At 38.3% G+C, this 72,089-nt stretch overlaps 2 protein-coding genes across 2 annotated transcripts; both read right to left on the bottom strand.

Annotated features, from left to right (window-relative positions):
- Positions 1-2,365: 2,365 nt before the first annotated feature.
- On the bottom strand, positions 2,366-3,382 carry LOC124370372 (piggyBac transposable element-derived protein 4-like). Its single transcript, XM_046828659.1, has one exon. It carries the CDS (start codon positions 3,380-3,382, stop codon positions 2,366-2,368), a length of 1,017 nt encoding a protein of 338 aa, XP_046684615.1.
- Positions 3,383-54,456: 51,074 nt separating this feature from the next.
- Positions 54,457-59,816, bottom strand: LOC124370371 (protein TRACHEARY ELEMENT DIFFERENTIATION-RELATED 7A-like). The gene is made up of 10 exons (XM_046828657.1): positions 59,753-59,816; positions 56,228-56,508; positions 55,922-55,993; positions 55,714-55,785; positions 55,506-55,577; positions 55,297-55,368; positions 55,089-55,160; positions 54,880-54,951; positions 54,671-54,742; positions 54,457-54,534 (listed from the first exon to the last, which is right to left on the bottom strand). Exons 1-10 carry the CDS (start codon positions 59,814-59,816, stop codon positions 54,457-54,459), a joined length of 927 nt encoding a protein of 308 aa, XP_046684613.1.
- Positions 59,817-72,089: the final 12,273 nt, after the last annotated feature.

Genomic DNA, 72,089 nt, shown 5'->3' with positions numbered 1-72,089 from the left:
AGATTTGAAGAGTCTGCCCGAACAATGACCGTGGTGTCATCGGCATATTGAGTGACGCGAGCTTCAGGGACATAAGAGCTTAAGTCGTTTACATACAAAGCAAAGATAAGAGGTCCCAAGATACAACCTTGAGGAACACCCATTGAGACCTCAACGAAATCTGACTGCCGTACCAAAGGAGTTGGTAACCTGAACACTCTGGTAACGATTTGAAAGGTAGGACCTGAACCACAGCAGGGGACAACCTCTGATGCCGTAGAGTTCAAGCTTATTAAGGAGTTTCAGATGGTTAACTGTATCGAACGCTCTCGTGAGGTCGCAAAAAACACCAGCTACGTGATTCTGATTGTTAAAATGAATAAATACATATTTGGAAAATTGGGCAATAGCATCGGTGGTGGATTTAGAAGGAAACAAATTCAAATATAGTGTCACTCAGGATGGAATTTCTGATTAGAAAGTCTGTTAGTCTAACATGAATGAGACGTTCGAACACTTTGCTAATGGTTGGTAAAATTGATATGGGACGATACTGTTGAGGCGAATACTTACTGCCTTTCTTGAAAACCGGAATGACCTTAGAGAGCTTCATATCCGACGGACACTCCCTGAAGAACTGAGTTGTTGAACAATTGAGTTAAAGGAGGTCTTAAGGATGAAGCAACCCGTCTAATTATTGAATGAGTCATTCCAAATACGTCAGATGTTGAACTGGTTTTTCAAAGATGAAATAGTATTGTACATTTCAAAGAGCGTTGTTGGGGCTATGAAGAAACTTGATGGACAGTTGTTTATTTTAGAAGAGCTGTTAAGGCCTTTTCACACTGCAATCCACAGCATCCATGGACGCCGTAGACGTGCCATTTCACACTGCATGTGGACATATTTGTAGTAGATGTGTCATTTCCCCCGTCTACTCTTACAAACGTCAGTCTTCGACAAAGATATGATGTCTTCTGACGTGCCGTGGTGTAATGATGGGTTTTGTGAAGACGTACCGTGGCTTGATTGTGAAAGTAGCAGTAGTGACGAAGAAACAGTACTGTTTTACAGTCTTACAAATAGTTCTAAATGGGTTCACCCAATAAACAAAAACAAGAAAACTTTGGTGAGTACCACCATTTAATACGGGATCTCAAGTTAGATGACGACAGATTCAAGACCTATTTTAGATTAAATAAGGACGAGTTCTAAGAAGTTTTGTCAATTATTGATGAAGACATCTCGAAAAATGATACAAACTGCCGGAAAGCTATTAGTAGTCGAGAACGCCTTGCCGTTTGTTTGAGGTAAGTAAATATAAAATACAAAAGAAATTCGTAAACAAATATTGCTTCAAATACAAGTACATTTTATTTACAAGGCTTGATACTGTTCTGTTTCGGGGTAGTAGTAGATGTTTGAAGAGGCATGGCTAGTGGAACAGGGAGAACCTCTCTTGCCATTGTCAGTCGAAGCGCATGAATTAGCGACCGGGGATGGCGGTAGTAGCAGGGAAGGAGATTGCAAAGAGTTCGATATTCTTCTTTAGCCTCCGTGATGGTATTAATTACTTGTCGTTTAATCCGTAGTTTAAGGTGGCGAGGGAGACGTCGAGTAGTTTTGCAAACACCCGCAAAAAACAAATCCAATTCATCGGCAATGGGCGCTGAACGTTTTCTTTGTTCTTTACTTTTCAGAAAATTTAAAATCTTGTCTGCACCCCTCGGTGGTAGGTGGCGTGAGTTGGCAGAAGTGGTTGCCTCACTATATTCTTGTCCATCTTCGGGTAATCCGAAATTTTCCTCGTTGTCTCCTTGATCTATCGACTCCTCATCAATGTTGACTTCCACATTATTGACTTGAATATTGCTGTCATCAAGCGGTGAGACGTTAGTTTCACCCCTGAAAGTAATAATACCCGTAATTCTCTAATAGCATATACAGCGTAATTTTCTCAGCTCACTTAGAGGTGTTATTATGCCTGAGTCAAAAACAAATCAAAATTTAATATTTAACACGTTCACTGCTAAATATTGGAAAAAAATTTTAGAATATGCTAAAATAAAATATAATTTTTTTACTTACTATATGGTGAGGCCAGTTTTGTAGATAGGAAAGAAGCTGCCAGAAGTTAACCTTGCACCCGGAAGTGACGTCATAAAGTTGTGGGACGCCGGTCACCCATCAGCACTGCCGAAAACTCCTCCATGTGGGACACTGGTATCCCATGCGCACTGACTAAACTTTTAGGGCTGTTCGTGCTTTTCCTTCACTACATCGTATTGTTTATGACAAAAAAGTCATCAAAATAAAATTAAAAACTAAATAAAACCTAATTTACATGTATTTACATCCCTCCCACCACCCTTTCTTCTAAACAGTCCTAAGCATGGTGTTTTTCAAAGCATGCCACAGGACAGAGTGAAGGTTCTCCTGGGCACTGTGCACAAAAGTATGCAGTACGTTTTTCTCTTCCTTCACTGTGGCAGACTCTGCAACGTTTTCTCTTCTGCCGATTCCTGTTGTCCTTCCCTTCAATCAAGGAGACAACGTGCAGTGCCTTCTCATTGCTTCGGCGAGGACGTTCTGGGGCTTGTAGCTCTTTCTCAGGGACAAGGGATTCGATGACAGCTAGCCTGAAGTCATAAAGATTCATTGTTTCTTGGGGATTGGAAAGGTTGTACAGCTTCAAGGCGTTCACCAGTGCCATCTGCATTATGTGTACAAAGATCTTTTTGTACCACCTCAGCGTTTTTCTTTCGCATGGATAGTACGCTAGCATTTGATCTGCCCTATCCACTCCCTTCATAAATGTGTTATATTTCACAATGGGCAGGGGTTTTACTCTAGCTACTCCATGGCGATTCCGTGATTCAACCATGTTGTTTTCAAACTCTGTAGTGATGTATGTCACTACACGCTTGTCCTTCCACTTGGCAACAGTGACTTGTTCTGCACTCCGAGCAATTGTCTCACCTTTTTTTACTTTGGCTGATTTTACCTCATCTGGCAGGTACTTTCTGTCTGCTCTAAGTGTGCCAGTACAATACGTCTTCTTCCTAAGCAGTTGGTAGGCCAAAGGAAAGCTATTGTAAAAATTATCCATGTACAACGAGTGACCATGGTTGAGCTTCCCTCTCATAAGATGTAGTACTACCTTTGTGGCATGACCTTTCCCACCTAAGTCACTGAGAGATCCTGAGTAGACAAGAAAACGAAGTATGAGACCACCAGGTTCACAAAGAGTGTACAGTTTGATGCCATACTTGTGGCGCTTTCCTTTGATGTACTGTCGGAAAATCAACCGACCGCGCCACAAAACCATAGCCTCATCCAAAGAAAGTTCTTTGCCTGGATAGTAAACATCATCCATCTTTTTGTTGAAGTGGTCAACTAGCATCCTTACTTTTGACAAACGGTCTTCCTGTACACCTTGAGCTACATTTTGATGATGTGAGAAATGAATGCATCGTAATATAATCAAAAACCGATCACGGCTCATATGGTCACGGAAGCAATTCAAGTTGAACATTCGATGGGTTTTCCAGTAGTCATTGAGGCGGTTCAGTTTGAACGTACCAGTGTGAAGCAATAGGCCTATGAACTTTTTTTAGTTCGTCTAAAGTTAAGTCCTTCCATCTGTGAATACGTGATCGTGGCTCAGTGGAAGGCCCAAAAAACAAGTCAAAAGCGTACCTGTTTGTATCTGCTACGATACTTTCCAGCAGCTGATCGTCAACCAAAAGCAAAAAACCAATCTACCGGCTTATTTTCTCTTGGCGTAGGGACTAATAGTTCATTTTGTTTTGTGAAAGGAATAACTGTAGGGGGTTGTAGCTGTGCAGACCATGCAGGGTTTAGTGGAAAAGTTCCGTCATCATCCAAGTCACTTTCGGAATCGGTATCACTTTCCTGCACGGAACTGTCTGATTCATTGTCAAGGTCATTGTCTATAACCTCCCGTTCAATCTGTGAGTCACTGAGTCCGGCAGCCATTGTTATAGTCACAAGTATTTGTAGGAAGTATAAAAAAAACTACATAGCAAATAACAAATATAACAACAAACACACGACACACTTCACGACACTAGCAACGAACAAAGAAAGGCGCCAGCGGGACACGAACAGTGCAGTGTAAACAAAGATGGCGGTTTCAACACGCGCACAAATAATCGCCTTCCTTGTACGGAGCCTGAGCAGGCACTAAACGACCAACGTAGTGATGGTGTGTGTGATGGGACGCCGGGCACCCCATGCGCATGCGCAAATGGATTGGTATGGGACGCCGGCGTCCCAACGCGCAGTGAACGTGTTAAAATGTTGGAAACGTTATTATTACAGTCGCTATTGATATGTTATTTAAAAAATATTTCAATACCAATCATGGAATATAAGAATTCTATATAATATAAAAATTGACTTAGAGCGATGATCAAAACACCAAACATGGTTTTTAAATGACATTTAGTTAACATTGAATTACACATGCGGTGAAAGTCCCCTGAGTAATATATCAAATTTTTTTAGCAATACTTTAAAATCGTGTTAAATGAATGAACTTACGTCCTGTGAGACATCCCTGCAAGCATGAATTCCATTTGCTTTTCGAACCTCCACGGTTTAACTTTGCTTGTGACTTTACCACTTTAGGTTTTTTTTCCTGTTTACGGGTTGGCGATGGCAATCTTTCAATTTTCTCCACTCGATTACAGTCCCTTCTGAAAATTAATAGATATTTATTTTATAGGTTCCTGTCGACCGTAGATACGTACACTATGATAAGTTTTAGCTACAGGATGGGAATATGCACTGTGTCACAAATTGTGGAGGAGGTTTGTGATGCTATTTGGAGAAATATGCAGCCTGTATATATGCCTACACCTGATGAAGCTGTGGCGGACTATTTCCGATGGATTCAATGCAAGATGGAACTTTCCCCATTGTATTGGTGCAATAGACGGGAAAAATATTGAAATACAAACACCACCTAACTCAGGGTCTAAATTCTACAACCACAAGAAGTACTATTCGACAATACTTTTGGCGCTAGTTGACGCTGATTACAAGTTCATGGCGATACTTTTGGCGCTAGTTGACGTTGGTTCTTATGGTAAAGAATGTGATAAAAGTATTTTTACAGAGAGTGCCCTTGGAAAAAGACTTATTAGTTATTCAATGGCTGTGTCTTCTAATGAACTACTATTTGAAGAAAGCGAAGAAAGAACCCCTTACGCCATTGTTGCCGATGAAGCCTTCCCTTTAAAACGATTTATGCTACGTCCATTTCCGCGTAATAATCTTACTAATGACACAAGAATTTATAACTACCGACACTGTCGGTGTAGGAGAGTCGTATAAAATGCCTTTGGTATTTTAGCGCAAAGATGGGCGTTTATTTTTTCGGCCGTTGGGCTGTAAACTAGACAATGTCGACACAATTATTAAGGCTACGGTTGTTCTTCACAACTTCTTATGTTCTAAGGGTAATATATATATATTCCGTTTGCTCTGCTAAAGAAATTACACAGGCTTACAACACATGCTGGAAAACCAATCCCTCGTTTTAGTACCCAAGCCACGACAGTCAGGAATCACTTTGTTAATTATTTCAATTCAGAAAAAGGGGGTTTTTGTTGGCAATGGCAGCATATTATGTAATGTAATCACAATGTAATATCATGTAGTAAATGTTTACTCTATAAAAACATGTGTTTATTTTTATTCTAACCTCTGTCATTTCACAATTATGTCTAGATAAATAAATAAACAACATAAGTGTATATAGCTGAATTGTGCCTTTCCTTAACCTACAACTGGTTAGTTATTATTTATATGTAAAAGAAAATATTATTAAATTAAAATTAAAATATACTTACTATCTTTTCCAAGGTTAGAGGCAATTTCAATCCAGGCCTTCTCTTTCAAATCTGAATTTCTGTAGTCCTCAAAGCCTATATCCCAAAGAGCCCTACGTTGTCGAACTTCATCAATCAAAAGCTCCATTTTAATAATCACCTCACAGCAATTATCACTTCAAACGTTGATGTACAATAGTCGCGGAGTTGGTGCTGAGTCTGGGGCAACAACAACACACAAGTGGCCTGGAGCCCACCGTCCTCCTGCGTAAAACCACGTGTTCGCTGTGGGTCGACTGCGCATGCGGGTCCACTCGGATGTTCCAAGCTGATACGTGGATGTCCATGTTCGCCAGTTTGAATGGTTCCATTAAAATACATGTTAAGCATTTTTTTCCATTCCCGTCCGTGAATACCAGTGAGAAATTGCAACTATTTGTTCCGTTTATGGTTCTAGCCACTCATAAAAAAATTGTTAAACATTTCAGCGATTTGACGTGGGTCAGAGACTGCAGCTCAATTATCTTGTAGCTCCTGAATGTGTCTTTTTCTAGCTGTTTGCTTTCCAGAGTTCTCAGACACTATGTTCCATACAGTTTTGGCAACATTCTTACTCTTATTCAGACGGCTTTCGATCTGAGATGTTTTCAGAGATGAAATTAGTAACTTGTAGTTTCTCTTATTGACCATATACAAAATCCTATGCTGTTCAGAAGGAAAGTCACGCTGCAGAATGTACAGGTCCTTGAGGCTTTCTCTGGCCAAGAGAACTTTTTCTGTCAACCAACTAGGCTTTTTACGTTTCTTACGCTCCGATGTGACTAAAGGAAAGGCCTGGTTAAAGCAGGATGTTAGTTGACTGAGGAATAACGAGTATTGGTCATTTATGTCCTCGTATAAGAAAATATTATCCCAATCAACTGAATCTAAAAGTTCATAAAGAACATTGATATTTCTGTCTGAGAAAACTCGGTAAGGGGCAGAGTTACACCCCTTAGATGTAATTGGCTGAATTACGGCTATAACAAGCTGTGCTTCGTGATCGGACAAACAGGAAGGGACTACCTTAGCTGTCACATGTCACATGGTCAGGCTCGATGTTAGTTAAAATATTATCGATGCATGAACCTCCTGTTGGTGATGGGAGGGTCACTGATGAAATCTGAGCTCTAATTGAAAAACTTTGAAAAATGTCGGAAAATAGCAAAAACTGCCTATCATATTGCCTATCAAAATGAATATTGAAATCCCCACAGAAAAATATCCTTATGTCAGGTTTATGTAGGATTCTAAGCGATTCCTCAAAACATTTTGAAAACAATGAAAAATCGCCCCTGGAGGATCTGTAAATGGTGATGATAGTGGTGTTCAACTATGTGAATGGTGACGGATTCAAAATTAAGTTCTGAGTTCAGGCGACAGATAACTTGCTTTTTCGACAACGGTAGAAGAAAAAGAATCACTGACCAGATCACATACTCCGCCCCTGACCCTGTCAGACCTGCAGAAGCCACCCGCTACCCAATAGCCCTGAACACTCAGCGCAGTAAAGTTGTTTTTAGATAGCCAGTCCTCGGTTTACACAAGCAATGTCGACATTCCTACTGTGTAGCAGAGCCTCTAAAGGACCAGTTTTGTTGGAAATTGACTGTATGTTTTGGTGCAGAATCTTGATAGGCGGAGTTTGTTGGACTGACTCTATAAAAAAGAGTTGCTAGTATCCGAGAACATTAGCGAGGCCGACGGAAGACCCATGGGGTCAGTTTGCTCCTTATCAGAACAAGAGATGGATGTGATTGTGGTATTATAGGGACTAGATGCAGAAGAAGACAGAGGATATGATGTGTCAGGTGAAGAGCCGGGAAAGGTACTGGGACTGGAGGCCGTTTTACAATTGTTTTGGTATGATATAAAATTTGATCCGGGATTCCCCTCAAATGCTGGTCAGAAAATAATTCATTCAGCCACTGGGATAGTTTACCAACCAAAAAGACTCTAGCCTGCTTTACTTAGATGCTTGCCACTCTTTGCAAAGAGCCTCTTGACCAGGAAGTGATTTAAAAGAACCAGAGGGTTTTAGTTGTTACTGACAGAGAAATGTAGGTCTACATATTGTTGACACACTCTATTTCAAAGGTTTTTGCAGGATGCTGTCTCAGCAGTTGAGGTACTTCGGTAAGAACTATTTTACATGAAAAAATTATTAATTATACGTAACAACATTCCCCTAATCTTTAAACAGTGACCAAGGCTTGTATTGTTAGTGCCTCCAACAATTATAACAATGTCATTTTTCATTAAAAGCTTCCCTACAACTGCTTAGCTTCGAAAGAACAAATGCCATAGGGGCGCCTGGGTAGCAATATTCAAAATCTCTGCATTTCTTAAAAGGGGCTGTAAAGTTTCTTTAAGAGGAGACTGCCATCTACCTGTCGCAATGCTATTTAAATGGAGCGTTTCATGTTAGGTTAGGTACACTTTTCTCAAAAACTATTTGAGTAAATATCACCAAATTTTCACAAAGTCATCTAGATGGGTTAAGAGCCATAAACCACTAATAAAATTATTATAAAAAGAAAAAAATTAAAAAGAAAAAATAATTTTAAAAAACAAATTTTTTCACGAAAAATATAAATTAATAAAAAAAAAAACAATATATTTATATATTTTTAGTGCTTTGTGTAGCCCTACATGTAGATAATAATCACTGAAAGTTTCAAGTCTTTATATTGATTATTTTAGGAGATAATGGTACCTAAGCGCAAAAAAACTAAACTTTCGGAAAACACAATATAAAGAAAACTAACCTTTGATGGTATCAGAACCCTCTTGGACAGTACTCTTGCTCATCGTCATCCTCCAATTTCATCTTCAACAGCCTTCTCCTAACTCTCTTCTTCTTGTTACCTTCTTCAGCCTCTTTATTAGCCTTCATAATACGTACATGGTCAATAGATTTCAAAGTTTGAATTGTGTACATGCCAGGTTTAATTCCAATCCTTTCCTAAACATTTGCTTTGGCGATTGATCCCTCATTAAAAGCAACAACTGCATCTGAGACTCCTTGCCTAAGTGTTTGTAGACCTACAAATCCAGTTTTTTTTATTCTTTGCCATATACAGCTATTGAAGCTCTCATTAGGATTTTGAGTCTTACCGTGAATACAGCGTTTCAACAATTCATCTTTAGTCAGGTCTTTGTAAATAGGCTTTATGGCCAACATAACAGCCTCTGGTAAAGAATTCCTATGTTTGTAACTAGTTTTTAATTCCTGGGCTTTATTATAAACCACACCCAGGAGTCCTTTCCTTGTGGACAGAGTGAATGTTGTGGTTTATCATCCGTCGATAAGGTATGAAAATAGCTAGCCCAAATTGCCCTTCGCATATCGTCTAGACTGTTAGCATTATTACGAATGGCTAAGCCATAATATCTCTGCAAGTTGTCAATTTTGTCATCAGTCAACCTGCCTTTACCCCCTAGACCTTTTCCATCACTCAGTTTTTCCTTTTTTATCTTTAGCTTTCGAAGCCGTGTGCTGAGCCTTTTTTGAACATGCCCGACACATTCCAGCTTTTCATTATCTCATCTTTGCCATAAGGTTGACTTTCTAAAACTGCCTCAAAACCTTTGGAGTCACCATCTCCAAGGTATTTTGTATTTTTACTCCCAATTTGTTATATGATCGTGCATAAAGGTTTTTTTGCACACACCACCTCAATTCCACCACTAGCTCCTTGATAGTTTGCATTACACTTGATTTTATGTTAGTTAATCTTCTCCGGGTTGTTTAAATTTTCGTTATTTACACAGCCTATACAAAATTTTGACAAACAAGTCATAATCTAGCACTTTACCTGTATCAGTTTGATTCATTTTTACTGTTGCGGTCGAGGAGGACAAAGCGAGTATAAAGTGCTTACTTGAAAAAAAAGGAACACACATGGAGTATTTACAATGACAAAAGAACTATTACCAGAACAGTTTAAAAACTTTTGTCGTCTTAGCAGAGAAGAGTTTGAGGAAGTACACCGGTTGATTAGGCCGTTAATAGCCTCCGACGGATGTAACGCCTAAAAGCCCGGGGAACTGGAGAAAAACTAACCGTTTTTTTAAGGTATGTTTAAATTTTATTAATACAGTTTTTCAACAGAACAATCTGAAATAACAAACTTAAGAACACTTATTTAACAAGACATTTTTATGGTTAATAAATGACGTGTATAATACTGAAAAAATTTTGAAGTAAAAACAAAATTTGTTCTTTACATAGACTTTAAACTACTCTAAATTATTACTGTAATTAGATGAAACTTGTAGTTTCCACTAGTGAATTAGAGGTAGAGGTAGAGACGTAGCTTGTGACCACCACCAGTTGAGCTGTTGGTCATTTCCTGGCTGAGGCTGACTATTGTGTCCACTAGGAATATGACTGTTGTTGGGGCGCTGGTGGAGCAATCGGGTTTAACTGGATGTTGAGTAAACGTGCTTCTTCTTGAGAAACCGCAGAAAAAACGTTACTTCTTACGATGTGTTTGTGAAGAAGGAGGAATTTTTTTGTCAACTCATACATTGACATAAAAAACAAATAAAGATCATCGTTCGGTGGAGCAATTTTTGCTGCTATTGCTTTCGTTTCCCGATCCCGTTCTTGTTGTCTTTGTTCACGCAGTTCAAACGACTTAACAATTATTAAACTGTCGATTTCTCCTTTTTTCATTGTCCTGGGTTTCTTTACCAATGGTGGTTTTTTCCGATGGCGCGTTTGTTGGCTTATTAGTTGGAGATAGAGGTGTTTTCTAATGGTGAGTGTAGGCTTATTGGTTGAAGATGGTGGTTTTACCCATGGCACGTTTGTAGGCTCATTAGGTGTAGTATCTTCTCCCACATCAGCTTCGTTTTGTCTTAGGAGACCATCAAATTCGCCAACAACCTGTTCATCGGGGTTGTCTACAGCCTCCTCGTCCAGTAGTTGTTCTGTCAATTCCTAAACCTCAGAATTGTTGTCGTCGCTGATGAAATTTGTCCCACGATTTTCATTTACCATGAACTGCAACAAAAAACTACATTTGGGCTTCGAACTTCCATGGTTTGATGTCTGCTGCTGCTGCACCACTTTTTTCATACGCTTACGGCGTCGCAGAGCATCTCTGTGGTTGGTTCTCAGCTTCTTCCAGGCAGATTTGACGTCTTCTCCGGAATCTGAAAATAAACTATAGCTTCAGTTGGTACAGGGGTTGATCATTACAAATGAAATAAAGTAGTACAACTCAATATATTTAATTTTACTTTAGAACACAAGTATTGTTTCCTATAAAAAATAAACAAATTTGTAATGTCTATATTTTTTCTATAAAAATATATTCAGTTATGGGATAGCGGTAATTTATTAATTTAATTGGTGAAATTAAAACATAAGGTATCTTCACTAATGTGCATTATTTTATTGACGCCTAAGTAGTTTTAAAAATGATATACACTTATTTAGATGTTATATTGTATAATTCAAATAAAAAACTCTTTAAAGACGTTAAATACTTTTCGAAGTTTAATTGTTTTAAAATTGACATAAAATGGGATTTTTTGTTTGTTTTAGGTATCTGGCCTCTGGGGATAGTTATAAAAGCTTAGGCTACTCTTTTCGCATGGGAAACAGAACAGTAGTTAAGATTGTGAGTGAGGTTTCGGTCGCAATATGGAAAGCTATGCAACAGATTTATTTACCACAGCCAACAGAAGACAAGTGGAAGTCGATCTCCAATGACTTTTATTCAAGGTAGATGCAAACAAAAAATTTACTTTCATTGATGTAGGATCCATGGGAAGATTTAGCGATGTAAGTATTTCAAGTTGTGAACTGAAAAAAGAAAATGGTTATGGGGAATCTACAACTTACCTCCCCTTCTCAGCTACCTTCTTTTCAACATACATTGCCCTACTTATTTGTAGGGGATGAGGCATTCCCACTGATGGTCAACTTGATGAGACCGTACTCGAGAAAAAAGTCACAAACAATCATGAAAATAAAGTTTTTAATTATAGGCTCTCACGAGCAACACAAACTGTAGAATGTGCATTTGGCATTCTAGCCTCACGCTTCCGCGTTTTCCAAAGACCATTTGAGATTAAAGTTACAACCGTTGTTGATGTCGTTAAAGCAGCTTGCGTTATGCACAACTACTTGCGCAGAAATGCTTCAGTTAACTGCGAAAATGAAGAGGATGAGGATATTGAGAGTTTGCCAACAAAACAACTGATTCCAGTTAGAAGGAACCAAACAAGGTGTGTACAAGCGACTTTTGCAATCAGAAAGAAATTTCCTCAATACCTTAACTTGGGGGGAAGCGTGTCTTGGCAAGAAGAAAGGGTTTCCCAAGGACAATTCTGATTTCGCTGTAAAACTAGTGCAAAATAAAATACGTTATTAACAAACAAGATTGTTTTAAATTTGTAACTTACCATCCACTAATTTGAGCTCCCTTCCTATTTTCTTCAATATTTCTTGCTTGTACATTGTCTTCATGTAATTAAAATTACTTGTATCATACAACACTGGATAATTACGCACTAACTCGATCAATTTTTCCTCCATATTGATAAATAGTAGTACACCAACAAAATGACTCAAGTCAGGAGTGCTCCAGCTACACAGTTTCTGTGTCACAGCCACAAGTGCGGGGCGGACCACTTGCAACACCGTACTGCTCTGCCATGCCCTGTGCGGCAACATTTTTTGTTAAGCAGAGGGAACCTTCAAAAGGTACCGGCGTCCCGGTTATGTGGGATTCTTACCGCACTAAACCACTCTGCTGCCACGTCCTTCGTGGCCGTACAGCACCTGAACTCTAGGTCCACTGGCTGCTGTAACATAAAATTATTCTTGAGTCGCCTAATTTAGAAGACGCTGTTTTTTAAAACAAAGTAATAATTTAAAAAGAAAAAAATTTGAATTTTTAACAACTGCGTCTCAAGTTGGGATCGCAGGCTCTCTCCTATGGTTGAATTTTTACGGTGGGTCGTCCAGGATGGTGATTGGGCGCCGCCTGTAGTCATCCGGACCATTTCTGATATGTGTTGTTGTTCCGATGCTGCTGCTGTCTGGAAGAACTTCTCAGCCGACGTTCTCGCAAACATTTCTAAGGTTGGGACATTTAAGGATTTTTTGGTATGGTTTCGTATAGCACGAACCATGGTTGACGGGTGATGGATAGGAGAGCCTTGTTTTGGATGGTCTCGTGTCTTGCGGTTAGATCGGCTGCAGTTGGTCCACCAAGCTGTGGAGGCATACATTATGACCGATGAAACCACAGCGAAGAAAATTGTGGCCTTGACGCTCATAGGGAGGGAAGAGCGACGGTTTATGAGTGGTCCTATTGACGCTGCGATTTTCTTCGCCTCCTCCGCCTTTTTCTTGGCGTGGGGTCCAAAGTTTAGTTTGGAGTCTAGAATTACTCCTAGATATTTTGCATTAGGTTTCCATGCGATTGGATCGTCATCCAGAGTCACGGGTGGCGGGAGTCTCTGCGGCATTTTTCTGCGCTATTTGAAGCAGACAGCTGAACTGTTCATCTTGATGGAGATGTGCCACTTTTCTAGCCAAGGTAAGATTAAGTCCATCTGTTGCTGCATAATATCAGCGGCTAGCGTCGGTTGAAAAATTTTGCAGAGGAACATGGTATCGTCTGCGTACAGGGACAACATTACCCTAGGTACCAGTGGCATGTCTTTGGTGTAAACTAGGTAAAAGTACTGGTCCTAGGACGCTTCCCTGTAGTACGCCTGCCTCGTGCCAGACTCTGTCAAATGCTCTGTTGACGTTCAGAAACACTGCAACTGAGCATAGGTTGTAATTCATATTGTCAACTTTCATGTTCACAGCACGAACTAGTTGTGTGCCGTTGAGTGATCCCTCCTAAATCCGAACTATTCTGGTCAGATAAAGTCATCTAGGTAGGGAGCTATTCTGGACAGGAGAAGCTTTTCGAAGAGCTTGGAGATTGTGGGAAGGAGTGATATGGGGCGGAAGTTTTGTGGGAACAGGCGGGATTTTCGAGGTTTGGGAATGAGGATGACTTTGGCCACCTTCAAGCTGACCGGGAAGTGATGCATTTGGACGGCAGCGTTGAATATGGTAACTAGGCAAGTCAGCAGTGATTCAGGGGCAGCTAGTAGGGCTCTGTTTCAAATTCCATCCAGTCCGGGAGCTTTTCTCGGTTTGGATTTCTTGATGAAAGCCTGTACCTCTTCCAGAGTGAACTGCTCCAGCTCCTCCTCCGGCTCCATACCAAAAAAATTGTCAAGAGTTTCCTCCACGTGTTTGCAGTGGTCCTCGTTGTAGATCTCCGCGTTTGGTGTAAACTGTTCCTCCATGGTATCAACAAAGGCCTCTGTCTTGTCCATGGCGGAGTAGGCCAGGCCTCGCTGTCCGTGGAGGGGCTGGTTCGTTGGTTTCTCGCTGCGCAGGATCCATGCACTGCCATCCTCCAACTCCAGGCCAGAGAGATACGAGTTCCACATCTCGGTCCTGTAGTCAAACAGCATCCGCTTGAGGATATTGCATTGAGCGTTGAAGGCTCGTTTAGCGACTGGCTGCCGGGTTTGCTGCCAGATGCGTCGCAAGCGTCTTTGTTTCTCCACCGCAGCTCGAATGATGGCAGGCAGTGCTGATCTCGTGTACCGGGGGCGACCAGGTCGAGATACTTCCACCAAGGTATCCGAAATTGCGGTGTGCAACTCCGAAACATACTCATCCAGCTCGTTGGGCGTCGCTGCTGGAGGTGGGGGCTGTAGTCGCTCGCTCAGGAGACCACTGTAGCGTTCCCAGTCCGTCCTAACTGACAGGCCAGTGGGTGGGGTTCTCAAGACTGGGGATGTTGCTATTACCGCCAGGACGGGTACATGGTCAGATGACAGGTCATCAGCTGGTGTTGGAGTTCCTTGAGCATGAAGAAGTCTATTACGTCAGAGAGGGCGTTGAGTCGCGGTGGGTAGTGCGTGGGGTCCACAGGTTCCAGGTCTATCCATAGACTAGGAGTTCCTGGAAGGTGACGAGAATGGCCGCAAGCAGCTCATTCGGTGATTCGCTGGTATCAGTCACAATAATTATCACTAATGATGAGATCCACTTGAAAACAGCCGGGTGGGATAAGTATCCTGGCTGTTTAGGTGGCTCTTCAGCAGTGCTACAACCGGTGGGTGGGTTGGTCTGCGGTATTGTGTCTAGCTGCGGGTGCAGGCTGGCATTCCTTTATCCGCTCTTCTGCCTCGTCGGGCTTCTCTTCTTCAGGGTTTTCCTGGTTGGTTGACGGTTTACGTCGGCCGGACCGACCTCTGTTCCTCCTCCTCTGCGGTTTGGGAGTTTGGGGGATGACCAGAGCCAGAAGTGCTGCAGGTGCAGCTGGGACTGCAGGTGCTGCAATATATTTGGGGGTATTGGTGGCAATTACACTTTTGGCGACGGGGTTTGAGGGATCTACCAGAAATTCAGGTGCTGCAGTTTCGCGATTTTGCTGTGCCGGTGTGTCAGGGTGGAGCCGCGGACCAGCTAGCACGTCCGCGTACCTGCGGCCTGAGACGTAGTTTGCAGGACGGGTCTGGGTTTTTCCTGGTGTCGGTCGTGGAGTTGGGCCTCTCTTCTGGCGTTGCGGTGCCTCCCGGCGGTGTAGCGCGCCCAGAGCGCGCTTGTGGGCCGCGCAGCCCCTGTAGCTCGCAGGGTGGTCGCCTTTGTAGTTGGCGCATTTGCAGCGGTGTTCTTTTGGCAGCGTGCAGGATTTGACCTTATGGCCTCCTCCACACCTGACGCAGCGTGCTGGTAGGTGGCATTCCTTGTCTTGGCGCGAATTGACTGACTGTAACTCTGACGCCTAGCAGTTGAGTCAGCTGCCAGATCCGTGTCCAGCTGCCAGTCTTCCTAAAGCGAATATAAAAACTATCTGTTTGGTGGCGACCAGCCTGGTCGCGGCGCTGGAGTGGTGCGACATGAGTGGGAGTGAAACCTAGATCTCGGAGCTCATCCGCAATGTCTTCAGTGGTCGTCCAGGCAGGCAGCCCCTGGCAGGCACAACTGTCTTCAGTTCCTGCTCCTCTTTTAAGCTGAAGGTGTGGAAGGACAGTTTGGAATCTAGCAGTTCCCTCTGAGCGGTCCTGAAGCACAGTTTGCTCGAGCACAGGATATGGAGGCAGGTGCCTAAATAAAGGGTGCGGTTTTTTTTATTGTTGCGGTTTTTTAAAACTAAATAAAAAATGAAAAACAACCTGCATTGACATAAAAATGCATTTATTTGAAGTACAGTATGACATTAACGTTTAAAAATGATTTCTGGCATATGGGCTCCATTTCGTTCGCGTAGAAAGCCCAATCGAGAAGTCCAATTTTCGAATACTCTTTCCAGCAGCTGTGGTTGAATTCCGCCAATAACTCGACGAATGTTAGCTTCCAAGTCATTTAAAGTTTGTGGCTTGTCAGCGTATACTTCAGACAACATATCCCCACAGAAAGTAGTCTGTTGGCGTGATATCACACGACCGTGGGGGCCAGTTGACACTACCTCTAAATGAGATGCTACGTTCACCAATTGTTTCTGCAAAGAGGCCAATTGTGTCGTTTGCCGTGTGGCATGTCGCGCCGTCTTGTTGGAACCAGACATTTTCTAAATCCACTTCAAGTTCGTTTAGCTGAGGAAAGAAAAAGTCCCGTAACATTGCCCGATAGCGTTGACCATTTACCGTAACAGTCTGGCCAGCATTGTCTTTAAAAAAATAGTGGTGCCAACTTAAAAACCACACCAATAAAAAAATCACCCTTTACTTAGCTTCAAACTGGCAACCGGCGTCTCTTAGTCGGCGAAATAGCGGCGTCCATGTGGTTACGCCTTGGACGACTAGGGGAGGTATTATTTGTTTTCGGCGCTCGCCGACAGCAGGTTCATGTGTCTGTGGTGATGTACAGGCGTTGGACGAACTTGAGGCGTTTGAGGCGCGTCTCCCTCTCTTTCTAGTGTGTACGTATATGTATATATATATATATATATATATATATATATAATGTATTTTATATGTTTAATATCAAAAATTACCAATTATGAATAGACAAACATAAGTTGTAAACAATTGATATGAAACATAAGAAACCAGTATTTAGTCTTTAGAAAAACTATGTGTCTAATTTAAGTGTCTAGTTTTGATCTTCAGTGCAATATTTGCAAAACATCGTAGCGTGATTGAGACATATCCAATTGTTTGCACCTATGGAAAAAGTAGTGGGTTTTGCTGTCCTTGCACGCGTGACATCTCCCCCTCCTACTTGCTTCAGGGACAGTCCTTGATGGGTCCTGAACACCAGCAAAACGTTTGCAAAGTTGTCTTATCTGTGTAGGAAGTCTTACATTTGCTGCACGCTGTTCAATCATAGGCTTCATAAGTTGCAAGGCTAAGTTTTTCAAAAACTTTCTATTAGACAAATTGTTTTGATGTTTTATAGTATGGAGTACGTGACTATTTATACCAGCTACATTGATTAAATGGAAAAATACGTTAAGAGGCCAACGCCTACTGTTGCGCATTACATTATACTCTGTGCACATTTGGTCAACACTGTCGACTCCTCCTTTTGTGTTATTATAAAAAGATATAATTTCTGGTTTTCGTAAATCTCCAGTACTCTCATCAATCTTTGAGTCCATATGCATGGTTGATATCAATACTACATACTTATTTCTTTTGGGTATATAAGACACAATAGTTTTGTCTTTTTGAAAGGCAAATAAACTACTATGGACAGCCCTTCTACTGGTGTTGACAAAATCCTCGGGAAAGAAGATCGGTTTGTTTTTTCTTACAGTTCCCACAACTGTAAGTCTTTTTTGAGTCAGTGCTTCAACTAGGGCGTAGGTAACGAACCAATTATCAAGGGTAACATTGCGTCCAGAATTGAAAAATAGTTTCACACATGCGTAGCACAACATCTCTAGCAGCATTACTAACCTCGTATGGACCCACGTGGCTGAGTCGCAAGATACACTTCCATGTTAGAGGTGTAGAACAAATTAGAATCTACCATACTAAAAATTTTGAGGCCGTATTTAGCTGGCTTCTTGGGCATATACATACGGAACGGAATGGGCAGCGATCCGTGAAAGATACTAATGTCTCATCGACGGTAACAAACATTCAAACAGAAAAGTTATTTTTACAATTGTTTACAAAACCATCAAAAAGTTCTCTGATAGGAGCAAGGTTGTCTATTGATTTCCTTTCGTCTCTAGTTTCAGCATTGTCAAATCGTAAGCATCTACACAAAAAACGAAATCTTTGATGACTCATTGTGGCCGGGAAAAATTTCAACCCCAGTCCCGTCTTTTTCCCATAGCTCTTCAACATTTAGCCTTCCAGCATGTAACACTCCGGCAAAGAACTAACAGGCCAATTAAAACTGTTTACTTCAATTTCATTTGTTACAATAATTTGATCGGCATAATTTTGAGATATATTCAAAATTATACTGATTTGTAAATGTAACGATATTTCTGATTATGTTCTCATCCATAAACAAAGAACCAAAAACTCATATTCTGTAGAAGCTTGATTGGCAGTTTGTGAAAGTGCTGGAATTCTAGCTCTAATAACATTTATGCATAGGAGCAACCTGGAGGGATTTCGTTTATTTCCCACCTAGTTCTTTTGTCTTTACCCAAATAAAATTCTGTTGGAGTTTGAAGACGTACCCCGTGGTTGATCAACAGATGGTTCTTCTTCATCGTGGCCTTCTCCTTCTGTATCAGTGCTGTGTACACTTACATTTTCGTGATCAGAATCGACTTCTTCATCCTCTTCTAACATTCGACGAATAAGTTCATTATTATGGACAGTGTTCGCAGCCATAATTAAACAAACACAAGTTCACTAAAAGAAGAAAATGGTTTATCCTGATACTCTAAAACACTGTAATACCAAAGGTAACCTTGGGTCGGTGTGACCCGAAAACAGTAACACGAGTAGTAAGGTTGGGTCTGACAGGCCCAGTCCGCTGTTGTATATTTATTGGAAGTGAACATGGAACTGACAGCAGTTACCACCAAGAAGAGTGGGTAGGGGAGGATGACCTTGAGGCTGTTCAAAATTTGCCAGCCGTCTGAAGTGATGCCAACATAAAATAAAACCGAAATGAATATTCCCTTAGGTCTACCAGACCCAACCTCATGTGGAATAATAATAGGATTTCAATAATAAAATATGGTGATTAAATAAGAACAGTAACCAAACACGAGGCGCTCCGCCAAAAAGACAAGTCTGATGTTAATACACTACAATAACGATGATATTAATGTTTCTTGCTGCATTAAGTTATTTTATTTAGGCCGTAATTAATTGTCTTTCGACCAATGTCTCGGATGCAAGCAACTGTTTCTCTGGATTAAAATATATGTATAAAACAAGTTTTAAAGTAACACTATTTTGGTAGTTGGTTATAAGTATGGGAATAGGATTTAGTTCCAACAGGAAGTACCACAGTGAGTTACACATATAGTGCAGCGTGGTCGGCTAGTAAGTCCCGCCAGGCAGGGCAGCGGTTGCGAGTAGACGTATCCTTGGGGAGAACCTTTTGGGGGGGAGCCGAGTCGCTCCGACTTACTACGGAAAACGCCCGATCTATCACGTGCTTTCGGCTCTTACATATTATCCTACATGCGATTAATAATGCTATTTATACGCGTTCAGAGAACAATATTTTCTCTTTAGTCTATTTATTATGATAATTTCAGTAATGTTTTCACCTTTATCGTCGCTTTTTATAAAACCCGATTACTGTGACTACCTATTTAATATGTAAACTAAAAACATGTAAATAAAATACCAAACTATTAACATAGCAATACACTTGTTTTTAAAATTAACAATTATGGATAGTAGTAATACTTACATTAAAGACTACTATAGAACTTCAAACAATTTTCTTATTTAAGTAAAATTTTCTAAATTTGTACAAATATTTACAGATGGTTTTCGTTGCAATTTGATTTATTCCATTTCTTGTGAGTTGCCTAGAAATAGAATTAGCCGTTAGGTTTTACACTTATTATTTTCATTAATCATTTTCATAAAATTGTTGGTTAGAACTGAAAGATATTAAGTATAGACTTACTTCTAAAGAAATAGACTCGACGACCTCCTTTCAATTTACAGGAGTACAGAAGACAATGTAAATTAATTATCAGATTTTTAAGTTTAGTAACGTAACATGACAAACCCACATTGTAATTTTTGGCAAGAAATTTCTTTTAGATTAAAACAAACAAAAAAACAATTAAACTTCACAAATTTACCTTTTTCCTATATAATAACTTTAAATTGACTACGAACCTGTCTCCTCCAACTTTGTTGTCAGCTTCGGCAAAAGGGCGTCTAGAGCAATTTGTTGACACTCTTCACTTGTAGGTTTTTTTGAAATCCTTGCTTTCTTTTTTTTCTTAAGTGAGGAGAAAATCGCCTTTGTGGATCGATATTTTTGCTTTTGCCTGACTTCACATCGGGAAACGAACGAAGGTCCCGTCACTAAGCAGTTGCTGTCCTTGCCTATAGGTTTAAGTTTTAATTGAAGTGATTTAATAGCATGCTCCCATGTCTTGACTTCTTCTATGGATTCCATTTGGTTTACTATTAATTTGAAACTGTCTAACAACTGCATCTTTTTACCCTCGAGTGCAGAACTGTTGTCTGTGTTTTTATTTCCAATATATTCTAAAATTGCGGCGTTTTTCTGCGCCAGAGGTATTACTCATATCAATGTCAATTTGTAGATTTGCACACTTCATCTCCTGACTTTCAGTGTTTTGAGTAGCGGTTGATTCCACAGACTTCAATTTCCGGCAAAGTTAAGTGAATATGCTTGCACATGTTCCACTTTATGCAGACGTCAATGCAAGTGCAGCTGTATCTGTGGATGCACGCAGAACAATGTTTGCATTCAATGCGACAGTTGCAGTCCGGGTTTACAAGTCTCACGGTGTAGACTTGTCCTAATGATGATGCAACTTCCCAACAGGAATTACCGTAGTTTACAATCAGATTTGCGTCCATTTCTAGCGATGTTTTGTGGCGAGATCGTACATCTTTTAACTTTGAAGTTAATTTGCCTTTTTCTAATATTGTTAATCGATCGAAGAGTTTTTGCTTCGTCATCTGCATGATGGCATGAATAGCCCTATCTAGTCGTTTTACAGTCTTTCCTTTCAGAAACAAAATGTTTTATCGTTTTGTGCATACTTTCAAGATGGATGTTCGTATTCACCCTGCATTGATCCTGTAATAATACGCCCATCGCATGTAGCAGTGTGAATAGTAAGACTTGAAATACTCGCCATACTCTTTAGTGGTCTCATCTTCACACAACGCGTCTGTTATCGACGGTAGCATATTCATGAAAGCAATTTGATCAGTTTCTTGAAGCAAAGTTCTTAGTTTTTTTTGTAAACCTCTAACCTTTTTTCTTTTTCTTTTATTTTAGTCAGGTTTCTTTGCCAGGCCCTGTCACGTGCCATGTACAGTAAAGGCGTTTTTCTACAGGGCCCATGACTGGTAGCCATCCATTGTAGAATAAGTCGGCCATATCAGACATGAACACCGTTGGCTTCAGCTGGTCGCCTAATATCTCTTTAATGAAAGAGAAAAATGTGCATACTGTTTCGGAGTCGATGCGACTACAAATAAAAAATGCACATGGGAACCCTTGTCGCATATTCATCAATGACCAGTTAATTTGCAGGAATTTGGAGTTAAAATCACAAAGTAACTCAAAGTTAAGCCACATATATGGTAATACGTCCTGGGTATGGACGTTAAACTTCCTCTTCCCACCTAACCATTTCCTAATTCCTACCAAATCCCCCTCCAGGGTCTTTTAAGTACCCGTCTCTGACCGTTCCAGTACATGGCTCGCTGGGAGTGCTTAAGCCGGCACTAGATGCCCTATTGGTGTCGGTGAGAGCTGATGTGAGCTTGTCTCTGCCGAGGCGTAAGTCATGTACTGGTTCAGAAGCCAGCCACTTCGGTCCTTGGTCAGGAAGTGTTCAGTAGGCAGGGGTGTCGGAGCCCCTGTTGCCACGTGCGAGTCCAAGTTTGTGCGCGTATTCCCGACTTGGTAATCGATGGAAACCGGGCCTCGGGGGGAACTGAGGTAGGGTTGTCCCCCAAGCTACGGTCTGTGGGACACCCGAGGGCATTGCCCGCTCCCCGGTGAATCGGCCCGCACTACTAAACACGATGCGCTGGTGACCTTATCTATGGATATTACAACATCACCACCCTTAGGGCAAGAATTTGGAGAAAGAGATCCTAATGATCCAGAGAAAAAAGCGACAGTTGTCAGATTCTGAAAATGAATCATATATCAAACAAAGGAAAGTGGAAGAAAAAGTAAGAGCTGAAAATATGAACGTTCCAACTCCACTATATCTAATCGTTAGTCACAAGGATGAGGGCAAAACTCTAACGAAGGTTAGTCCTTTCCTTATTAACAATAGCTTTTGTTTCCTCAGGCGGTCAACCTAAAGCTGTGAGCAAATTAAGGAATGGAACTATCTTGGTGGAGGCTGCGAACCACATCCAAGCCAAAAAATTCCTTCAGATGACAAGCTTTTTCGATCAGGTGGAAGTCGTCGTTCAACCGCACTCCTCACTGAACACCTCCAAGGGGATCGTCTTCTGCCGTGACCTGATGGAGTGTAGTGAGGAAGAAATCAAGGACGAGCTACAATGCGAAATGGTAACCGATGTGGTCAGGATGCTTCGGACGGAGAATGGGAGAAAGTCCCTACTCCTGGTCTAATCCTGACCTTTGCATTTCCCCAACCGCCAAAAACTATTAAGGCTGGATATTTATCCCTGACTGTACGGCCTTACTTCAAAAATCCGCAGCGGTGTTTCCGTTGCCAGAGATTCGGGCACTCTACTAAGACGTGCTCGGGCCCTGAGACATGTTCCCGTTGCGGCGATGAAGGCCACCAAGAAGACGGATGCAAAGAACGACGTCAGATGCGTGAACTGCAAGGGTAAACACGCGGCGACCTCTAAGGAATGCAGAGTTTACTTAGAGGAAAAGGAAGTTTTGAAGATTGTTACTCTAGACAAACTTTCCTTCAATGAAGCCCGCAAAGAGTATAGGAGAAGAATCGCTCCAACCCCTAAAAAGGGAGTCTCGTACTCCGAAGCTGCTTCAGCCCCAGTCCAATCCGCACAGTGCCGTCATGTACCGCCTTGGAGGTTATGGTACTCAATTTAACAGAGCAAGTTGCTGCTTTGGTTAAGCAGCTTGTAGCCGGTACCGGACAACATCCGTTGGCATCCAGTAATCCTTCCCAAGCAGTCCACACGCCCCATATTAAGTCCAACACACAGACTCAAGCTCGCCCAAACAGCTACTTCTACTTTCAGAGATAAGGTTCAACAAAATACGAAACCCGCCTTATCTTTGGAAGAGAGGAAAAAAACTCGCTGACAAATTAAAAAATAACATACAAACAAAATCAGAAACTAGATCCAAATTCCTAGTAAAAAAGACTAATCCATCCTCTTCCAGATCCTCACAATTATCACTTGATGATGATATGGTTGAGGACCCTTTGGAGATGCAGACAGAGTTCCAAACTGTTCATGGTAACTTCCGTCCTGTGTCTAAACAAAGAAAAAAAATTACGATGAATTAGCACAAAATAAAATAAATAATATTAATATATGCTGTTACAATGGAAAATTAATGGTTTGAGAAGCCACTTTGAAGACTTAAAATTACTTATAAATACAAGAAAACCTAAATTTATTTGCCTACAAGAGACAAAATTGTCTCCTCATACTCATTTCAAACAAAATGGTTATGACATCTTTCGCTTAGATCATCACCAACAAATTGCCTGTGGAGGTGTGGCTATTCTAGCAGATTCTTCTGTTAATGCTAGAGCCTTGAACATCGTCACAAACCTCCAGGCAGTAGCAGTTTCAATCGACGTTCCCTTTAAATTAACCATCTGCTCCATATATATTCCACCTTCCCCTTTTGATTTATCTCTTGATGATCTACGTGATCTCTACAGCCAACTCCCTTCTCCTTTCTTGATGGTTGGTGATTTCAATGCACACCATCGCTCTTGGGGTTCCAGCCATTCTGATCGGAGGGGTAACATGGTTGCGGGATTGTGGGATGAAGTGACAGCGGTCGTTCTCAATGACGAGTCGGCCACTTACATGTGCCCTAGGACTGGCATATGGTCTGCAATCGACCTGTCAATCTGCAGTCCGGTCGTGGCAACTCGAGTGCATTGGTCCGTACTTCCCGACCTGTCAGGGAGTGACCATGCGCCCATTGCCGTGGCTTTTCAATCCTTTCCATCTTTGACAGGCAGGTGTCCCAGGTGGAAAATTAAGAGGGCTGACTGGAACGAGTACAAAAAGAACATAGTTTCTCAAACTACTAATATCGAATTAAACGACATAAATACAGCCACTGAATTATTTACATCTAATATTATAACATCCGCAGAGCGAAGCATTCCAAAATCCTCAGGTTCACCAAACAAACGCCAGGTTTCTTGGTGGTCTGAAGAATGTTCGGCGGCTCTAAAAAGGAACGTCGAAAATGTTTAAGACAGTTCAACAGATCACCGAATGAAGAAAATTTAAGTAGGTACAGAAGAGCACGGGCAAAAGCAAGACAGGTTTTTAGACAGAGACGGCGGCAGTCCTGGCTGGACTACACAGATCTAATAAAACGAACAACTCCTGCATCTGATGTTTGGAGGAAGCTTCGATCTGTTTGCTGCAAGACCTCCCCACCTTCTCTTATTGCTCTGAAAAATGGTACCGATGTGGTAACTGATCCCTTGACAGTTTCCAATTTACTCGGCTCACATTTTGCGGAAATTTCAAAAACGTCATCTTACAATAGGGAGTTTCAAAATTTCAAAACAAATACAGAAAGACATCCTCTAAATTTAAATATTAATAACAACTCTCCTTTAAACCTTCCCTTTACCATTGATGAACTTGATTCATCACTAAAGGCGACATCAAATTCTGCTCCAGGTCCCGATAACATACATTATACAATAACACATTTAAAAAATCAATGTCATATATGGGCCCTAAAATCTTTAATGCTTTGCCTTCTAGTATCACAGCGTGCGAGACTGAGACGTCTTTTAAAAACAACTTAAAAAAATACCTAATAAGACAAGCATTCTACTCCATTAACGAACTGGTGAGCGGTGCTCCAGCCTAGTGGACGATATAGATAAGATAGTTTGTAGTTTAAGTTGTAATATTTTATGTTTTAAACTGTTTTTAACTGTTATGTAAATGTGTGATGTTGTATTCTTCTGTTTAGTATTAATCGGTTTTATAATCTCTGACCATGTTCCATGCATGTCTCATGTCAATGAACAATAAAGAATTTGATTTGATTGATTTGATTTGATTTGATATGCCATGTTGCGGAACCTGACGGAGGATGGAAAACAAGATCTTCTAAAATTATATAATAGAATATATTTAGAAAACACATTCCCTAATTCTTGGTGTCGTTCACACACTATCGCTCTCCAAAAACCGGGCCAAGATAGAACTTCTCCAGGAAGCTATAGACCAATTTCGCTTACTAGCTTGCAAAGTACTCGAAAGGATGGTCAACAGACGTCTTGTTTGGTTTCTGGAGAAAAATAATCTTCTTTCACCTTCTTAGTGCGGATTCCGACAACGCCGGTCTACAAGTGACCATCTACTTGCCTTGGAATCGGCAATCCTGAATTCCTTTATTGAAAGAAAACAGTTGATCGCGGTATTCTTCGACATTTCCAAGGCTTATGATAAGGCTTGGAGAAGGGGGATATTAAATGCTTTAATATCTTGGGGTGTAGGGGGCCACATGGTTTCTTTCATACAGGGCTTCTTGTCCGAAAGAACCATACAGGTCAAACTTGGGACAACCATTTCCGATTCATTCACGCTGGAAAATGGTATTCCACAAGGTAGCGTTCTAAGCTGTACTCTGTTTGCCATTGCAATCAATAATATATCATCCTGCGTTACCCCTCCTGTGCGCTGTTCTTTGTTTGTAGATGAATTCTCTATTTACATCTCTACAAAGAAGTTAGCGGTGGGGGAGAGAGCTTTTCAGCTTACCATCAACAGGCTTGAGCAGTAGTGTGGAGTTACGGGTTTTTCTTTTTCACCACCTAAAACAAAAGCCATAGTTTTCTCCAGAACGCGTACTGTTGAGCAGCCAACGCTCTCTTTGCTGGGTCAGAGAATCTCTACTTGTGACAATATCAGATTCCTGGGTCTCACATTTGATACCCGTCTAACTTGGGTGCCTCATCTGAGAGACCTAAAAGATCGATGCGTGAAGCGCTTGAACATACTGAGAGCTTTAAGCGGAACAAAACGGGGGACTGACAGGACATGCATGCTCAGATTCTATAAAGCCACCATCCGTTCCTGTCTAGATTATGGATGTCAAGCATATGGGTCCGCAAGACCCAGTGCTCTCAAAATGCTTGACCCAGTCCATAATTCTGCCTTAAGACTGGTCACTGGAGTTTTTCGATCTTCTCCTATTAACAGTCTTCTCGCAGAAACAGGAGAACCCCCTCTTTCGCATAGACGGCAACAACTGTCCCTAAACTATGTTCACGCTCTTTCAGGGAAGCCAGAAAACACTGCGTTTGAACCGATCCTGCGAAATCCACTCTATAATTCTTTCCTAGCGAAACCAAATCTTCCTTCACCCTTAGGCCAAATCCTACGCTTATGAAATAGGCCTAAACGATTACGAGTTTAAAGTCGTCCATCAATGTGATATCCCACCCTGGAGCGTCTCAATGCCAAAAATTATTTTAAATCTCTATAAATTTAAAAAAGTCTCCACTCCAGAAACAGTTTACCAACAAGAATTCCGTCAATTACTAGGCAGCCTCGCACCTTGCGATGTTGTCTATACTGACAGGTCAAAGTAACGTTATAGAACTGGATGTACAGTACTTTTGTCACTGAGGTTAGAGAATACGGATTTCGTCTCCCCAACGACTCTCCCATTTTCACGGCTGAATTAACAGCTATCAAAAAGGCCCTAAATATAACTTTTCCTAAGACAAAAAATGGTTATCTGCAGCGACTCCTTAGTGGTATACAAGCCATCAGCGATATGTATTCCAAACACATTATCATCCGCGAAATATGGCACTCTTTGTCTTCCCTTCAGTCCGAAGGTGTTGCTGTCTTTTTTGTCTGGGTACCTGGACATATTGGAGTATCCGGAAACGAGCTGGCAGATAGAGGAGCTAAGGAAGCATTACAACTCCAGCCTTACACCGCACGGATGATTTCTTCCGACATTTTCCCGGTAGTGAAGGGCAAACTGAAAGCCAAATGGAATAGCGATTGGCGGGCAGTCGTCAACAACAAGTTACGGCTTTTTAAAGACTGCGTTGGACTCTGGGAAACAGCGAACCGCCCGAGTCGTCGTGAGGAGGTTGTGTTGTGTCGCCTGCGGCTAGGCCACACGCTTCTCACACATGGCTTCCTCATGAGTAGAGATGATCCTCCGGTCTGCGACACATGTGACACTGTCATTACTGTCAAACATGTGCTTGTTGACTGCCCTCGCTATTCGGTACATAGGCGCAACTCGAATCTGCCGGCTTCGTTGAACGATATTCTTTGTGATGACGAGACGGCAACTCAAAGATTGCTGTGTTTTCTGAATACAACGTCGCTGGTTAATAAAATATAATTTAATGTTAAACTTATTTATTCAGATTATCTATTGTTGTTAATATTTATAAATTTTATTATTTAATTTTATGTATCATTATCTTGACAGCTACCAAATTAGCCCTTTACAGCTAACTTGGTGGCAGTAAATTGTGTTAAGTTTTTACAGTTTATTTAACACTGTTATGTACCTTGTCCTTATTTATGTTCTATTTATCTTTTAGTCCTTATATAGGTTAAGACCTCTCTACAGTCTTTCCCTTGTTATATTTATTGTTATCTAGTTTTAAGTATAAATTATTTACTCACCTACTTGTTGTAATTCCTATTTTTGTTATATACAATGTAATCTGTATGTACCTAATTGACACTACCAGATACGAGTAGGTGTCAATTCTTTCTTGAGGGCAATGATAACCTCAGCGTTTTTTGCCCCTTATAAAAAAAAAAAAAAAAAAAAAAAAAAAAAAACCATACATGGTAATATAATTTTACAATATTGGTTAATGGTTACATTGAGCAGTTATACATACCAAGAATCCTTTGACTCAAAATTAAACTAGATAAATATATTTCTTTACACCTGCAAGATTTCACGCTTGACAGTTACAAAATTGTTCCAGAGACCCACTCAACTAGTTTCCAGTTCCTGATATTATTATATAATAGAATTTTTCCAACTACTTTACAGCCTACTACTTTCCTGTTTCTGTTTTATTCTTGAATTATCAAGGACACTTATTTTTCTTTATATTTCGCAGAGCCCTGTTTATTTCAAAGGAGCTGGAGAACTAAACTATTTATGTAATATTTTCCATAGTATGATATCATTTTTCTTAGTTTGAAAATTAAATTAAATGCATGCAAAATATAGTGTAATGTACAATGCTTTTTTATTCCAACAGCATCAGATGAAATATTACTGCAGACATACTCAGTTTATCGCATACAGCAACATAGTTATTGAAGGAATATTCCTTACAGCCATAGAGCCGGACGCTTCATTATATCACTTGCCAGACTATGTTAGTTTCACAAGTCACCCCTTGCACATACCTTTAGAGTAATCTTAATAATGTAGCTATTTTCAACAGAATTGTATGAAACAGATTTTAATTTTTGAAAACAATCTTCTTTTGTTTGGAAAATATCAAATTAATGCTGTAGATAAATAATTCGATCAAATTTAGGCAATAAAAAATTGTTTATATTTATGTAAGAAGTATGTTAGAGGGAGTCATGGCAGTTTCAATTATTATTACAGAATAGTAATTGAAATTGAAATCAAATGGGATGGGTTGGTAAAAAGGAATATCTATGAGTGATAAAATAAGGTAGTTCACAAAGCTATAGCGCATTACAAAAAAGTAACATTTCTATTAAAATGTAGTTATTTTATTGACATTAATTATGAACTGACTAAAGTAAGAACAGCACAATACCTCAGACAAGCGAAGTATCTTTTCTGGTGGATCCGTGATGCTATTGAACTCACTCATGTCTGTATCTCCGGAGCTGCTGGTCTGCAATTGTGATAAGCAAGATATTTTAGTTGGTTGAAACCATATTCTGCTACTACTACATCCTTGATAACTACACTACAATTTATTTGCTATTGCTGCCTTTATATTTTATTAATACAAAAAATTATTATGGACTATAAAATAGTATAATTTGTTTCAGGAAGAACCAGTTTCATGGTATGTTAACAAGTTGTGTAAATAATTATAATGTGTTAACTACTTTGTACTTATTGGAATTCAAGAAAATTTGTATATTGAGTCATATAGGTACTGTTAATTTCACCCTAAAATGGTTGGAGAATGAATGGTTCATAATTGAGTAAAATTAACCAAAGTTAAGGAAAACAAGAATGCCATTAGCTATTCATGACTATTATTATTGGGTAAAGCACATGGACTAAAGTAAGAAAACCAGCACAATACCTGAGAAAGTTTACGCTTCCTGGTTATTGGTGTGCTGGTGATTACCATTTCATCATTAGGCATTTTAGCTGGTTGAAACTCTGCTGTGCTAATACTTGGGATTTCACAATTACTGGTCTCTTTGGAAGAAGGTGGTATGTTTTCCTTCTCTTCTATTTTTAGTTTCATAGCACAAGGTTTTAAGTATTTAAGAACCTAAAACAAAATAAAATATTACTCTATAAAACATCACATATTTTACTCACGATAATATTGTTTACAAAATATATTCTTTCTAACTTATAAACTAGTAAAATTATAATCAAATGTCCTTTTTACTGTGCAATGATTGTTTCGACAACGTTTTGGTGTAGCGCGTGATGAACCCATTCCAGATCGCAGATCCATATCACGTTGGGTGACTGCATTCCGGACAACAGGGTCTGTCATGAGTAGTAAATCTACTGGGCGTCCACGTACGGCAGTTACTCCACAGAACATTGAGAATGTTAGAGCGTCAGTGCTTCACAGTCCGCGTCGTTCCACCAGGCGTCGTGCTCAAACTTTAGGCCTCAGCCGTCGTTCGTTGCAGCGCATTTTAAGCCGTGAGTTACAGTTTCACCCATACAAAATTATGATCACGCAAAAGCTCTATGATCGTGATTTTGAGCACCGAAGACGATTTTGTGAAACAATGTTGGAAATTTTTTTACTCTAATAATGATGTTGTGCTTTTAATGTCAGATGAAGCCCATTTCCATTTAGACGGCTATGTCAACAAACAAAACTGTAGGTATTGGGCAGCAACTAATCCCAGAGAATTGCACCAAAAGCCTCTTCATAGTGCTAAAGTAACAGTCTGGTGTGGAATGTCAAAATTGGGGATTGTTGCTCCTTATTTTTTTGAGGAGAACAACGCTACAGTCACTGTGAACTCGGAACGTTACGTTAACATGCTACGTAGCTTTTTGGGGCCGAAACTGCGAGAGTTACGTGTAAATCGAGATCGAATTTGGTTTCAACAGGACGGGGCCACGGCCCAAACAGCCAATGACTCCATGTGTGTCTTAAGGCCGATGTTCCCCCACCAGATCATCTCGTGTTTTGGAGATGTTAACTGGCCCGCTAGATCACCTGACCTCTCAGCCTGTGATTTTTTTCTTTGGGGATACCTGAAGTCAAAAGTCTATGTAAACAAGCCCCGAAACTTAATTGATCTGTAGGAGGCAATCAGTGCGGAAATTATGGCAATTCAAGAAGAAACTGTAGTGAAAGTGATGGAAAATTTCAAGGAAAGACTTGTGGAATGCATCACCGAGGAAGGACACCATCTTCCGGAAGTTTTCCGTACATGAATTTTGGAGGTTATTTCTTGTAATTGGGTGCCTGGGAGCATTTAGTTCCGTAATTGAATAAAATTAATTTGTAAAACTGATGGAGTTATAGTTATTTAAAAATCCGACCATCCTTTTTGCGCCACCCAATATGTTGTTTTGTACCAAATTACTGAAATGTGTTTAATTCAGAGTAGAAGCTAAAAACACAGTGGCACATTTTAAGAGGCTTGTCACATTGATTGAATGCAATTTAATTGTGCTGCATCCTGCAACATCCAGGTTTGAAAATGTAATTTAAATATAATGTATGCTGTACTAAACTACGGAAAGGGGTTTGAAAATACAGTGATACATTTTAATAGGTTTGCCAGGTACTGAACTAAATTAAATTCGCCCGTAGGGGGACGTCTTACTCTGACGTTTAAAGGTTGGCGACCTTTCGTACCCCGAGCTAGTGCCAGACACATCTCCAATCCTGGCACTTTCCCCTGTCTCATCCATAAATCCTACCTATTCCTAATTCCTCCCTTTTCTTGACTGGATCGTGCTATTGTTTGTGGGGAGTGCTTGAACTGCTACACTCTGAGAAGGTGTAGCAGAAGAGAGCTGATGTGAGCTTGCTCTGCCGAAGCAAACGGTAGTATGAATCCTGGTGCCAGCCACTTCGGTCCCTGGTCAGGAAGTGATTATTGGACAGAAATGTCGGAGATTTCTGTTGCCACGTGCGAGCCCGAGTCGTGCGTGAATTCCCGACTCGGTTAAACGAGATAACATCGGGCCCCGGGGAACTGGGGTAGGGTGCCCTGCCAAGCTTTGGCTGACAGGTTCCCGAGGGTATACCCGTTCCCGATGTCTCGGCCTGCACCTTTAATCACGATGCGCTGGTTCATATATTGAATGGCTACCTTAAAACCCTTCTCAAGAACAAAAAAATAGAGTTGTAGAAAGAGATTCTAGTATGGATCTGGAAAAGAAGCGTGCCCTCTCTTCAGAATCTGAAGAGGAAACAAAACAAACAGAGAAAAACTGCAGATAAGAAAATAAATATTCAAAATCTACCCACCCCACTTTTTCTAGTATTTAAACACAAAGACGAATCTCAGAACTTGGCAAAGGTGAGCCCCTTCCTTGTTAACAAGGCTCTAGTCGGAGTGGGCGGCTCGCCGTCTTCTGTTAGGAAGCTTCGTAATGGAAGCATCTTGGTAGAGGCTGCGAACGCTCCACAGGCTCAGAAATTTCTCTCCATGAGATCCTTTTACGACAAAGTAGAAGTCGTTGTCCATCCTCATGAGACATTAAATTTCTGCAAAGGAATTGTATTCTGTCGCGATATGCTCTGTTGCTCAATTGAAGAATTGAAAGAAGAACTGAAAGATTGTCTTGTGACTGATGTGGTGAGAATAATGAAGGTTGAACACGGTGTACCGACACCTACACCAGGTCACATTTTGACTTTTGCCCTTCCTCACCCACCAGCCACAATTAGAGCAGGATATCTTTCCCTACAAGTTCGTCCATACTTTAGAAATCCTCAGAGGTGCTATAGATGTCAACGTTTTGGACACTCAAGCAAAACTTGCAATAACCCTGAAACGTGTAGTCTTTGTGGAAAAAGTGGTCACAGTGACAAGGACTGTGCCGGTGGCGAAGAACAGTGCGTCAACTGCAAGGGCAAGCATCCTTCAAGCTCTCGCAGTTGTAAAGTATACTTAGAAGAAAAGGAAGTGCTGAAAATAGTTACTAGCGAGAAATTGTCTTTCAGCGATGCTCGTAAAGAGTATAGGAAACGACTTGGACAAACCCCGAAGAAGGACGTATCCTATTCTCAGGCTGCCTCTGTCCCTGTGCAACCGAAACCGTGTGCTTCCTGCTCAGCTCTGGAAGGCATGGTTAGAGAAACTAACGCAACAGGTTGCTGCCTTGGTACAACAAATTAGTGCCAAGACCTTCCCACGTAGTGTAGGCACTGATATATCATACCTTGCACCTTCTGTGCCTGTAAGACCGACTACACCTACTCAAATCAAGGGACGAAACACAAGCAAGCAACAGTCTACTGAAGGGCAGATCGCTGCTCAATTTTTAAAAACCCCTAATGCTGGAAGCGTGACGGGAAAGAAAAATTTATCTCCGGAAGTACGCCAAAAACTTGTTTCTGGGCTGAACCCAAAAATTGCCTCTAAAGTGGTCGAACGGTCAAAGGGTGCCAACAGAACCCCTCCCTCACACCGGTCCTCTAAATCCAGCCTAATGGAGGAGGATTTGTTTGATGACGACCTTAGGCCACATTCAGAATTAGAAAAAAACTACTGTAAATTTCAAACAAAATCAAGGAAAAACAAGAAACAAAATTACTTTCAAAACCTAATTTATATGAATATTATACAATGGAATATTAACGGACTGCGAAGCCATCTGGAAGACCTGAACTTACTAGCATCACAAATAAAACCAAATTAATGTCCAGAATATGAGTGATATAGTACCTTATTAGTTTTAGTAAACATTTTAACCGCTAGTTTTAGGTAAGGGTGAGCCCTTTTACAGTTCACCCCTGAGTTGTTATTTAGTTTTAAGGCTCTTAACTAGCACCGCCTAAGTGCAATCTTTTAAATTTCGTTAGGAAAATTTATGTGTTTTAATCAAGGGCAAACCCCTTTACAGTTAAAAATTTCTGTGAGGTGAGAGACACCACTATCTTAATATGTAGGTGTCACGTAAGGAGATGGGCACTTTTGTCCTTCTATTTATTTGTTATTTGTTATTGGTGAGGGTGGGTCCCTTTACAACCTACCCTCACTAACTTACCTGGTTTTAGCATTAGATGTTGTTATATTTATTAACGTTATTATTTATCTGACATATTTTAACTATCGGGCCCCTTTACAGCCTCTCGGTTAATGTTGTTATTTAGTTTTAGTCCTCCGTTCACTGCTGTTGTTTTTCTTATTGTCTTAATGTGATAATCTTCTTTGACACAGCGATCCGCTGTCTATTCTTTGTACTGATAACGTGACACCATATTTTAAAGTGTAGGTGTCCGTTAACCCTACGGGCATTGATAACCTGCGTGTTTTATGCCCTTATAAAAAAAAAAAAAAAAAAAAAAAAAAAAAAAAAAAAAAAAAAAAAAAAAAAAAATTAAATTCAGAGGAGTACAGAGCGAGAACGCGCGGACTGCTCATTCCACTATTCTAATACACGGGCTATCTGTAGTTGGCATGAGGGGCTCCTCCATCCCCACTCTTTCTCTCCGCCTGCCTTGATCGCCCCATTAAACATACGCGTGAGGAGCTCGTTCTCCTAAACGGGTCTGTAGAATAGAGACACTAGCGCTGCCAAACGGCAACCAGTTGAGTTAGCGGCACGGGAGTCACACCACTGTGTAGAGCGCTTCACAGGGAAGTAGAATACTGGCATAACTCAAAATCGTAAATTTTTTAGTTGTGCCACTATTTTCGTGCATGTGCGATATACCTTAGTATATCATCAAATCTGTTTCTTCTCATACTTCTAACGACTAGACTGTTATGAACGTCATTTGAGTTTTCCCAATACATGCACTTTCTTGGCAGTGGAACATACCCTGTCAAGTAAAAAATGCCTAAAAATGTAAAAAAAAAATTGGGCAGATCCAACTCAAAGCTAGGGTAGTTATTTTGAGTTGCATAAATTACTGAATATTTTACAATTTCTTCAGCCAAATCTTCCGTCATGAAGCATTTGAAAAAGTCTAATGGGTGAGATTCTTTTCCCAAGGAAGTAACTGGAGGCCGCATAGTATTTTCTGTAGTTTTAGATTTTAAATCGCCTTGAACCCAAGTTCTCTTAAGTGTTTTGTTACTCTTTGGAATATGAGTTTGAGTTTCATGTAATTTTTGTTAGATGATATGGTATTAGTTTTAAATGGTTGGTTTTTTTGTTAAAGTTTTTTTCTTTTTGTTAGTAGTGTTTGATGTCTTGGTGAATGTTGTTGCATTCTGAACCTGATGAGTTTGACATGTTTTTTGTCGTTTCGGAGTGTGAGATACTTCAACTTGTGAGGTAGTACTAAAAGATTCTTGCTGAGTAGAATCCTGTAGTGGCTCTTCTGCTTTGTTCTGCAATTCTCGTGGTACACTTTTTGGCTCGTCAACCTGATCACTAAATTGTGGCTGGTTATGTATATAATCTAAGTGAGCTGCGGAGGTTGTACTTTCTGATTCTTGTGGTAGGTGTGAAGTTTCTTCCATTCCTTGATCAGATTCGCTGTTATCATCATCATTTACCTTACCTGCAAATTGAACTTCTGCTTCTGTCTAATCGCCGAGCCAAACGGTCAGGAGCACCACATTCATCATTTCCAGAATCTTCATCCGTCTGAGCTCGGGGATCATCAATATTTGGTGGACAAAGAAAAATGTCGGCTTCGCTATGTTCATAGAAAGTGTCACCCTCAAGATTCTCTAATATTTCTGATAGCGTCAACGCTCCATCATTTCTGAAAAGAAACAATAAATTATACCTACTATAATTATTGAACAGAACAGTATTCATATAAATCATATTAAATGTTTATTGCAATTTATATTTAAAAACATGTGAAATAATAAAAAAAATATGTAAACTATTTTACCAAACATTGTCAGGTTTGGTCCCAAGGGGTCGTTAGTGACCCACAATGTAACTTGACCTATCTTTTGGAGTAAGTCCCAATGGGTCGTTAGCGACCCAACTAAAATAATTTGGATTATACAATGGTATTACCTAAACCAATAAACAACCTGAACATTTCTTCTAAAACTACATATCCTAAGCTATAGTATTCAGCATATTTTGAAAAATAAAAGTTGAATTATCATATAAAAACTAACCTGTAAAGCGGAGCAGCCATGATAGATTTTTGTTTACTGAATTTAGCAGATTGTAACAGGCAGAGGAGCGACGATAGCCCAATATCACATTATCTGTAGGTCAATTGGTCTGTCTTGAGCAAGATCAGACTGGACAGATATAATATATATATATATATATATATATATATATATATATATATATATATATATATATATTTACCTTACCACACCATTCATAATGTGGGTCGCTAACGACCCATTGGGCTTTAATTGGTTAAGGGCCACGTCATCAGTAACCTACCAATGCTAAATGTTTTCAGACAGTGAGACTCAACTCCTCTATAGCCGTTGACTCAACTCCACCAGTTGACCCAAAAACGCTCATAATAGTTAAATTTTATGCATATTTTACAAATTTTGCTATGCAGAACTTTCGTAAAAGACCAATAGTGCCCAAAGTACAGGTTATAGTTCAAATCTGATTCCAAAATCAAATACTGAAATCAAATTTTCTAATAAAAATGTTCAGTTACTTTTGTTGTATATCTAATGGTTCATCAAAACAATGTACTCAAACTCAAAAGTATGGTTGTATTTAAACCTTTCAACCTGGGTTAACCATTAACATTTATTACTGATTGTCCTTGTATATCAGTTACACTTCCAGGTTTAACAAATATCCTCTTTTGGCTTTTACTTCGACATGGAAAACCCATGCATTCAATACCTATCACAGGTACTATTGCAGTTGTGTTAATAACTTAAAGTGTATTGTATATTAATAACTTTTTATTAAAATAGGTTGGAAACATGTGAAGGAGAGAATCTCAGGACCATATATGCCTTAAATACTTTACTATAATTGATGGAGAGCAAGTTTGGAAGTAAATGTCAAAGCACAAAGGTAATGACTTTAATCTGTATGTGGAATCCTCATATATCAAAATATAGTTTTAGATCGTTAGATTTTCCATTTATGGCCTAGTTTAATGCTGTGGGTGATTTATGTTATATTATTCAAGTTAATAAGAGCTGAATCTTTTAAATCATTACTTTGTTCTTAAATTATTAATTTTTTTATTTTTGGATAACATATTTAAAAAAACAATAAGGTTTAAAAGCTGACCAATAGCAAATTTGTTGCACTGCTCAACTTTAACAATTTTAAACTGCAAATATTCTTTTTTAAGCTTGGTTTGATCAAAACAGTCTTGTTCTCGAAATTATTAACTTTTTTACCGCCAGGCCATAAGGCACATATTTGTAAGTGACAGCCAAAGATACCGACATGGGTGGAAGCTTAGATAAAGGCGCCAAATTGTTAAAATTCAATTACATGTGGGTTGAAAATATAAAGAATGAAACTGTAAATATGTTATGTGTCAATAGCTGTGTATTAAGCCTCGGAACATTGCTGTACAAGTTTAGTTGTGTAGGAAGTTATCTCGAGTCTGGGCGTTGGGCTTTTGAACGTTTGCTTCAAAATAAGAGTAAACAACATTTTTTCTTGTTATCAAATTTTTTTGAAATATCTTAGGATATTGAAGTAAACCTAAAATGTTTCTTGTCAAAAATGTTTATATTTTTCTATTTTGCATTTAATTAAAAATTATTTTAGCGAGTTAAAAACTAATATAATGATTTAACAAATCTACTAATTTATTTATTTGACAACTTCAAAATGTACTTTTAAAAGAATCACTACCCTCAGTATGATATGATATACTGATATACCCTATTGAAATGATACATTAAAAATAGCTGAGAGTTTTTATCATTTTAGCAATAATGTATGTATTGCTGTGTCATAAACTTAATTGAGCAAATGATATACCTGTATAATATTAAAAATTGCTTGTATAAATTTATATAAACACTGCAAAATCTAAATTTTACACATAAGTAATCAGGTTTTTTACTTATATACTACGATAATTTCCTAAGAATAAACATTAAATATATGTACTGCATTAGATTAACAATCGTGTGCATAAACTAAACCACACATGGCTTTATGTACATCTGCGAGGAGGACTTAGAGTATTCACTGCCTCTAAATATTGTGACTATACAGTAAATTGTTGTATAAACATAACATGTCTATAATATTCTTAAAGAGCATGTTGTTCAGAATAAACATTTTTCTTTTTATCATTACTACAATATTTGGATAGTTTCATTCTGCTGATATTTTTACCCAAACAAGTACTTTATATTCAGGTGTGATTGTTTCAACGTTATAGGACGCGGTGTTCATGGCCGTTTAGATTGGCTTAGGTTTACGTTGTTTATCATTACTACAACATTTGGATAGTTTCATTCTGCTGATATTTTTACCCAAACAAGTACTTTATATTCAGGTGTGATTGTTTCAACGTTATAGAACGCGGTGTTCATGGCCGTTTAGATTGGCTTAGGTTTACGTTGTTTATCATTACTACAACATTTGGATAGTTTCATTCTGCTGATATTTTTACCCAAACAAGTACTTTACATTCAGGTGTGATTGTTTCAACGTTATAGAACGCGGTGTTCATGGCCGTTTAGATTGGCTTAGGTTTACGTTGTTTATCATTGCACAGTGTTCAAATGCCTATTTTGTCGTCAATACAGATTATAGTACAAGCATAAATACGAGATTAATATACATATACAAATTAACATGTCACATATATTCTAGTGGATGGATGGGTTGTTTAGGCCAATTGTAATTATGAAAATGTGTTTAATAATGTAAACAGTTATAAAATAATAATGATGCAATGAGTGTTCCATTGTATGCAAATAATTTTGTACTCTTATTTTAAAAATAAACCCCAAAATTTCAAATTGTTCCATACTTCTTATCCTTGGTAGTAAAAAAGTTCAAATTCAAAAGGTTTCAGTTTAAAATTATAAATTGCAATTAGAGTTTAATGTGCTCCTTTTGTTTGACCTATTGGTTGACGATATCTAGCCACGAGTCTAAAACATTTCAAAAATTTAATAGTATACAGTTGTTCAGGCTAACTTTGATCCCCTCCGCCTTTTTCCTTGCAATAAACTCAATTTTAATTATATGTAGCTTTTAATTTGATTTAACCATTTCCGATCTGTATTGTGTTTTTAGGAAATGTCCTCTCGGGTCTGTTGGCCAGCTGCCATTTATCAACTAGGTCGGTGACATTCCACATGGGTTTGTCCTCCCCAGTCTGTTGGCCAGCTGTTCTGGCCATGGCTGCCGCGCAGTCAACTCTGATCAAACAACGCCATTGCACTCAGCCAGGTTTGAACCTATTTTCATACTTACCTCGTATTGAGGACAAGGTAAGGGGTTTTTAAAAATTAAAAGGACAAGTGGGTTTTAAATGACAATAATGTAATTGACTTATAAAATTAAAGTCCCAGGCTTTACAATTGTAAATATTTAGAATAAAATAAAATAAGTACATACATTTATAATTAATGTTAAAAAAAGTTGGAAAAAATTTTTACATTATCTTTTGGCAATTTTGAATAGAAATTAATTTTTTTTTTTTAATTTGTTCAGTGTGATATATCTCAAAGCACATTCCGGGACATAGTCCAGGCTTGTTTTGACAGGTTTTACAAAATAATTTGGTACGTTTTCTAGCTCCTGGTGTGTTCCTGTCACTGCACACTGCACAGTCTTTCGTTTGTCTATTTTCAAGTGGGTACATCAAGTGGAGTGTGCCGTCTAATCGTTGTTCTTCTATTATGTCTGATGGTCTGCGTTTGTTGTTGTTTTTTACTGCTGCTGTTAATTGTTTGACAAGTTTCTTCCTAAATTGTCTTTGTTGCACTTGTTCTTTTTTGGCTTGTTGATGTTATATAAGATCAACGAATTGACTATGCCGGTTTCGAGCAGCCAAAAGAATATCTTACGCCACCACTTGATGGTATTTCTAATGAATGCATATGAGGATATGTACTGATCGGTTAGATCCACACCACCCATATGTTCATTATACATACAGATCACAGTTGGTTTTACTACATTCTCTACAATATTGCCCTTTTGTATTCTCCTCACAGTCTGTGTTGATGCATCATAGAGAGTAGACAGCATGGTCACGTCATTAACGTCTTTCCAAATTAATACAGAAAACTTATTCTCTTTACGATAGGCCTTTATGTCTCCTTTCTTAAGTTTAATTAGTGGTCTTACCTGTTTGTGTTTATTTATTTTTGAGTGGTTAACCTTTCTCATTTGCCTTATTTGACATGGTAATCCTTTTCTATTGCGCATGATAGTACCAGTGATGTGTATTTTTTTGTTATACAGTTCTGACGCTAACTGTAAATTAGTATAGAACCTGTCTGTGTAAATATGTAAACCTTCACATGTGCCATAGTCTTGCTCCAGTTTTTGGACTAAGTGCAATACAATCCTACTTGTAACACCTAGATCTTCTCGGGGCATATTAACAGTGGTATATTTTCCTAAATAGGACTCTAAAGCTAAAATATACCCTGACTTTGATTCGGACATTACAAAGATCTTAACCCCCCCCCCCCATTTGTTGGGCTTGTCTTTATTGTATACTTTGAAATGTACTCGGCCTTTGAAAGCTACTGTGCTCCCATCTACGCTGACGTTATGTTCAGTAACATAGAATTTCCTGAACTTCTTATCCAAATATGAGACTACTCTACGGACTTCCCTGACCGTGTAATGGTACCTGCTACTGGACCAGTCATTGGGGGACTAATGTGCAGATTCCAGAATATCTGCCTGAATCTGTTTTTGGAGAAGCTATTTTTAAAAAAGGGCTGAAAATCGATGTAGTCATCAGAGAAGTAATCTTGTAATTCAGGTTTGGGATTCAACCCCATATTAATGAGTACTCTCAGAAAGGCCTTTAGTTCTGGAAGAATGACGTCCTTCCAGGTCCACCAAATTGAATTTTTTCTTAAAGGGGCATTTTTAAGTATTTTCTCCCTTGCATAACGATTTGTCTCAATCATTATTTCAGTTAACAATTCGTCCGTAAAATATAATTGGAAGTATTCCATCTCAGTTGTAGGCATTGAACCTGTAGGTGGCTTGAAGCCTGGTGTGTTAGTATAATTAAATTGGTCAAAACTTACATCATTTGCTGTCCGTTCCCTCCAGCCATCCTCATCCTCTTCCTCGTCACCTTCATCCTGTTGATCACTGCCTCCACCTACCTCAGCTTATTCTTCGTCCTGGACTTGGTCTCCTTCATCTTGATTGTCGGTCAACACATCATCTTCTATAGATTTATTGGGTTGTTGTATTAAACATTCTGCTGCATTGTCAACATGTCTATCAGTATTTACACAATCAAAAATGTCACTAATATCACCCAATTCATCTACAAGTTCTTGTTCGAACACTTCTTCGATATTAGAATTGATGTCACTTTCGTGATCAGAATCACTAGGACAACCATTATCTTAGCACCTCGTATGTCATCAGAATTGTCAGCAATATTATTGCTCATATTTGTAAATGAATAGTTTCAATATAATAACTTGTTTACAAATCAATATACTGTCTCAGAAGAAAAAAAACAACACAACACTTATAGGCCTAATATTTACATTTATTCACATTAAACACACTTATTTATACTTAAACTTACTGCACTATTTAAATATAAGATATTTATATTACAAAACTCGCGTTTATTTTAGACTAAATATATTAAAAAACTCGACGAAAGAAAGATGTGAAATGATAACAACACAAGAGTGAGAGCACGTGTCTTTTACATTTGACACAGTGAAGGAAACGAGCGGAAGCACAGTACCAACGTAACAGAAGCAAATTTAATATAGTTTCTAAGAGTTCCAATAGATCGCAGCACTAACCAGACATAAGAGTATATAACAACAAAATTATAAAAAATGTCCACCTATACTGGCCATCAGACAGTATTGGGAAAACGTACTTGTCCAGCAGTGGTGGACAACGGACCGCCGGGGATAAAACATGTGGTCGCATTGCCGACGTGACGGTGTCATGGCGGTGGCCAGCAGAGCTGGCCATTGGACTACAGAAGACAAATTATGTCATAACAACGTCGAGCTGCATAGTCCAGCACAGCTGGCCAACAGATCGGAAAGGGTTAATTGTTATGCTCACAGTTATATATCGTATAAATAAGTTAGATTACTAGAAAGTTAATAAACTTCTTTAAAAATGGAAAAATTAAGGGGGTCAAAGTTATACTGTGCTGTGGTAAACTTTGACCCCTTTGTAATATTTCCATTTAAATATAATATTAACAGATGTGTGCTTGCTTGGGAACAACATTGACCCCTTTCTTTAGTTACCAATAAACATTAAAAAGAACAATTTCAAGCAAGTTACACATTTTCACCAAGTTTAAAACAAATCTTAATCAGCGTCTACCATGCCACGTCCACCTAATGCCTTTTAAAGGATAAATTTAAATAAAAACTTCTGATTGTTTTAAAGACACTTTGTTATAAAAACGATATTAAAAGTTGTTTGTACTAAGTAAATACACAGTAGAGAATTTTTAATATTTAAATACACCACTCTGTGTTCAAAAACTCATCGTCAATCCTGTAGTCACCTCTAGTAGTCACAGGTAATACCGCTGAAGGATCAATTTTTTAAATCAAATCTTCAAGATAAAATATTTCTACCTCACGACCAGTATCTTCTTCAGGCCATCTCCAATATTTACCATTTTTACTCATGGCATTAACTTTAATTTTTATATTTCCGGCTGAGTCGTCAGTTTCAAAACCTGTTATTTGCCCGGGAAAGTACGAGCCTTCATAATGGATTATAACAAAGTCATTTTGAACAAACTTTTTAAAGGTGATACATTTGAATTTGTTAGTTGAATATTTTGTTCTGAGTCTATATCAGATAGATCAGAATCAAAGGGGAATTCTTCTTCACTATCAGCTTTTTTCTTGCCCTTCTGGTTTTGTTTTGGATTTGTACTTCCAGTACTTGTACTCTTCTTAAGTTTTGATTTTATTTCTTGATTACTTTTCCTTTTCTTACCTTTTTCTTCTTCTGCCTTTTCTCTGTTCTCAACATACATCTGGACTTCTTCATATGACACACTTTTTCCAGGTTCAACTGGCAATTGAAATCGTTTCCCTCTTTTGCTGGGGATAAGTAAATGGGCCTTCATATCTTCCAAGTATTGTTTAAAATTCTCACCTATAACTTCAGGCAAGTTTTCCTCCTTGCGCCTTTTGGGTCTGTGGATGGTTTTAGTTTTTCAACACCCTTTCTCTACAAGTTGGAATTATTCCTGTAGCAGAAAATCCCTGTATCGTATTCCAAGCTTCATTATTTTTAAAAGTTGATCCTTCTAATGTTTTTTAATCAGATAAGTAAAAACACTATTTGGAATTGTTATACATTTTCTCCCAAATGGAGTATCCCTCCACTCTCTTAAAATTTCCCGCCAGTGAGTTTTAAGAGTAGCAAAATAACAAACGTCAAGCGGTTGCAATAAATGCGTTGAATTGGGTACCAAAAAAATTAAGGATATATTGTTTTCTTTGCATGCTTTTAGCACATTCAGGCGTGAGCTGACAAATTGTCACCAATTATGACTTTCTTTCCTACAAGATGTCTTAATCTGGGTAGTAAGTGTTGGAGAAACCAATCCTCAAATATTTCTAAATCTACCCATCCACTTTTAGAAACATTCATTCTAGACCCCTTGGGTCCATTGAGAAGCCAGTCAGACATTTTATCTTTTGCTTTAAAAACAAAATATGGTGGTATTGTTGATCCAGCTTCATTTCCACAGTGCGTGACAGTAAAACAAGACTTTGTTGAGTTTATTACGATTTCAGGATGTTTAGTACCTCTCCTTAACAAAAGTTTAGTTCTCTAAGGATCATCATGGAATCCGCTTTCATCAAATTTAAAGATATTTTTAGGTGGGACATCATTTAATTCTGTTTCTAAATTATCAAAAAATAAATTTATATTCTGAATTGATTTGGGCTCTTTTTCTTGAGATATTTTGACCAAATACTATTTTTAAGTCTGGATGCCGTGCCAGATGTTGGTTGACCCAATCCCACCCAGGTAATTTTTATTAAAAATGGGCACAGTACGCTTTTGACTATTTAAATAGTTTCTTATGATAAATCTAAGATCTGTCATTGAAATTGGTAATCCAATGTCACTTAAGGCTATTGCATGCTCTTTGAAAATGAGCTCTTCTTTGGATGTAAATACTGGAGGCCGACCAACATTTTTACTATGCTTACCTTTTATTTTGATTTTTAAAGTATTACGAGGTATACCATATGATTTGACAGTAAACAGTGCTTGATCAGTAGTGCAATGCCGATAACTCTTGGGTCCAATTCTTTTCATCTGTTACCTTAAAGGTGTACCACAACTAGAGGGAAACAGTCAAGTCGTTTTCTATGCAGAAGATGCAAATCTAAAAATATTGGCCAGCTCCAAAGAAGGAATTGAAATTCTATGTAGTTTAACCCTGCATGAGGCGCGTGGTGTAAAAATGACCGCACCAATTACAAAACTCGTTGCTACTTCGATGCTATTAGGCTGTGGCCCCCCTCCCTCACGCACATCCATCCCCACCATGTTGTGCGAGTGTACGCCGACTGCCGCTCAGTTCGAGTCAGGCGTTTGCCCAGTGAGGAGTGTTGTTTGTCTAGTGCGGTCACTTTTAGGCCACGCGCCTCAATAAGTTAGCTTAATAACTATAGTTTTTACGCTCAGTGACGAAACAGTTTTTGTAAAGAAAATCATTTTCTCAATTATTATTCATATTTATGTCAAGTAATAAATAAAAAGAAAAAATGGGTGAAACAGAGCGCCTACGGTTAGAAAACCTGCTAAAAAGTGTTGAGAAAGAGGAGATAGAAAGAGCAAAAGTTTTAGATGAGAAAAGAGAAAATTTTCGGAGACTTTTATTTTCTGATGATGACAATGCTCAAGAGCAAGATTATGAAGACAGAGAAGCACCTATAGAAAGAGAAGGTTCAGAAAATTCAGAGGACGAAGTTGAATTACATGATAGTGACAGTAGGTCAGAAGTATCTCTTGAAGATATAGAAGAGAGAACAGAAGAAAATGTTACCTCTAATGAATCAAATGAACAAAGACACAGTGTTATTACAATTCAGGAAAGAACTAATGATGAAGAAAATATAAATAATGAGATAAACAACATGCGACAAAGGAATATTATTTATAGAAGAGACAACGAAACTCAGTGGAATGTCCACATGTCAGAGGAATCACTGCGTGGACGTATAAGGCGCCATAACATAATTAGAGCTGAAAGAAGTGGTGTTCAGTTACCATGCCCAAAAGGAGCTGCCAGAAATGTTAAGACTCCATTAGAATCCTGGAAATTATATTTTCCAGACGAATTTACTGAGAAAATTGTTGAATACACTAATATTTGGATAGCTAAGAATCGAAATAACTATAACAGGCAGAGAGATGCAAGATAAACTGATAGCACAGAAATAAACGCTATGTTTTGATTACTGCTTTTAGCAGGAATGGTAAAATCTTCAAGAACAAACTTAGAAGATCTATGGTCTTCGGATGGTTTTGGCATAGAAATGTTCCGAGTAACTATGTCAATCAAAAGATTCAAGTTTTTGTTAAGAGCGATACGGTTTGATAAAATTAGGACGAGGAGGCAAAGAAAACAATATGATAATATCGCGCCTATCCGAGAAGTTTTTGAGAGCTTCGTTCAACAGTGCAAAATCAACTATTCCCACAGTGCTTATGTTACAATAGACGAAATGCTTGAAGCTTTTCGGGGACGTAGCTCCAAGCTTAAGCAATATATACCTAACAAGCCTGCCAAGTACGGCATCAAGCTGTTTACACTGAGTGACTCAAGAACTTATTACACATCCAACTTGGAAATATATCCTGGGAAACAACCCCCAGGGCCATTTAAGTTGAGCTACTGTCCTTTAGATGTCACCCTTAGATTGATTGCTCCTATATCTGGTACTCGTCGTCATCTTACAGTTGACAACTGGTATGGTTCTATCCCTTTGGCGAAGCAGCTTTTACATCACCATAGGATAACAGTAGTCAGCACCTTAAAAAAAAAACAAGAAAGAGATACCTCCTTCATTCATCAATAACAAAAAAAGCCACAACATTCTAGTTTATTTGCCTATCAGGACGACACAACACTCTTATCATACATACCAAAGAAAAATAAATGTGTTCTCCTGGTATCTACCCTCCACCACACTGATTCGATTAATGAAAGCACAGGAGAGAAACAGAAACCAGACATTTTAACTTGTTACAACAAGTACAAAGGTGGCGTTGACACCGTAGACCAAATGAAGTCCCTGTACTCTGTGGCGAGAAAAAGCAACAGACGGCCACTCACGATATTTTTTTCCCTGATGAATATTGGTGGTATAAACGCCTACATAATATTGCAAACTAATGTCACAGATTTTGGTAACAGAAGAGTATTTCTAAAAGAGCTAGTGAAAGCTCTATGCAGGGAGCAAATGATCAAACGAGCATCTTTACCAACATTGCCTACCACAACTTTTAGGTTTGGTAATAGACCAACAACTAAGTTGGACAAATCATGTAACAATGATATTGCCAAGAATTTCATCTTGTTTGTATGCCCTTCGCAAAATGTCCTTGATTTGCAGCTCAAAACACTGAAAATAATTTATTTTGCATACATACATTAAATAATTTTATTTGGCATAAGCCTTTATGGTGGGATTACAAATAAAAATATAGACTCTTTTTTAAAGACTCAAAAACAGGCCATAAGAATCATTTTAAGATTGGGTCATAGTTATTCAGTTAAACAGCATTTTCTATATTAGGAATACTGACTGTGTATATAGTCTTTAACCCTTTCAGTCCCGAATTATTTTTTTGTCCAAAAAAAATTCTTTTTCATTAAAAACCTGTTCTTTGGGGTTGTTTGAACACACATATGTAATTTTTAGTTTAAATTTTTTTTTAATTGATTTTTTGGGTATGTCCATCTACATGGACAGTGGGACTATATGAAAGTGAAAGGGGGACCATTTAAATTTTAAGTAATCACATTGAAAGGTCTCCTTTTTAAAAAAAATGACTAAATGGGAGGCTTGAAATAACACAAAACAATTCTACAAGAAGTATAACATATTTTATTATTATTATTACAATACCCTTACATTTCAAATAATTAAACAAAATTGCAAAAACATCGAAATTAGATGATAAAAAAATCATAATTTGACATACTTTATGTGTGATACATAATAAAACAATTTCTGTATGACAAAAGGCATAAATGTACTTAGCACTTTGTACAAAAGACATGGGTTTTTTTCCTTTGCAATTCTGGTTCTTACAACGTGTAGCCTCTTTTTTCGAGTCAACTTCTGGCAGATGGTCTACCGTATCTCGACGTATGGCTTTGGAGGGTTGGACTTCTTCCCTGGTCCTTTCCTTTGAAGTAGAATGTGAAGGGAGGTCTTCTGTGGATGCAGGCCTTCCCCTTTTCTTCCTTATGGTTGCTGTTTGTCCAACATTTATAAGGTGGTCACTTATACTAGTACGGAATTTTAGTAAGTCCATAATATTTCTTTTTTCAATGTTATTCATTTTACAATCAATTTTGTATTCAAACCATGAATTAACTATTGCTAAATCAATAGCGTGAGTAATCATTCTCAGTGTCCATTTTTTTGATTTTATGAATGTCCGATAGTAGCTAAGCAGCTGGTCCAACTTGTCCACACCTCCCATGTTTTCATTATATAGTTTAGTTATTTCAGGCATTTCTACTTCAACATACTCTTTTTCCTTTTTATCCCACCTTCTAACAGTAACTGGAGTTCCTGAGGCAATAAAATTAGATGCCATGTTGACAAGTTTGTTGTCAAACCAACTAATTAGTGCGACTTAAAACCCTCATACATGAATACATGGGTGCAAAACTTTATAATAATCTGCCTTCTAGCATTCAATCAGAGCCACATTTAAATAAATTTAAAGTCCTTCTGAAGCAGTATTTAATAAAAAAGAGCCCTCTATAGCCTGGAAGAGTTTTTAGAGCCGTGTATAATACTTACTTAACTTTCTTTAACTTAATTAGTCACATTTAATATACCAAAGATACATAAGCAAAAAATAAACAACTTTGATATTTTGATACACTTAACATATAAATAAATAAGACAATATTAACTAAATAAAAATATAACTAACAATTTAAAAATGCATTATCTACAATTAATACATTATTACCATTAAGACTACTTTTATATTAGATAACTGGCACAATATTTTGTATTATTTTATAAATCTGTACATTATGTGACACAATAATTTTGACACTGTTCTATGTACAATACCTGTACTGTCTTTTGAATAAAGAAATTTTGAATTTGAATAATAAATAAAAAGTTAATAACAAAATTATACGCCAGATCGCGCCAGTGACGAATTTAAATCATCTAATGCATTTTAAATATTATTTAAACACTGCTATGTAACCAACCTTAATGAACAAAGCTATGAATGTTTTCACATAAGTTACTTTAAACTGATAGGCTTCCTTGACATTGTGATATGGCATTTTAACAATGGTTTTTGGAAAAACAGAGAATTGAACAAACCTCAACAATTCATTCTTTCCCTGGCTAAGCTCCAAAAAACTTTGGAATGTTGCATAACCTTAATAAGTATTTCCCTACGTATGTGTATATTTTCTTCATCAGGACAACAAAACAAACAACTATGTCCCTGGAAATATTTTAATACTCATAATAGATTAAAGAAAAAGTAGATGTCCGTGAACTGCATAATCGAGTGTTTCTAGAATTTGATCGAGAAAATATTGCAAGCTGAAATGTGACATAGTAAGTGAATTTAAACGTTCTGAAGTAGGCACTTTTTAACCGAAGTAGGCTTCTCGGTCCTACGTAAGTGTATATTTTTACTTCGTCAGGACAACAAGGTAAACTCTACTATGGTACTGGAAATATATATGAACCTGAAATATATGATAAGGACTGGAAATATACGCTTTTCGCCCGAAGTAAGTTTCCAAGACTTGTGTGATCCGAGATTTGTGTTTTCTTGATCGGGATGACAAGGCAGATTCAGCAGTGACGTTATGTATATACTTAATGAACCAGAAATGCTCTTACACGCGTCAAACATGATATAATAATTGAGTTAAACTCTGATATTATTTAACATGAACTTAAATAATATCTACTTTATTTACCCTGATGTATGCCTACTTACGTTTTAAAATGTGTATAGGACTCCTATCATATTTGCTTTTACTAAGTAATATAAGCACTTCAGTACTTAAGATTGCGTGCGAAGCCGCGGGTAACAGCTAGTTAATTATAATACATCTTTATTTACTGAAATAACACATAAATATAACAAAAGCATACTGTAACACATAATAAAGTAATACATTACTAAGACTCCTCTTTCGCAAATACATTACATAAAACATAATAAATAAAGGACTATTTTTAGTAGTCTCATACTAAACTTTTTGACAACGATATGATCAAAGCATTTATTAGTGTGAAGCCGAGGGATATTGCTTTCCAAGGTAAGGCATTAGAATTGTTGGAATCATATCTCTCTTGTCGTGGTAGAAATCAAGTTTAAAACACAAATTTTCATTAAATCAGCTTTTTCATCATTACAAACAATTCGTTATTAGTACCTCAAATTTTGTGTTATATAACAGGACTACCACAAGTAACCACTGATCTAAATAATGCAATATATCTATGCTGATGATGCTAACCTAATAGTAATTTGAGGAAATTGACTATATAGAGAGCTCAGCACAAGAGAATCTATTATCGCTAAACAAATTCTTTATGCAGAAAAATCTTCTTATTAATGGCTCAAAAACAAATTACGTCTCATTTTTCATAAAGCATTGTAAAACTAACTGGGAACATAACTTACAAATTAACAACATACAAATACGAGAGATGGAGAAAACACGTTTTCTGGGACTTATTATTGACAAAAATCTAAGCTGGGATGTGATCATATCATTTACATAAAAAAAAATACTCTGGAATATATGCCTTACAAAGAATATCTTTTAGTTGTAATTTGGAACTAAAAAATAATTTACTTTTCTCTATTGCATTCCCATGTTTTGTATGGAATATCTGTGTATGGGGCAATCACCAAGGAAAACTTGGATATTGTTCTCAAACTCCAAAAAAGGAGTATTAGAATAATGAAAAAAATTGAAAACAAATCATAATGTTAAAGACCTTATTAAAGGGCTTGAGATTTTTACAAAATTCCTGTAACCTATATATATATATATATATATATATATATATATATATATATATATATATATTTGATAGTATAAAATATGTAAAAGATAACAGCCATTCCATGTTAAGAGTGAGTCATAAGTATAGTACAAGATGTAGTATTACATTGGACAAACATAGACAACAGTTTTATGAGAAAAATTTTACATACTTTCTCATAACATTTTTACATTTTACTAAATACATGGAAAAAAATTTTAATTAATATTCTATTTATACAAATTGTATACATGAATGATTTTCAATTGGATTCAATTCAATGCATACATTTTATTAAAAAAAAAATACCCTAAATGCCCCAATGGTTGGGTTTCTGCATAGGGGGCAATGTGGATTAACCTGATATCTGGGCAGTGTATCTGCACAATCATTACATAAACACGTGTGGCCACAGGGAGCGACCATATGTGTAGATCGCTGTGACAGACACACTGCACAGATCTGGGGAAAAGAAAGTGAATCTGCCGCAACTGGGACTACTTCTTCCTCTTCATCATCCACAGGTTCAAATGCTGCAGCAGCGACATGTGGTACCTGGAATGAACGACGAATTCAATAGAAACAAACATATATTCTATATTCAATAGAAACAAACATCTTTATGTTGTTTGGGGTTAATGAAAATTGTTGGTGATATGGAGGTGACATTTACTATCTTCAATATTGATTTTGATATCAGTGTTTATACCTGGTTTTCAAGTGGAGGGGGCATGTCCGGTCGAGGCAGGGCAGGAACTGCAGCAGTGACAGGTGGTACCTGGAATGAACGATGAATTCAATAGAAACAAACTTATATAAACATCTTTATGTTGTTTGGGGTTAATGAAAATTGTTGGTGATATGGAGGTGACATTTACTATCTTCAATATTGATTTTGATATCAGTGTTTATACCTGGTTTTCAAGTGGAGGGGGCATGACCGGTCGAGGCAGGGCATGAACTGCAGGAGCAGCGACATGTGGTACCTGGAATGAACGACGAATTCAATAGAAAAAAACTTATATAAACATCTTTGTGTTGTTTGGGGTTAATGAAAATTGTTGGTGATATGGAGGTGACATTTACTATCTTCAATATTGATTTTGAAATCAGTGTTTATACCTGGTTTTCAAGTGGAGGGGGCATGACCGGTCGAGGCAGGGCATGAACTGCAGGAGCAGCGACATGTGGTACAGTAGACTCCCGTAAGGTTCGGCCACCCATCGTGTCCGGACCCTATGCCGAACTTAAAAGCGCCGAACTAACCGATGCCTATTTTAAAAAAAGCCCATTTATTGTTGCAAGGGTAATTTTTTTCAATAAAAGGTTATGAAATAAACCGTAAATTACCCTTTCCAAACATTACCAACACAGAATTAACTACTAAACTAAGTTTAAATTTCTACTTACAATAAAACACGGTAATACTCGCAATATGTTGGGAATCATGCGTGTAGGAATCAAAACACTTGCACATAGAATACAACACAGAGAAAAACTCTTTATTTAACAAAACCACAGACCTAATGAAATAAAATAAATAATACAGTACTGCACTGTACATTGGTGGTTTATAGCTTCTTACGACTTAAAATAATCTGTTCACTTTGTTTCTGAATTTTTTTGTTTCTAATGATTTTTATGTGCCAAACTCAACGCACTTCTTAAAAAAATTACATCGACTGCATTTGGCTTCTTTTTGCTGTTCGATGTAAGTAGCTCCAGTTTGCAAAGCTGGCTTTTCCTATCAGCGTGGCTCATTTTATTTTCCTTCGTCTCCTCTTCAATCTCATCTGCACCATCTGCGTGTTATTCATGCTCGTTGGTCCTGCGAATGACACACTCGACTCGACGATTTCGTCAACATTCAGAACCCGTGTCTAGCACCTTTTCCATGTTGACCACTCCAAAACAATCTACTTCACAATGGGACCACAGTTCGGTAGTTTGCTGAAAGGTCGTGCAAATTAAAGCATGCATTGTCAATCAGTTTCGCATCAAGAATTTGTTTGGCTCATCTGCTGTTGTGTTGTTTTGACTACGCTATCTTATCTTCTATATTTGGCCAAAGTTTTTTCCAAGACTTTAACAAACGTGGGATGGTGTATTTCGTCGTATGCCTTGGCCGACATGTACACACATCTTCATGTTAACTGACCTTCAACACTTTGGTAAGGTCTAAGCTGTCAATCAGTCTCCAGTTTGAAAGAACTTCCGAAGTAGCCTTACGACGATTTACTTCCTCTTGAAAGCACTCAAATGACCCCTGGTCCATCGGCTGTGAAGACTGTTACTTAGGGTGTAAGGAACAGCTAGTTTAAATTTCTTTTCATCGTCACACTGAAGAGTTCAACATGAGTAGGCGCGTTGTCAAGAATAGAAGTGCTTTGGCGGGGAGTTTCGATTTTGCCAATGTTTTTTTTCACTTGGAAACAAAATTCGCATACAAACCATTCTCTGAACAAGTACGTGTCCATGCCACGCTGATTTCGTGTGAACCGACGATAATACACTGGGAGAGCGTCCATGATTAAGTTCTTAAACGCTCTCGGTTTTTGCTGCTTTGCCAATGACAAATAGGGTAAACTCATGGAGTCCCCGAAGCATTTGAACACAAGGCGAACTGTTATCCTGTCTTTGCTGGTTTTAAAACCCTGAGCATACGTTTCTTAGCGGGGGCAAATGTTTTTCCTAGGCAGAAGTTTAAAATTAACCCAGTTTCGTCAATGTTGTATATTTGCTCTGCAAAGTTTTTCTATCATCGAAATTTTTAAAAATCTGCAGAAAAGCCCCCCACCCCCCCCCGGGTTTTTTTGGGGGCCCCCCCCGGGCTGTTGGGTATGCTGTAACGTTCTCACCATAAACTCCCAATAAAATGTACGCCGTGTCTCTTTTTTCCAACGAGAGAAGCCATCCATCACTAGCCCGAAACGCCTCTTCTGTGTTGAAGCTTTGAGTTAAGAATCATTGGCCTTTTTCTTTTAATATTGGTCCACTAATGGCGTTCCTCGTCTTCGTTCTGAAGAACCACAACCATAGAGCATCTTCCATTCCACCCAATTTCGTGTTTGGCCTTCCTTAGTGTGGCAACGCTTTTCTAGAACTTTGCGGTATCAATTTGAGTAAAAAGCCTTCAATACATTTTTTCTGTTGCGTGTCGCCAGTCGTGACTGTACTTTTTGCCCACGTTTAAATCCTTGCAAATACATTGCACGGATTCTCATATTGTCTAATCTCGCTCCGAGCCTTGTAGTCTCTTCTGTTTACATTCTTTTTGATTTTCGTTTGTTTTTTTTGTTTTTTTTTATGTTTGTTTGTTTTCTTTTTTTTTTTTGTTGTTGTTTGTTTTTCTCAAATCTGTTGTTGCGTTTATTTTTTTTTTTTGGTTGTTTGTTGTTTCTTCTGTTGTTTTGTTGTTGTTTTGCCGTTTCTTTTCTGACTTTCCTCTGTTTTTGGTTTGTGTTTCCTTTTTTTTTTTCTTTTTTTTGTTTTTTTATTTTTGTGGTTTAGTTCTTGTTATTTTTTTTTGGTTTTTCTCTTTCTGTTTCCGTTTTGTTTTTTCGTTTTTTTTGAGTTCTTTTTTGCTTTTTTGGTTCTTGATTTTATTGTTTTGTTTGTATTTTGTTTTTTTTTTTTTTTTTTTCTCTGTTTTGTATTTTTTTTGTTTTTTTTACTTTGTTCTTTTTGTCTTATTCATTTTGTTTTTGTTTCTGTTTTTTTTTAGGATTTGCTTCTTCTTTTGTTTTTTTATTTTTTGCTCTTCGGCTTCTTTTTTATTGTGTTTTTTTGTTTATTCGTATTTTTTGTTTTTTTTTTTATGGTTTTTTTTTTCTTTTCGTTTTGTTCTCATTGGACTTGGTACATTACGTTTACGCATTTCACACTCATTTTAAAACAGATTAAAACACATGCAAAACAGTTTTTGTTCAAAACACACACGTGAGCCACACACACAAAAAACTATGAAAACAACATACTGTATCATAGGACACAAAAGAAAATCACGAGAAACCCACGAGTAAATAAACAACAGTACAAAACGCAAACTAAAAGCAAATACTGACTTTGTAGGTCTACTGTAAAAATGACGAGCGACCACCCATATGAAAGTTCCGAGACGAACTAGATGAATGCTGTTTGACAGAGCAGGTAAACTAACCCAAGAATACAACGGCACTTGTTATTAGAGACGTGCTTGCCCGCTTTCTGGCTGGGCGCCAAGTTGCGTGTAGGACTTCATGCTCACCGACCGGCCGGACTAAGCGGGCCGCCGAACAACCGAGCCGAACTTACGGAGTCCCTACTGTCCCTGGAAATGAACGACGAATTCAATAGAAAAAAAACTTATATAAACATCTTTATGTTGTTTGGGGTTAATGAAAATTGTTGGTGATATGGAGGTGACATTTACTATCTTCAATATTGATTTTGATATCAGTGTTTATACCTGGTTTTCAAGTGGAGGGGGCATGACCGGTCGAGGCAGGGCATGAACTGCAGGAGCAGCGACATGTGGTACCTGGAATGAACGACGAATTCAATAGAAAAAAACTTATATAAACATCTTTATGTTGTTTGGGGTTAATGAAAATTGTTGGTGATATGGAGGTGACATTTACTATCTTCAATATTGATTTTGATATCAGTGTTTATACCTGGTTTTCAAGTGGAGGGGGCATGACCGGTCGAGGCAGGGCATGAACTGCAGGAGCAGCGACATGTGGTACCTGGAATGAACGACGAATTCAATAGAAAAAAAACTTATATAAACATCTTTATGTTGTTTGGGGTTAATGAAAATTGTTGGTGATATGGAGGTGACATTTACTATCTTCAATATTGATTTTGATATCAGTGTTTATACCTGGTTTTCAAGTGGAGGGGGCATGACCGGTCGAGGCAGGGCATGAACTGCAGGAGCAGCGACATGTGGTACCTGGAATGAACGACGAATTCAATAGAAAAAAACTTATATAAACATCTTTATGTTGTTTTGGGGTTAATGAAAATTGTTGGTGATATGGAGGTGACATTTACTATCTTCAATATTGATTTTGATATCAGTGTTTATACCTGGTTTTCAAGTGGAGGGGGCATGACCGGTCGAGGCAGGGCATGAACTGCAGGAGCAGCGACATGTGGTACCTGGAATGAACGACGAATTCAATAGAAAAAAACTTATATAAACATCTTTATGTTGTTTGGGGTTAATGAAAATTGTTGGTGATATGGAGGTGACATTTACTATCTTCAATATTGATTTTGATATCAGTGTTTATACCTGGTTTTCAAGTGGAGGGGGCATGACCGGTCGAGGCAGGGCATGAACTGCAGGAGCAGCGACATGTGGTACCTGGAATGAACGACGAATTCAATAGAAAAAAAACTTATATAAACATCTTTATGTTGTTTGGGGTTAATGAAAATTGTTGGTGATATGGAGGTGACATTTACTATCTTCAATATTGATTTTGATATCAGTGTTTATACCTGGTTTTCAAGTGGAGGGGGCATGACCGGTCGAGGCAGGGCATGAACTGCAGGAGCAGCGACATGTGGTACCTGGAATGAACGACGAATTCAATAGAAAAAAACTTATATAAACATCTTTATGTTGTTTGGGGTTAATGAAAATTGTTGGTGATATGGAGGTGACATTTACTATCTTCAATATTGATTTTGATATCAGTGTTTATACCTGGTTTTCAAGTGGAGGGGGCATGACCGGTCGAGGCAGGGCATGAACTGCAGGAGCAGCGACATGTGGTACCTGGAATGAACGACGAATTCAATAGAAAAAAACTTATATAAACATCTTTATGTTGTTTGGGGTTAATGAAAATTGTTGGTGATATGGAGGTGACATTTACTATCTTCAATATTGATTTTGATATCAGTGTTTATACCTGGTTTTCAAGTGGAGGGAGCATGACCGGTCGAGGCAGGGCAGGAACTGCAGGTGCAGCGACAGGTGGTACCTGGAATGACCGACGAATTCAATAGAAACAAACATATATAAACATCTTTATGTTGTTTGAGGTTAATGAAAGTTGTTAGTGATTTTATGGAGGTGTCATTTACTATCTTCAATATTTTTCTTTGATATTGTTGATTATTACTTTGGTCTTTGGTTATTACTGGATGTGGTAGTACGGCGCCCAGTTCCAACAATGTCTAAAAAATACAATGTTTAGTATGGTTTCAGTGTTTACCTGGTTGTCAGGCGCAGGCGGCATGACAGGCGCAGCCGGTTGTCTCTCCTGAGCCGCTACTCTCCGCCGGCCCAAGCGCTCTTGCAGCCGACGAGTACAATGCGACATCCTGTCCAGGAATTGTGCCACATTGCACTGTCGAAGCATCAGCTGCTCAGACGCCACATGGATGGCTCTGTCCTGCCTCCTGTAAGCTCTCCTGGTCGGTCTCACATGGAGAATCCCATCGCTAATTCTCCTGTAGTCCAACCACTGGGAGGATTCAATTTTCCTTAGCTCATCTGCAATGTTACAATTAAGTTACATTTATGATAATTTTACTTTGTTTTATCATACATAGTTTATGTACTAATCAATATTAGATGAATCTTTACATGTTATTATCTCCAAATACATCCCTTGACAAAAGTTTGAGTATACAGATATTAGATTTGAGTTATTTATATCTTGTTTGACAGTTGTTTAGAATGACACAACATCATTTACTGTTTTTACTTAAATATTCTGTTCACGACATGGCGAATACCAATTGAAAAGTGGCTAAGTGTGGAACAATTATAAAAAAAATTGTTATCAATTCTATATTAAATATTACTATTGAAAGCCCAGACCCCATGGTGAGGGCCCATCCTCCTCAACAAAAGGCTGTAAAACCCTTCTAATGCATTATTTGTTCTGTGGGACTGGCCAAACACGCTAAAGGTGTTTGGGCCCACAGAACGCATCCATGTGTTCCTCATGTACAGTATAAGAATTGGAAAACAGTAAAATGTATAAGTTCATTTCTTCCATAAATATTTACTCTACCATCTGATGTATTGATTTAGGATAGAATAAAGTTATAAATGTTATACCAACACTAAATACACTTCTACCAAATTAATAACAATAGCAACAAACACCTCCCGAGATGTCAGCCTTCTTTCGTTCAAAGCTCGTTGTTTCAGGTCTGCTATAACACATATTTCTAAATGCTGGATGACTGTTTTCTAAGAGTATCTTATATACTAAGTTATCTGTAAGAATCCTTCTTCTGATTCCCAATGGCATCACAGCGGCTTCAGCTTGTAGGGCTATAACTGGTGTGGAGCAAAAGGAGCCTAAGGCAAGTCTAAGTGCCTGATTTTGAATTAAATCTAGTTTACCCAAATTACTTTTTGATACATGACCAAACAATGCACAACAATAATCTAATTTTGATCTTATTAGGCTTTTATATACTTGTGTGGCGAAATTAGGGTTGCAGCCCTTTGTTCCACAAATAATAGACTTAATAATTTTAAGATCTTTAGAGCCTTTATTTACTAGGTCCATAATATGTTGTTTAAAGGTTAATTTATGATCCAGTATAACCCCTAAGATCCTAACGTTATCTCTAATTGGAACCAGGTGACCATTAATTGTAACTTGTTCAATATTGTCTTGTCTTTTCCTTGAAAAACATATAGTGTTGCATTTTGATTCATTAAAATATAATTGTAGGCTATTAAATGCAGTGATCAGTTTGTTTAGTGCACACTGTAAGTTTTTACTTACCAATTCTCTTTTTTTGTGTGAAAAGTATATGACTATGTCATCAGCATACTGCAAGGACTTTATTTCATTGGGTACACTTACATTAATTTGAGAAATATATATAGCGAATAACAATGGTGATAGCACACTACCTTGCGGAAGGCCCCTTGTTGTAGTCCTAGATAAAGATATACTTGATACATAAGATAATTACTTGATACATTTACCTGTCTGTCAGTTAGCCAGGTATGTAGGTACCTTATAAATTTACTGGGAAAATTAAGTCCAATAATTGTATTGCATAGCTCAGGAATGTATACATTGTCATATGCTTCAGTGATCAAGGTAATCATTACAGCCTCGTTTTCTCCTAAATCCATATTGGGTTGGAGGGATCACTCTTAATTTTTCAGAGATCCATTCTAGCCTATTTTTTATCATTGTATTCATTATTTTAACAAGACAACTAATTAAAGATATAGGCCTATATGAAGTTTCTTGTAGCTTATCTTTAGTTGGTTTAAGAAGGGCTATTACTTTGACTCTTTTCCATTCTTGCGGAATGTTTGATATTCCATTCCAGATGTCGTTAAAAATACTTAACATAAGTTCTAGTGCACTATCAGGTAAATACTTTATCATTGTATAACTTACCCCATCCATTCCAGGAGATGTATTTCTGGTTTTAGACTTAATGGCTAACTTAATTTCATAAGTTTTTTTCCAATGGGCTATTTGTCAAAGGGAGATTTGGACTATGCAATTCATTGTAGTGGGGTACATAATCAGTTACAATGTGTTTTATAAATATTTCACAAAGTTCATAGTTGTTTTGTATTTCATTTTGTTCAGTTAGGCTATTATTATTGTGTAATTTTTTAATTATTCTCCAAGCAAAAGATGTGTTTTTCTTATCATCTATTTTACTACAAATATCCTCCCATCCGTATTTTTTTTGCTAATTATATTTCATTTCTCGCTTTACGTTGACTCATTTGAAAGGTGTGATAATTTTCCACTGTCATATTTTGTTTAAATTTTGTGAAAGCCAATCTACGGTAGGCTACCGCCCTTGAACAGTTTTCATTCCACCACATTTTGGGTTTAAATCCTTTTACATTTACACTCGGCTCCTTATGTCTGGGAACAGATTTATCTATTGCTAGGCTTATTGTATTATAAAGTTCCTCAATTTTACTTTCTGTTATTAGGATCTCTAAGTTTTTGAGATAGTTATCTATATAAGTAGCATATTGTCCCCAGTTGGCTTTTTTAAAATTTCTTTCATTACTACTACTTATATTAAAATTAACAGTATCAAAAGATATGTATATTGGAAGATGATTACTGCCTAAACAATCATTACTTACCTCCCAAGAATTAAGTATAGAGTGTAATTTTGGTGTGGCAAAAGTTAAATCCAAAGTAGATTACTGATGGTATAGTGTTGGAACTGTAGTGACCTGGTTATTATTTAATAATATAAATTCAGAATTTGAGTAGGCATTAAAAATATCATTACCCCTAGAGTCTGCTTTGGCAGCACCCCAGTAGGGGTGATGTGCGTTCCAGTCTCCGCATAATAAGCAAAAGCCTATATTTTTAGAAAATAAGTTTTCTTGCCAAAAATTTTTGTGTACTTTGCTATTTGTACAATAAATATTGTGTATGGTTATAGGGGCACTAAAATTATTTATTGTTATTGCTAATAGTTGCATGTTATCAGTATTATAACTTATTTTCTTGCTAAAGGTGATATTTCTATTAATAATAAAAGCTACTCCTTCATAGCCATCCTGTTCTAACGATATTGTAATTATTATCTAATAAAATGTTTTTACTCTGTAGCCATGTTTCTTGTAATACACCTATGTGTATTCTATTGGTATTAAAAAGTTGTATGATCTCTGGCCATTTAGATTTTAGAGATCTCACATTAAATTGAGTAATGTTTAACTAATTTATTTCCATATTCCTTCAAGTAGTTTGTGTGTGTTTTTTTTAAATTACCTGTTGTACTGCTGAGTTTTCCCTGTCTGTCTGGTGGAACTATACTCTGAATTTTTAGGCTCATCTTAATTTAAATATGATTGTAATACCTCATCTATCTGTATTTTAGTTTTAATATTCAAACTTTGGATTTTCTTCCTAATTTCAGCAATTTTTTCACTGATTGCTGCTTTCAATTTAATTTTTTCTTGTAATGTTAGTTTGGAACTGAATTCCTTACTAGTTGCCATATTTGTTTGATTTTTATTTATACCTACACCACCCTGCTTACCTGATATAGGATTTTTTTCAATAGCGCCTGTGTTACTTGTTTTTCTAGATCTGGAGTTGCCTATTTTGATATATGAGCTGTTATCCTGGCCTTCCTCATGTTCTTCTGTTTCCTCTATCTCTCTTAGGCTATTAAAGCTATTAGTAGTGGATATATTGTACTTACTACCTGTCTCTGTCGGGGTTAAATTTCTTAGTGTGTTGTTTTTTAAGTTTGGGTAGCTTACTTTGTTTGTATAATCTAAGTGAGATTTTGTAACATCAACATAAGTTTGTAATCTAGCGTACTTAGTTTTTTTTTATAAGTAATCAGAAAGTACTTACTAGCTGTAAAGTAATCCTCCCGCATAGTCCTCATGCGCTCCTTTATTTGTTTTTGCCTTATATATTCAGGACACTGTCTGGAGTTACTGCTATGAGGGGCATAGAAATGCACACATTTTTTTGGCTTGGAGCACTCTTCTGAATTATAATTATTACCACAATCCCGACAAACACGTGTTTTATTACATGGCGAGTTCATTACATGGCCATAGGAGAAACAACGAAAACATTGTTTCACCGGAATTATATATGGCTCAATTTGCATCCTGACATAATTTAAATAGACTACTCCTGGCAGCTTGTCTGTTTAAAAGGTTATTTTAACAAAACTAGTGTCTACTAGAGATCCATTAAATCTTTTTTTTAGTCTTTGTACGTCTAAAATAGGGTACTCACATTTTGTCTCTTGTAGGATTTCGTCTTCTGCAATATCTCTTTCAACAAATGCTACACCTATTGTATAAATTCTAGTTGTTGGTACAAATACATTAAATTGGGTCAAGTGTACTGATGTCACTATATTATTAGCAGCAAGATAAGATTTACAGGTTATAACTAAATTCTTACCTGCTCTGGTGATAAAATCAACATCAGTATGATGGGATTGAATTATTTTGCCTACACGAAAAGGATTGATTTTTTGTTTATTTTTGTCTTGAACAATTACTTCAAAAGGACTAACATTCCACTCATTATACAGTCTGACAATATGTTGTTTTTTATTTTGTGAAAATTCTGGTACATGATTGTCTAGTTTATTTTGGCTTATTACATCAATAGGGTCATAAATATTTTCTGTCTGATCACGTTTTCTTTTATTTTGTGTCTCAGGTTTTTTCCCCTTGGGGCGGCCTACTGCCATGCAGCCTCAAGGGCTTTTTGCGCACCCCTGAAACACCATGAGGCCCACTATAGGTGAACCGCTAGTAAAGAAACCTGCGCAGAAGAAAATATTTGAGCAGCACAGCGCAGGAGGGGCCCCCCTCCGGCGGGAGGGAGTGGGCGGAGCATCTTCTTGTCAGCTGTTTAAATCTTGTCTTGCTCGCGCCATATTGTTTATACTGCAGTTACTTACTTGGACCGTTCAATTCGAACGAGTCAGTCAGGTGAACGAGTGATCCGGATCGGAGTGTTTCAAAAGACCCGTTCACTTTGAAAGTTTTGTTCAATTTGGCCTGGCAACTGAATAAATTTGATAATTTTTTCCAAATCAAGTGAAATGAAAAATGAAATGAAAATGGTTTATTTTCTTAAAAATAGTACAATAAAACACATATATACGTTTTGCAACAAACGTAAGCAAATATACACAATGTCTGAAATCATGCATCAGAGTGTAACAATACGGTTCTTATACGTAGTTAATTATTTCTTATTATAATAAACATTGCATAATTCTATTTAATTCAATTAAAATTTGAAATAAGCAGAGTAGTATAACCAGGATGAGCCTACATGGGCCTAGGACCTGTGCGTAGGCTCTGGTCGTGAATATGGGAACTCAAAACTAATAATAGAACAAATGATTTTATAAGTAAAAAATAGTAGTTTAGTAATTTTTGATATTATTAATGGTTTTAGAATTTATTTTTAATCCGGCTGCATCGCAATGACAACAGTGACCACGCAGGCAATAATTGATGAGTCACATTGATACGTAGCCGAGTATAAATCTAGTTTTGCTGCACTGTCGTATGAAGTATTAATTATGGTAATTATAGTGAAGGACAGACCGAATAACAATAAATAGCGAGGAAGGGGTAGAAGTTCAGCGATAACAAGGGACAATAAGTCTATATACTTCTTCGCCATCTAACGATAGTAACCCATCCTTCACGCGTTTTTAAACCAGTAAAGATTAGGTAATTGCAACACAGAAGCGAAGTTGTAACTCGAACACATGTTACGGTACAAAACTTGAGAAATATAATACAAATTTGTTACGCTGAATGTTTTTTTTTTTTTTTAAATATAGAAACTGTAATGACGACTTGTTGCGAGTACCGTGTGTTATGAGTATAAGTTGTCAACACTAAAAGAGTATGAAAATTAATGTATAAGTAAATAAGAATGGTTTTGATTAACTAATTTCTTATAGTCATTAGTTCTTCCTCGAAGAAAATTAATTCTAAAGAATATGTTGTACTATCAAAGAACATTATTTTTAGTATTGTTTTTTGTTCAAAAATTAATGGCTCAAGAATAGTTTTGAAAGCAGCACCATGGACTATAATACCAAATGAAAGTTGGGATTGAACGAAAGCAAAATAGACCATTTTAATATCCTTATCTGTGAGTACTTCTCGTAATTGTCTGAAGGCAAAAATGTACTTTTGGATTTTATTTGTCAAAAATGAATGTGTTTTGACACATTCACATTATGATGTGATTTTTTTAATATACTTGCAGGTATTGAATCGTGCCCAAGAGCGAAATTTCCTCTCAAACTGGATACGTAACGTATAACCTCTTGTAACAGTGCGTAAGTTAAAGGTCGAAGCCTATAAGATCTGTCTTCGAAAAAAATTGTTATATTTGAGCCATTAGAGTTCGCCAAGTTCTGACCCACATTAGTAAAGAATTTATTAAATTCGTTAGCTACTTCAAGCTTAATTTTGTCATTGAATAATTTAGTATTTGGCAAATATTTATTTAGGGAAGGAACTTTGTTAACCCCTCTACCACTCAATTTAATTAAAACCCCCCAAAACATATTTAAATCCTCATTAGCTTGGTCGAATTTATCACCATAGCAATAATATTTTTTAGTTGCTTTAAATACTGCTTAAAATGTTCCTGCAATTGACATAGCGGGTTTTAAGCTCTACATGAAATGGTTGCTTTTTCAATAATTTACGTAATTTATCTCTTTGTCTTATAACATGGATTAAATCAATCCATGGTTTTAGCTTTTTTTGACCTCGTTTTAAATTTATTCGATTGTCTGTTGAAATTGTAATAATATTCTGAAGTTGTAATGTAAAAAAATTAACATTAGTGCTGTTAAAAATTGATTGCCAATTAGCATTTAAAAGGTTATCATGTGGTATAACACACGGTCGATATAGGTGCGATGTGCAGGGTCGATCTGAGAGGAGGCGTTCTGTGTAGTAGTGTGCGTAATATGATTTAAATGACTCAACCTGGGTATTATGAAAAGTGGTGGTAACTTAATCGATTAAATGTGTCTGTTTTATGTTTAGTAATTTATTGAAACATTTGTAGTGAAATAATCTTACGATAAATCAAAGGCATATTAATCAACCAAGTCCATTGTTCTTAAGTATCAACGTTTAAAATATTTAGTAATGCATATAGTAACATACAGTTAATTTTTGTTAATCAGTTCTAATAATAATATATATTTACATTTACTAGATTCCTGAAACAATACATTTACTAGTATGTATCTATCCATTCACTGTAAAATATGTCGTTTCTTCCTCTATCCGAACACATTTTTGCAAGCAGATCCTTTCGTTCACTTGGTCATTACATCCAGTCGTTCATTCGTTCATTTTTTTCAGTCAACACGATGACCGGTAAAACACGCTCTAGCGGGAAGGCTTAGTAACTCTGTACTGACCGGTTCAACTCAACGGGTCGCAGCAGTGAACGATACCGACTGAGCCGGATTAGTCAGCTGATTTTATTAGATTGAAATAGAGTGAGCACCGAGCAGTGGTGGGGATGCTTGGAGGGGCGGCGGAGGGATATTTACCCCACTCTGCGTGAACTCAAATCAACCAAGGTTTTTTTGTTAGCGGTTTACCTTTAGTCTACAACTTCAGCAGTTCAACAAATCGCCGAAAACAACCTATCAAGTCCTCCTGGGAAAATTCACCACCCCTGTCCAAGCTACCAAAGATGGCATACCGCTCTCTTGCTATTGCAGGGCAATCATAGAGCAGGTGCTCAGCAGTCTCCTCCTGCTCATTACACCTTCCACAGAGCGGATCCTCCTGAAGGATGCCAACTCTGTGTAGATGCTTCCTCAGGTGACCATGCCCCGTAATGAGACCAATGACCTTAGAAGACATTGATCTGTTTAATGAGAGAAGGTCCGAAGCCACCTTGGAGGAAGGTGACTGTAATACCATTCTACTCACTCTCAAACCCGGATGCAACCTCCACCTTCTCCCATGCTCCGCGCGAATCCATTTCGAGACAACCCTAGAGGATTCACACCTTGGAACACCGCAGAACGGTTGAGGGCCCGTCATAATTGTTGCTGAGCCCTGGTTGGCCAGGGCATCAGCTCTTTCGTTCCCAAGAATCCCCTCATGACCAGGAACCCAACAAACGGTTACATTGTTGATTCTGGCAAGGGAGGAAACGGTCTGATAGCAATCCCAAACCAGTTTGGATTTGATCGCGCAAGAATCCAGCGCCATCAGCGCTGCCTGACTGTCCGTGAAAATGTTAATCGTCTTGCCCCTATATCGCAGACGAAGATTCTCACGAGCACATTCCATAATGGCTGCGACCTCCGTATGAAAGACTGTCGGATACGGACCCATAGGAACCACCAGCTCCCTACATGGTCTCACTCCCAGAATTCCAGCGCCTGTGCCGCTTTTTGTTTTGGAGCCGTCTGTGTACCATTCGAGCTCCGCTGGTGGAAGAGGTTTCTACCCCTCTAACCAATCATCCCTTGAGGGTAAAATAATCCTAAAGGGTTTGTCAAAGGAAAACTTTTGTGGCATCTGATCAGAGATCATGTGCAAAACATCCTCCTGTATCAGAGTGCTAATTCTGCAGTGCCCACCGCTGCAGCCCGACCAGAGTCCCATCTGCTGAAGACAGTAGGCACTCCTCCTGGCCATAGCTTGAATGACAATGTTCAGGGGGGCGAGATTAAGACAACAGTCCAGAGCCGCGCCTGGCGCACTAGGAAAAGTCCCCAGTGATAGCAAGGCAGGCCATCCTTTGGATACCCGCCAGACGTGCTACCACCGTCTTGGCCTCCGTTTTTGGCCACCATACGACAGCTCCGTACATTAGTGCAGGTCTGACCACGGAAACATAAAGCCAGTACAAGAGCCTCGGCTTCAGTCCCCAGGGCCCACCTATCACACGTCTGCATTGCATTAGAGACCACTTCCCCCTGGCAATGACCCTTTCTAGATGAGGTCCCCATTTTAGAACCCTATCTAGGATAACGCCCAGGTACTTGACCTCAGGCTTCAGCTCAACGGGTGAGCCTTTAAATAGAAAGGGACCAATGCCCTCCATCTGTCGCCTTCTGGTAAAGGCAACCACGGCAGCCTTGGTGGGGTTGACGGTGAGGCCAACCTTATCACACCAATTTCCCACCATGTTCAGAGCAGCATTGGTCGGTTCCGTGATTGTTGTGTTGAACTTGCCACTCACAAGAATCACAATATTATCTGCGTACCTTTGTGAAAAGACACCGCTGCTATTCAAAGAATTTAGCAGGTCATCCACAACCAGGTTCCACAGAAGTGGAGAGAGGACGCCGCCTTGCGGGCAGCCCCTCGTAGCCTTCGCACTAACACTTGCTCCCACGAGGGTTGTAACAACAACCCTGAGCAAGGCCCCTATCTAGTCACACACCTGACCATCAACACCACGTCTTGAGACTGCATTGATAATCGCCTGAGTGGCTGTATTGTCAAAGGCACCTTCAATGTCTAAAAAGACTCCTATGGCTACCTCTTTTGCCGCCAGTGTCTTCTCTATCCTGCATACCAATTGATGCAGGGCCGAGTCGCATGACCTTCCTGGAGTGTAGGCATGCTGGTTAGGATGCAAAGGCCGCTCCAGAAGAGCTCCCTCCCAAACAATCCTGGCAACCATTTTCTGGTTTTGAGAAGGAAGGAGGACAGGCATATCGGCCTGAAAGACTTCGGCCGATCCATGCCCGCCCTCCCCTGCTTCGGTATGAACACCACTCTGGACACTCTCCAGGATATACCTGAGAGCCACGGAGGCTCTGAACAGTCTGCACAGCTGGGGAAGGAGAATGTCCAACCCCCGCTGCAAGCAAACCGGTCTCACCCCGTCACCCCCAGGAGCCTTGTAAGGACTGAATGAGTTGATAGCCCACTCAATCCTACTGAATGTAACAATACGGTGCGCCAGACTCCACTGCAAATGGGTGGCGCGACCCGCATGTCTCCCCTCACTGTCTGGTGGTTGTTCACCCTCATGAACAATACAGACCGGGAAGTGTGTTCCCATCATAACTTTCAGAACTCCTTCCGGCTCAGTAATGTAAACACCTTGATCGTCCTTGAGACTACCAAGCGGCGAGATGGGATTCTTTGCTAATAGCTTTTGTAGCCTTGCACAGCCCTGCACACTGTCAATAACGGTGGAGAGCTTCTTCCAGGCTAACCTCTTAGCCGTACGAACCTTGCGGTTGTACAGTGCAAGAGCCTCATGGTAGGTGTCCAAGTGCCCCAAGTTTTGGCTCTCCTGAATAGAGCCCTGACCCTCTTCCTCAAAGAGGCCAGTTCAGAGCTCCACCAGGCTACCTTTGATCTATTTTTGTTGATAACCGGGCAGCTAGATCGAAGGAGCTGTGTCTCAGTTACGTCCATGTTACGTTCAGAGTAATTATGGTCAATAATAGAACTTACCGCTATTTTGATCTCGTCACCCTCCGCATTTTCAACATTCATGTTGTATGGGTTGGCTAGACCTGCAGACATGTCAGGTCCAGCCGTAACAGGTTTGTGAAAAGGTTACCTCTCTCTTTTGATATTTTATAGACTAAGGATATGTTTAAAATGTATAATATAAACTAAGAATTTCACTGATACAAAACAAAAAATAAATGTTAATTTTTACATACTTAATACTATGTTTACCACACAGTGACAAACAAGGGATGGACACTAATCTCACGAGGCTGCAAAGAAGTTCTTTAACAGTACGTTGACTACCTATCAAAATGACGACGAAACTCGAACTGGCGTTTTGGTAGTATTTCGTAAGCTTGGTAATGGTCGTGTCTTTCAGGCTACCAAACTTTCTCCCGCCAAGCGTAATGCCTTTAGCCTTAGCCGTTTGAACTACATTCCGCAAACCTGTTCCTAATCTTTTTGCAACGTGGTTTACGCACTCTTCTTTTTGGACTGGAACGTCTTCACCAAAAACCTTCAGTTTCTGGATGTGGTTGAAAACAGCTGAATCACCATCGGAAAGAATCGTTAGGTACCGAAACTTGTACTCTGTTGACCTGTTCCAGAGTACTTCTGCTGCTTTTGTTTCCATTGCTGGGGAAGATCCATCATAATTTTTGAAACACTCACATTTGTGGCCTTGAAACCAAATGTCGAACTCTGGTGAGTCTGGTCCAAGATTGTTGCGGTAATCGCACAGATTTGGCAAAATTTCGATAGAACACAATAGTCAAATACTAATCCTGTTTGTATTTCAATGACCACACATATTCCATAGTTAGAGGTGTGGCCTCTTTTGTGCCATGATCCGTCGTAACTAACTCCAATATCAATTATGGTGTATTCATCGATTATGCTATCAGTCTCCCTCTAGACTTGTCTGACGCGGTCCCTAGCTTTCGCCAAGTTCAGATCATTTATTTTCACACATGAATCTGACAATAGCTTTGAATGTTTGTTGTAGGTATTGGAGCTCATTCCATCCATGTTCATAATAAGAGAAAATCTTTCTACAGCACTAAAACCCTCCCCCAAACTCATAAATGATTTTACCAATCTACGGTTCACATCAAATGCTTTAGATCCTTTAAAATTTATCGACATAAACGAGGATATATCCAGATCAGGGCAGTTGTCACACTCCAATGTCAGCTTGGTTGCAAACCCATACTGTTCAGAGCAGTTCACAGAGATAGAATTTTCAAGTCATGAAGGACAAGCAAAATTACGTAACAGTGTTTTCAAGCATGTCAATATCAATCAATTTACAATCGGGCGTGGTAGATAATTCTTCGTCGCAGGTTCCTTCATTGTCCTTGCCAGGTGATGAACTAATAAGATCACTTAGCCTTGTTGACAATGGTTTAGTTTGGCCATTTGAACCAGAAGCATAATTAGGAACATTGCTGTTTTGAGAAGTTCTAGGCGATCTATGTTAGTATTTGAGGTTAGGTCTAAGCTTCCTGATGAAGTGCTAGAAGATGAGCTAGGTAGATTTTTATCACTACTCACAATTACACTGTCTTGAAACAATTTTACATTTTGCCATCTTTTGTTTGCAGCTAAAGACGCCTTTAGCCTTTTAGCAGTAGTCTTTTTCGTTCGTTGTTTCTTAGGAACTTGCTTCATAATGGAGTATAAATCCAAATAGAAAAATCACATAAGTATAATGACGAAAAAATATTAAAAATAACCTTCTTGGAAAATAAAGGTTTAGTCAAAATATAACAGGACTTGATAGTGAGAACGTAAACAAGTGCAAGTGGCATTTACTGAAGGAAACAAAATAATTGACCAGCTGTATTGAGATATTACTATCGTAGTAGGTAAAGAGTAATACCGGTATCCATAGAGTAATACAAGAAACTTACATCTAAGTCAAATAAACAAAAATACTATAAAACATATTTGTGCAGGTATAAACAGTGGTAGAAACCGTAAGTAACATGGGATGAACATGAAATCGTTGTTTCGCCTGTGAAACACCCGACACAAAAATATTTTTTATTTAATGTTTTAGCACATATTTGGACAACCCAAAGTCATAAAACTTCATTCCCAAAGTCGTAATTAGTCATTCCTAATTACATTTCTAACTAAATACAAAAATAAAAAAAATACATTTTTTTTATTTTTTGGGTGAATGGCCCCCTTAAAGATCCTAGCAGTATATTTATGAGGTGGTCGTTAAGGCTAGCAGAGTTCGATTTCACCGTGGAACACAAAGCCGGGAAAATGCACAGTAACGCAGATGGGCTCAGCCGAGCGGTACACGCGATGAGAAAGGATGTGCTCCCCATTGTAGACCTTGATGTACTAAGGACGCGACAGAAGACCCTGTAGTGCAAGGCTTACGACAGGCCAAGAATTTTGCATGAATCCCGAGAAAATCTTGTACCGTCTGAGTTCGGTTAAGCAAAAGATTGTAGTACCGGCATCTCTAGTACCGCAAGTTATTTGGTTGAATCATGACTTGCCTACTGCCGGACATGCCGGAGTATCAAAAACATTGGAACGGGTACGACAGAAATTTTGGTGGAAAAAGATGGACAAAGATGTGCTAGACTACGTTAGGACGTGTCGTAGCTGTAATCAGCGGACTAATTCAAGATCTTTATTCGTAAATGCAAAATACATTTTTACATTACACGTCAAATACTAAAAACTATATCTAACTTAACAAATCTCTTACACAGTAAAAACATTTATCAAGAAAGTGTGTCTTTAGTTTTTTTTTAAATAAACGTAGATTTTGCTCATTTTTAATATTCAATGGCAATGCATTGAAAGCTTTTGCACTCAAGTGGTATGGACCCCTCTCAAATGCGCTGGTACTATGTGCAGCCACAGATATCAGCCCTCTTGATCTGGTCGGATACTGATGGTAGTATCCATTGCTTACAAAAAGCTTTGGATTGCCCTTAACAAAAGAGCATAGCTCGTACCCCACCAGACCCGGCAGAGTAAGTTTTTTTAATTCACCGAAAAGAGTTTTACAAGTTTCGAATCTCCTACGTCCTGAGATGATTCGCAAACACCATTTCTGGAGGATAAATACTCTATTAAAATTTACTACACTGGATGGACCCCAGAACATTAACCCGTACCTCAAAATCGATTGAACGTGAAAAAAATATACTGTTCGTAGAACATCTTGGCTACAGACCTTGGCGAGACGGTTGAGAGCAAATCCCATGGTTCGAAGCCTTTTGCAGACATGTTCCACGTGGCCGCTCCATGTGAGCCTATTATCGATATATAAACCCAGAAATTTAACTGAGGTTTCTTGCTTGGCTTCCTCGCTTCCTAGTTTGATAAGACCCTGAATATTAAACTGGTTTGTGTTCCCTAGATGAAACTGGGTGATATTAGTTTTGCTGATGTTTAATTTAAGTTTATTTAAATTGGACCACTGATTTAAACTTTGCAACTGGAAGTTTGAATTCGATATAGCCAAACGTGGGGATTTATTGGAAAAAAGAAAAGAACAATTATCAGCAAACATCGTAACTTTGAGGTCTGTTGAAATTTTTGGAAGATCATTTACATAAAATAATACAGGACCAAGAATAGAGCCTTGAGGAACACCACAAGTAATGGCTCTATATGATGAGAAAACTTTATTTTGGCCATCGTGGATTTGGACGGTTTGTGGACAAGCTAAAGCGTCCCTAGGGAAAGTCTTTAACAAGCCCCGAGAACCATTTGAAGTGATCGCAGCTGACCTAGTGGGAACACTACGTCTCAGTGAGTCTCGTCACGTTTACATTTTAAGTGTAATGGACCATTTCTCGCGGTATTGCGAATTCATCCCGTTGCCCGATCAAACGGCAGAAAGTGTCGCGCGAGCACTCGTACAGCGTGTAATAACAAAATTTGACGTACCAAAGGCTCTTATTACCGACCAGGGTGCGAACTTTACCTCTGACCTAATTAGTCAGCTCTGTTAGTTCTTACATGTTCGTAAGATACAAACTACAGGATTCCACCCTCAGTCGAACTGCCGTTTAGAGAGAGTGCATTCGACTATTGATAGTCTGTTATCAATAGGGTTGCTCGATTTTCGCATTTGCTCAATAAGGTTGCAGTTCTAGGTTCCCATGCGCTTAGTAACCCGTCAATAACCTGTCTCGAAACTTTTTGTGGGTTAGAGATCTTACACCATTTTGCATATTATAATATAAGCTATGCAGCCATTTATCAATCCAATTTCAATGTCAAAATGCCATAGGGGGTGGTACCATTTCATTGATTTATGGCCGTAAGGATACAAAGAACAAAACTTGTCAAATAAGTCTACTCCTCCCATATTTTTGTTGTACAGTACTTGAATATTGGGCTTCGTGGCTTCTCGTCTGCCTGTCTTTGATCTGACTTACTTGACTAGTTTTACTTGGAGTAGTTGACTTTTGAAGGTGAGTTGTATTATTATACTAATTCAAAAATATTAAAAGTTAATAAAGTTAAGTTTCTTGCAGTAACAGTAATGTCACAAAATTCCTACTTTGGGAAAGTAAGGTCAAGTGAAACCCTTTTTTAATTTATATATTTTTACAAGACATGTAACGGATGGGACAATGTCTGATTATATTGGTTGTTTTAGGTCCCCAAATATCAATAACAAATAGTTTTAAGGTTATGTACTTAGCATGAATAACTGTGAATGCAAAGAGTGGCCTAGATGAACAAAAAATTAAACCAATTAAAGATATTATCAGTTTTTATAAACCTTTTAAATCGGCCAAAACATAGAATGTGTAAATTTAAATTTTAAAAACACTACACTTCTTAGGCCTAAATTTGAGGTAGACTACAAAAATATTATTACAGAGTAGCCATTAACAAGACAAATATTCCTCACATATAAAGAATGTTTTTCAATTCAAGCTTGAGCTGATATTAAATTGTGTGCTTTTAGATTATGGCGCCTATCAACCAAAATCGGATGGCCAAATGTGCGAAGAAAAAGTCTGATCCTGAAGCTTGGGAAGAACATTTACGAAAAGAAAGAGAAAGAAACAAAGCCAGAAGAAGTGTAAAGAAGGAAGAAAGACTCTCTGATCCAAATTTATTGAAAGCAGACAGAGAAAAGG

The sequence above is a fragment of the Homalodisca vitripennis genome, unplaced genomic scaffold (genome assembly GCF_021130785.1).
Source record: "Homalodisca vitripennis isolate AUS2020 unplaced genomic scaffold, UT_GWSS_2.1 ScUCBcl_82;HRSCAF=1017, whole genome shotgun sequence".
In the NCBI taxonomy this organism is placed as follows: domain Eukaryota; kingdom Metazoa; phylum Arthropoda; class Insecta; order Hemiptera; family Cicadellidae; genus Homalodisca; species Homalodisca vitripennis.
The sequence above is the reverse complement of the archived record's forward strand: the minus strand, read 5'-3'. Positions and strand labels throughout refer to the sequence as shown.

Excerpts from the sequence above, each read along its gene's own strand:
- LOC124370372 (XM_046828659.1), bottom strand. The coding sequence starts at position 3,382 with ATGCTAGTTGACCACTTCAACAAAAAGATGGATGATGTTTACTATCCA.
- LOC124370371 (XM_046828657.1), bottom strand. The coding sequence starts at position 59,816 with ATGAGCCTAAAAATTCAGAGTATAGTTCCACCAGACAGACAGGGAAAA. Across the intron at positions 56,509-59,752 it reads AAAACTCAGCAGTACAACAG|ATGAGCTAAGGAAAATTGAA; the intron begins GTAATTTAAAAA and ends GTAACATTGCAG. Across the intron at positions 54,535-54,670 it reads CCCCTCCACTTGAAAACCAG|GTACCACATGTCGCTGCTCC; the intron begins GTATAAACACTG and ends CGTTCATTCCAG.